This window comes from Triticum urartu, chromosome 7A (assembly GCF_056163025.1).
Source record: "Triticum urartu cultivar PI428250 chromosome 7A, HENAU_Tu73, whole genome shotgun sequence".
Lineage (NCBI taxonomy): Eukaryota > Viridiplantae > Streptophyta > Magnoliopsida > Poales > Poaceae > Triticum > Triticum urartu.
The window spans coordinates 522595103-522667191 of NC_141879.1; the positions used below are offsets into that span (position 1 = coordinate 522595103).

The window sequence follows — 72089 nt, forward strand, 5'->3', positions numbered from 1 at the left end:
CAAGCACCACAGAAGAGGAGGGAGAGAGAGATGCAGGGCTGCACCAACGAGAGATCAAATCGTGTGTGTTATGGGCAGCCCTATGCCTCATATATATAGGGAAGGGGAGGGGCTGCGCCCCCTCTAGGGTTCCCACCCCCTAGGGGGGCGGCAGCCCTAGATGGGGATCAAGGATGGCGGCCAAGAGGGGGAGAGGAGAGGGAGGCGCACCAATATGGGCCTTAAGGCCCATATCCCTTAGGGTTTGCCCCCTTTCCACCTCTTAGGCGCCATGGGCCCTTGTGGGAGGCGCACCAGCCCACTAAGGGGCTGGTCCCTCACCACTCTTAGCCCACGCAAGCCTCCGGGGTTGGTGGCCCCACTTGGTGGACCCCCGGGACCCTCCCGGTGGTCCCGGTACATTACCGATAAACCCCGAAACTCTTCCGGTGACCAAAACAGGACTTCCCATATATAAATCTTTACCTCCGGACCATTCCGGAACTCCTCGTGACGTCCGGGATCTCATCCGGGACTCCGAACAACATTCGGTAACCACATACAAGCTTCCTTTATGACCCTAGCGTCATCGAACCTTAAGTGTGTAGACCCTACGGGTTCGAGAGACATGCAGACATGACCGAGACGTTCTTCGGTCAATAACCAACAGCGGGATCTGGATACCCATGTTGGCTCCCACATGTTCCACGATGATCTCATCGGATGAACCACGATGTCAAGGACTTAATCAATCCCGTATACAATTCCCTTTGTCTATCGGTACGATACTTGCCCGAGATTCGATCGTCGGTATCCCGATACCTTGTTCAATCTCGTTACCGGAAAGTCTCTTTACTCGTTCCGTAACACATCATCCCGTGATCAACTCCTTGATCACATTGTGCACATTATGATGATGTCCTACCGAGTGGGCCCAGAGATACCTCTCCGTTTACACGGAGTGACAAATCCCAGTCTCGATTCGTGCCAACCCAACAGACACTTTCGGAGATACCCGTAGTGCACCTTTATAGTCACCCAGTTACGTTGTGACGTTTGGTACACCCAAAGCACTCCTACGGTATCCGGGAGTTGCACAATCTCATGGTCTAAGGAAATGATACTTGACATTAGAAAAGCTTTAGCATACGAACTACACGATCTTGTGCTAGGCTTAGGATTGGGTCTTGTCCATCACATCATTCTCCTAATGATGTGATCCCGTTATCAATGACATCCAATGTCCATGGTCAGGAAACCGTAACCATCTATTGATCAACGAGCTAGTCAACTAGAGGCTTACTAGGGACATGGTGTTGTCTATGTATCCACACATGTATCTGAGTTTCCTATCAATACAATTATAGCATGGATAATAAACGATTATCATGAACAAGGAAATATAATAATAACCAATTTATTATTGCCTCTAGGGCATATTTCCAACAGTCTCCCACTTGCACTAGAGTCAATAATCTTGTTCACATCGCCATGTGATTAACACTCACAGGTCACATCGCCATGTGACCAACACCCAAGAGTTTACTAGAGTCAGTAGTCTAGTTCACATCACTATGTGATTAACACTCAATGAGTTCTAGGTTTGATCATGTTGCTTGTGAGAGAGGTTTTAGTCAACGGGTCTGAACCTTTCAGATCCGTGTGTGTTTTACAAATTTCTATGTCATCTCCTAGATGTAGCTACCACGTTCTATTTGGAGCTATTCCAAATGACTGTTCTACTTGGAGCTATTCTAAATTGTTGCTCCATTATACGTATCCGGTATCTCTACTCAGAGTTATCCGGATAGGTGTTAAGCTTGCATCGACGTAACTCTTTACGAAGAACTCTTTTACCACCTCCATAATCGAGAAAATTCCTTAGTCCACTAGTTACTAAGGATAACTTTGACCGCTGTCCTGTGATCTATTCTTGGATCACTCTTGTACCCCTTGACTGACTCATGGCAAGGCACACTTCAGGTGCGGTACACAGCATAGCATACTGTAGAGCCTATGTCTTAAGCACAGGGGACGACCTTCGTCCTTTCTCTCTATTCTGCCGTGGTCGAGCTTTAAGTCTTAACTTCATACCTTACAACTCAGGCAAGAACTCCTTCTTTGACTGATCCATCTTGAACACCTTCAAGATCATGTCAAGGTATGTGCTCATTTGAAAGTACCATTAAGCGTTTTGATCTATCCTTATAGATCTTGATGCTCAATGCTCAAGTAGCTTAATCCAGGTTTTCCATTGAAAAACACTTTCCCAATAACCCTATATGCTTTCCAGAAATTCTACATCATTTCTGATCAACAATGTGTTAACAACATATACTCATCAGAAATTCTATAGTGCTCCCACTCACTTCTTTGGAAATACAAGTTTCTCATAAACTTTGTATAAACCCAAAATCTTTGATCATCTCATCAAAGTGTACATTCCAACTCCGAGATGCTCACTCCAGTCCTCAGAAGGATTGCTGGAGCTTTGCATCCTTATTAGCATCTTTTCAGGATTGACAAAACCTTCCGGTTTGTATCACATACAACCTTTCCTTAAAAACCGTCGAGGAAACAATGTTTTGACATCCTATCTGCAAGATTTTATAAATAATGCAGTAATCGCTAATATAATTCCAACAGACTCTTAGCATCGCTACGAGTGAGAAAGTCTCATCATAGTCAACTCCTTGAACTTGTCGGAAAACATCTTAACGACAAGTCGAGCTTTCTTAATGGTGACATTTACCATCATTGTCCGTCTTCCTTTTAAAATCCATCTGCACTCAACAGCCTTACGACCATCAAGTAGTTCTTCCAAAGTCTACACTTTGTTTTCATACATGGATCCTCTCTCGGATTATATGGCCTCAAGCCATTTATCGGAATCCAGGCCCACCATTGCTTCTCCATAGCTCGTAGGTTCATTGTTGTCTAGCAACATGACTTCCAAGACAGGATTACGTACCACTCTGAAGTAGTACGCATCCTTGTCATCCCACGAGGTTTGGGAGTGACTTGATCCGAAGTCTCATGATCAATATCATAAGCTTCCACTTCAATTGGTGTAGGTGCCACAGGAACAACTCTTTGTGCCCTGCTATACACTAGTTGAAGAGACGGTTCAATAATCTCATCAAGTCTCCACCATCCTCCCACTCAATTCTTTCGAGAGAAACTTTTCCTCGAGAAAGGACCCGATTCTAGAAACAATCCCTTATTGCTTTCGGATCTGAGACAGGAGGTATACCCAACTGTTTTGGGTGTCCTATGAAGATGCATTTATCCGCTTTGGGTTCGAGCTTATCAGCCTGAAACTTTTTCACATAAGCGTCGTAGCCCCAAACTTTTTTAAGAAATGACAGCTTAGGTTTCTCTAAACCACAGTTCATACGGTGTCATCTCATCGGAATTACGTGGTGCCCTATTTAAAGTGAATGTGGTTGTCTCTAATGCTTAACCCATAAAAAATTCGATAAGAGACATCATGGTATGCATCATATCCAATAGGGTGCAGTTATGATGTTCGGACACACCATCACACTATGGTGTTCCAGGCTGTATTAGTTGTGAAACGATTTCCACAATGTCTTAATTTTGTGCCAAACTCGTAATTCAGATATTCATCTCTATGATCATATCATAGATCTTTTATCCTCTTGTCACGACGATCTTTCAACTTCACACTGAAATTACTTGAACCTTTCAATAATTCAGACTCGTGATTCATCAAGTAAATGTACTCAACATCTACTCAAATCATCTGTGAAGAAAGAACATAACGATATCCACTACATGCCTCAGCACTCATTGGACTGCACACATCAAAATGTATTACTTCCAAAAATTTGCTTTCTAGTTCCATTTTACTGAAACCGAGGCTTTCAGTCATCTTGCCCATGTGGTATGATTTGCATGTCTCAAGTGATTCAAGATCAAGTGAGTTCAAACGGTCCATTTGCATGGACTTTCTTCATGCATATACACCAATAGACATGGTTCGCATGTCTCAAACTTTTCAAAAACGAGTGAGCCCAAAGATCCATCAACATGGAGCTTCTTCATGCGTTTTATACCGATATGACTTACGTGGCAGTGCCACAAGTAGGTGGTACTATCATTACTATCTTTTGGCATGAACATGTGTATCACTACGATCGAGATTCAATGAACCATTCATTTTAGGTGTAAGACCATTGAAGGTATTATTCAAATAAACAGAGTAACCATTATTCTCCTTAAATGAATAACCGTATTGCGATAGACATAATCCAATCATGTCTATGCTCAACGCAAACACCAATCTCGACGGTAGAGGGAGCGTGCGATACTTGATCACATCAAGCTTGGAAACACTTCCAACACATATCGTCATCTCACCTTTAGCTAGTCTCCGTTTGTTCCGTAGCTTTTATTTCGAGTTACTAACACTTAGCAACCGAACCGGTATCTAATACCCTGGTGCTACTAGGAGTACTAGTAAAGTACACATCAACACAATGTATATCCAATATACTTCTATCGACCTTGCCAGCCTTCTAATCTACCAAGTATCTAGGGTAATTCTGCTCCAGTGGTTGTTCCCCTTATTACAGAAGCACTTAGTCTCGGGTTTGGGTTCAACCTTGGGTTTCTTCACTAGAGCAGCAGCTGAATTGCCGTTTCATGAAGTATCCCTTCTTGCCCTTGCCCTTCTTGAAACTAGCGGTTTCACAAACCATCAACAATTGATGCTCCTTCTTGATTTCTACTTTTGTGGTGTCTAACATCGCGAATATCTCAAGGATCATCATATATGTCCCTGATATATTATAGTTCATCACGAAGCTCTAGCAGCTTGGTGGTAATGACTTCGGAGAAACATCACTATCTCATCTGGAAGATCAACTCCCACTTGATTCAAGCGATTGTTGTACTCAGACAATCTGAGCACAAGCTCAACAATTGAGCTTTTCTCCCTTAGTATGTAGGCTAGAAGAACCGTCGGAGGTCTTATACCTCTTGACGTGGGCACGAGCCTGAAATCCCAATTTCAGTCCTCGAAACATCTCATATGTTTTCGCGACGTTTCAAAAACGTTTTCGGTGCCTCAACTCTAAACCGTTTAACTGAACTATCACGTAGTTATCAAAACGTGTATGTCAGATGTTCGCAACATCCACAGACAATGTTCGAGGTTCAGCACACTTGAGCGGTGCATTAAGGACATAAGCCTTCTATGAAGCAATGAGGACAATCCTCGGTTTACGGACCTAGTCCGCATAATTGCTACTATCAACTTTCAACTAAATTTTCTCTAGGAACGTATCTAAATAGTAGAACTGAAGCGCGAGCTACGACATAATTTGTGAAGATCTTTTGACTATGTTCAGGATAATTAAGTTCAACTTATGAACTCCCACTCAGATAGACATCCCTCTAGTCATCTAAGTGATTACATGATCTGAGTCAACTAGGCCGTGTCCGATCATCACGTGAGACGGACTAGTCAACATCGGTGAACATCTTCATGTTGATCGTATCTACCATACGACTCACGCTCGACCTTTCGGTCTTCTGTGTTCCGAGGCCATGTCTGTACATGCTAGGCTCATCAAGTCAACCTAAGTGTTTGCATGTGTTCTGAGGCCATGTCTGTACATGCTAGGCTCGTCAACACCCGTTGTATGTGAACGTAAGGATCCATCACACCCGATCATCACGGCGTGCTTAGAAACGACGAACTGTAGCAACGGTGCACAGTTAGGGGAGAACACTTCTTGAAATTTTAATGAGGGATCATCTTATTTACTACCGTCGTTCTTAAGCAAATAAGATGTATAAACATGATAAACATCACATGCAATCAAATAGTGACATGATATGGCCAATATCATATTGCTCCTTTTGATCTCCATCTTCGGGGCTCCATGATCATCATCGTCACCGGCATGACACCATGATCTCCATCATCATGATCTCCATCATCGTGTCTCCATGAAGTTGTCACGTCATCTATTACTTCTACTACTACAGCTAACGGTTAGCAATAAAGTAAAGTAATTACATGACGTTTATGTTGACACGTAGGTCATAAATAAATAAAGACAACTCCTATGGCTCCTGCCGGTTGTCATACTCATCGATATGCAAGTCGTGATTCCTATTACAAGAACATGATCAATCTCATACATCACATATATCATTCATCACATCCTTTGGCCATATCACATCACATAGCATACCCTGCAAAAACAAGTTAGACGTCCTCTAATTGTTGTTTGCATGTTTTACATGGCTGCTATGGGTTTCTAGCAAGAACGTTTCTTACCTACGCAAAACCACAACGTGATATGCCAATTGCTATTTACCCTTCATAAGGACCCTTTTCATCGAATCCGATCCGACTAAAGTGGGAGAGACAGACACCCGCCAGCCACCTTATGCAACTAGTGCATGTTTGTCGGTGGAACTGGTCTCACGTAAGAGTACGTGTAAGGTTGGTCCGGGCCGCTTCATCCCACGATGCCGCCGAATCAAGATAAGACTAGTAACGGCAAGCATATTGAACAAAATCAACGCCCACAACTACTTTGTGTTCTACTCGTGCATAGAATCTACGCAATAGACCTAGCTCATGATGCCACTGTTGGGGAACGTAGCAGAAATTCAAAATTTTCCTACGTGTCACCAAGATCTATCTATGGAGAGACCAGCAACGAGGGGAAGGAGAGTGCATCTACATACCCTTGTAGATCGCTAAGCGGAAGCGTTCAAGTGAACGGGGTTGATGGAGTCGTACTCGTCGTGATTCAAATCACCGACGACCAAGTGCCGAACGCACGGCACCTCCGCGTTCAACACACGTACAGCTCGGTGACGTCTCCCAAGCCTTGATCCAGCAAGGAGAGAGGGAGAGGTTGAGGAAGACTCCATCCAACAACAGCACAACGGCGTGGTGGTGATGGAGGAGCGCGGCAATCCTGCAGGGCTTCGCCAAGCACCACAGAAGAGGAGGGAGAGAGAGATGCAGGGCTGCACCAACGAGAGATCAAATCGTGTGTGTTATGGGCAGCCCTATGCCTCATATATATAGGGAAGGGGAGGGTCTGCGCCCCCTCTAGGGTTCCCACCCCCTAGGGGGGCGGCAGCCCTAGATGGGGATCAAGGATGGCGGCCAAGAGGGGGAGAGGAGAGGGAGGCGCACCAATATGGGCCTTAAGGCCCATATCCCTTAGGGTTTGCCCCCTTTCCACCTCTTAGGCACCATGGGCCCTTGTGGGAGGCGCACCAGCCCACTAAGGGGCTGGTCCCTCACCACTCTTAGCCCACGCAAGCCTCCGGGGTTGGTGGCCCCACTTGGTGGACCCCCGGGACCCTCCCGGTGGTCCCGGTACATTACCAATAAACCCCGAAACTCTTCCGGTGACCAAAACAGGACTTCCCATATATAAATCTTTACCTCCGGACCATTCCGGAACTCCTCGTGACGTCCGGGATCTCATCCGGGACTCCGAACAACATTCGGTAACCACATACAAGCTTCCTTTATGACCCTAGCGTCATCGAACCTTAAGTGTGTAGACCCTACGGGTTCGAGAGACATGCAGACATGACCGAGACGTTCTTCGGTCAATAACCAACAGCGGGATCTGGATACCCATGTTGGCTCCCACATGTTCCACGATGATCTCATCGGATGAACCACGATGTCAAGGACTTAATCAATCCCGTATACAATTCCCTTTGTCTATCGGTACGATACTTGCCCGAGATTCGATCGTCGGTATCCCGATACCTTGTTCAATCTCGTTACCGGAAAGTCTCTTTACTCGTTCCGTAACACATCATCCCGTGATCAACTCCTTGATCACATTGTGCACATTATGATGATGTCCTACCGAGTGGGCCCAGAGATACCTCTCCGTTTACACGGAGTGACAAATCCCAGTCTCGATTCGTGCCAACCCAACAGACACTTTCGGAGATACCCGTAGTGCACCTTTATAGTCACCCAGTTACGTTGTGACGTTTGGTACACCCAAAGCACTCCTACGGTATCCGGGAGTTGCACAATCTCATGGTCTAAGGAAATGATACTTGACATTAGAAAAGCTTTAGCATACGAACTACACGATCTTGTGCTAGGCTTAGGATTGGGTCTTGTCCATCACATCATTCTCCTAATGATGTGATCCCGTTATCAATGACATCCAATGTCCATGTTCAGGAAACCGTAACCATCTATTGATCAACGAGCTAGTCAACTAGAGGCTTACTAGGGACATGGTGTTGTCTATGTATCCACACATGTATCTGAGTTTCCTATCAATACAATTATAGCATGGATAATAAACGATTATCATGAACAAGGAAATATAATAATAACCAATTTATTATTGCCTCTAGGGCATATTTCCAACACCACCCTTTACCAAGTATATAGATGCATTAAGATAACATGGCCATATAATGATATCCCAACTAGTAAATAATGTTCCAACAAGGAACGGCCTCCAATCTTCACCTGCAACTAGCAACGCTATAAGAGGGGCCGAGCAAAGCGGTAACATAGCCAATCAACGGTTTGCTAGGACATGGTGGGTTATAGGTTTGACATGGCAATTTGGGAGGCTTGAAATCAAGTGGTAGGCATCGTAGCATTGGCATAGCAAAAGAGCGAGCAATCTAGCATAGCAAAGATAGTAATGATTTCGAGGGTATGATCATCTTGCCTGCAAAGTTGTCAGAGTTGACTGGATCCTCGAAAGCAAACTCAACGGGCTCCTCGTTAGCGAACTCGTCTCCCGGCTCTACCCAAACAAGACAAACAAGCAACAAGGACACAATCAACCATGTGCAAGGCTCAAACAATATGATGCAAAGATGATATGCTATGCGGGATGCGATGCGGGATGCATATGCAAGATTTGACAAGGAATGCATGAACCTGGACTCAACTTGGGAATCCAAGTGTGCCACTGGAAAGATGAGATGAAATTGCTTGAAAACGATATAAAGAACGCCGGAATCGGAGTTACAGTTTGGAAATGGCAAGCAATTCAAATATGATCACGTTCTGCGATTTACAGCAAGTAGCCATCTAAATGCAATGAGATGAACATGCTACAGCATCCAAACATAGCATCAAAATACATGGCAGGGATGCATTCATGATGCTTAACAAAAGTCTAGCACTGAGCTACGGCCAAATCATCCATTAACAGGTTCAAACAAGCATGGCAAAAATGCATATGGTAAACAGATTTCAGACTTAGTGAAATTAACACTTGTCTGGAATTTCAGATCAGGTAGCACTCTTTGGAGCATGAAAACTATATGCTACAGGACCTGAACATGGCAAACTAAAGCATGGCATGGAGCTACTCAAAAATCTTAACAAAAGTCCCTTAGTGACCTTGAGCCAAAAGGGATCAGAAAACACATTTGCAAGCATGTGAACATGGCAAAAACATAATCAGTACTTAGACTTGGTGAAAACTGGAGCATGCTGAAACAGATATCAAGTAGGCATGTTTACGAGCTCGATGCACTCACTACGGAGCAAGTCATGACAATTTAAGCATACATCCATCAAGAATACACAAAATTTAGGCTATACATGGCAAGAACAATAACATAGAATGCACGGATCAACTACAACATCATCGGCAAAATCGCTAACAAGTAGACAATCTGCCCAGATTCACGAAGTAGAAAAAGTAGAGCTCGATTGACTCAAGCTAGGGTGATCCATAATTGCAAACAAAGACATGGATGGATAGAGCACTACAAGATTAACAAAACATCCTTAGTGATCATCCTCAAAAGAGGCACGGATCACTAGGAAACAACATGAACATATGGCCATATGAGATAAACAACTCAAGGACTTAGTGGAAATGCTAAGTCCCTGAAATCAGCATTACCAAGTGCCTCACTTTGCAAGCTCGTGCTAGTCACCACACACATCACAAAAACACATGGGTTGCATCTCTGGAAAGATGGCAAAACCCTTAACAAAACATATGTAGAACTCATGGGCATATCATGCACACATTAATCATGGCAAAAATGACAAATCTCTAAATGGAGCAGCAGATCTGACAATTATCTCAAGTAGCATTCTTCTAACAGCATTTCGGGCATCAAGATGAACTCAAATGAAAATGATGCAATGGAATGAAATGATGTACTCTCTGAGACGAACAATTTGATATGCTATATGCCCAAAACGGAGCTACGGATGCAAAGTTACGATGCGATGAACATAGGCAAAAAAATTAGGGTTAGGGACGGAATGTCAACTGAGATCTAGATCCGGATCTGGCACTGTTCACGCGCGGATTACGAGGTTCAACCGCCGGAGCTCGCCGGAGTTGACGACGTCGACGGCGGCCGGCAGATCCGTGGAAGGAGGAGGGTGGAGAGGCGAGGCGACCCGGCGGTGCGGCGCGGCCTCCGACGACGTGGGGCGGCGGCGCGGCGAGGAGAGGCGGCGGCGGCCGGAGTGGGACGCTGCGGCGGAGCGGCGAGGGTCGCGGCGGAGGGACGGCGGCGGTGGTCCGGCGCCGGCGCGGGAGAGGAGAGGCGGCGTGGGCGGATGGCGGGCGGCGGCGCGCGCTTCGGGCCGCGGGGGCTCCTCCCGGGCCGAGCGGGCTGCGGCGGGGTGGAGCGTCCGGCGTGCCACGTGTCGGTGCCTGGTTGGTCGCGACAAGAGTTGGAGTACAAATTGGGTAAGTTACATCCGGGGTGTTACAACACTCCACCACTACGAAAGGATCTCGTCCCGAGATTTAGGACTGAAAGAACGCCGGGTACTCAGAACAGAGGTGATCCTCGCGTTCCCAGGTAGCTTCACAGTCGGAATGGTGTGACCACTTGACTTTGAGGAATTTGATTGACTTGTTGCGAGTCTTGCGTTCAGTCTCTTCCAAAATAGCCACTGGGTGCTCACGATAAGAGAGATCTTCTTGGAGCTCAATGTCCTCGAAGTTGACGGTGCGGTCAGGAGACTTGAAGCACTTTCGAAGCTGAGAGACATGGAGCACATCATGAACATTTGCAAAGTTTGAAGGAAGCTCGAGTAGATAGGTGAGATCGCCTCTCTTGCTGACAATCTTGAAAGGTCCCACGTATCTAGGGGCAAGCTTCCCTTTGATACCGAAGCGGCGAGTACCTTTCATAGGAGAGACGCGGAGGTAAACATGATCTCCGATCTCGAAAGCCAAATCACGGTGCTTACTATCATAGTAGCTCTTCTGGCGGGATTGGGCTGCTTTGAGGTTATCTTGAATGACTTTGCACATTTCCTCTGCCTCTGTGATTAAGTCATTTCCGAGAAGCTGACGTTCACCGGTTTCAGACCAGTTGAGAGGGGTACGGCACTTCCTGCCATACAGAATTTCAAATGGGGCTTTGCCCGAACTTGCTTGAAAACTGTTGTTGTAGGAGAATTCAGCATAAGGAAGACAATCCTCCCACTTCATGCCGAAAGAGATCACACAAGCCCTGAGCATATCTTTAAGAATCTGGTTGACACGCTCGACTTGACCGCTAGTTTGAGGATGGAAAGCTGTGCTGAAGCGGATGTTGGTGCCCATGGCCTTCTGAAAAGAATCCCAAAACTTGGAGGTAAAGATGATGCCACGGTCTGAAGAGATCACTTGTGGAATACCGTGCAGAGAGACAATCCGAGAGGTATAGAGTTCCGTCAATTGAGCTGCAGTGATTGACTCTTTGATAGGCAGAAAGTGAGCCACTTTGGTGAGTTTGTCGATGACAACGAATATAGCATCATTGCCACGCTTGGACTTTGGAAACCTAGTCACGAAGTCCATTTCAATGTGGTCAAACTTCCATTCTGGAATGGCAAGAGGTTGTAGGAGACCAGCTGGCCTTTGGTGTTTTGCCGTCACTCTTCTGCAGACATCACATTCATTCACGAACTGAGCAATCTCTCGCTTCATTCGAGTCCACCAATAAGCCTGCTTGAGGTCCTGATACATCTTCGTGCTCCCAGGGTGGATGGAGAGGAGAGAATTGTGAGCCTCGTTCATGATCACTTTACGAAGGTCACCTTTGGGCACAACAATACGATCCTCGAAGAAAAGAGTATCCTTGTCATCAAGGCGGTAGCACTTGTACTTGGGTTGACTCTTGGCAATCCCAATCTTCACCTTTTTCACCATAGCATCAAGAAGCTGAGCTTGGCGAATCTGATCTTCCAAGGTAGGAGAGACTTGAAGGTTGGCGAGGAAACCTTGAGGAACAACTTGCAGGTTAAGTTTGCGGAAAGCTTCACAAAGCTCGGGTTGATAAGGCTTGAGAATCAGGCTGTTGCAGTAAGCCTTCCTGCTCAATGCGTCAGCAATCACATTGGCCTTGCCTGGAGTATACTCGATACTCGGATTATACTCTTGAATCATTTTGACCCATCGAGTCTGCCTGAGGTTGAGATTAGGCTGAGTGAAAATGTACTTGAGACTCTTGTGATCAGTGAAAATGTCCACTTTTCTTCCCAATAAGAGATGTCTCCAAGTCAAAAGAGCATGCACAACTGCCGCCAACTCGAGATCATGAGTGGGGTAGTTCTTCTCATTGGGCTTCAACTGGCGAGAGGTATAAGCAACAACTTTCTTCTCTTGCATCAACACTGCGCCAAGACCTTGGAGAGAGGCATCACAAAAGACCTCGTACGGCTTGGATTCATCAGGCGGAGTCAGAACTGGAGCAGTGATCAATTTCTCTTTCAAAGTGTTGAAAGCAATGTCACACTCCGGAGACCAAACGTACTTGACGTGCTTCTGGAGAAGATTTGAGAGAGGCTTTGCGATCTTAGAAAAGTTTGCAATGAATCTTCGGCAATAGCTTGCGAGACCGAGGAAGCTACGGAGTTGCTTCACGTTCTGAGGAGGTTCCCAATTCACAATTGCAGACACCTACTCAGGATTCACCGCAATGCCCTTGGCAGAGATGATATGACCAAGATAAAGAACCTCATCGAGCCAAAATTCGCACTTGGAGAACTTGATGTAGAACTTGTGTTCTCTGAGCTTATCGAGTACCAAACGCAAGTGCTTGGCATGATCTTCCTTGTTCTTCGAGAAAACCAGAATGTCGTCGAGATAGACCAAAACGAAGTCATTGGAGTAGGCGTTGAAGATGAAGTTCATCATGCGAGAGAAAGTCGGAGGAGCGTTGACGAGGCCAAAAGACATGATAGTGTATTCATATGAACCATAGCTTGTCCTGGAAGCCGTCTTGGGAATATCTTGCTCACGGATTCGAATCTGATGATAACCCATACAAAGATCAAGCTTGGAGAATACTTGGGCACCTTTGAGTTGTTCGAACAACTCGTTAATGTTGGGAAGTGGGTATTTGTTCTTGATGGTCTTCTTGTTCAATGGACGGTAATCAACACAAAGTCGGTCCATTCCATCCTTCTTCTTCACAAAAAGAACACCACAACCCCACGGAGAAGAACTAGGCCGGATGAGACCCATTCTCTCTTGAATATCGAGTTGCTTCTTCAGCTCCTTCAACTCTTCAGGTCCGAGCTTGTAAGGACGCTTGCACACTGGTTCCGTGCCAGGCTCAAGATCAATAACGAATTCAACTGGACGGTGCAGAGGCATTCCTGGAAGCTCTTCTGGAAAGACGTCTTGATATTCGCAAACGACTGGAATCTGTGAGATAGCATCCATTTCACCCTTCTCATTGAGAGAAAACAGACGGATTGTATCATCAGAGCGGCAAAGACAATTACATCCTCAGACGAATGAGTCAATTGAATCTGCCTGGCAGCACAATCAAGATGCGCATTGTGCTTAGAAAGCCAATCCATCCCGAGAATAAGATCAATATCCGAGTTACCAAGAACCACCGGAGAAGAGAGAAACTTGTAGTCACCCAAGGTGATAGTAACATCTAGGGCGATAGCGCTTGCATTCATGAATTTACCCGGAGAAACAACAGATAACTGTCTAGGCAAATCTTGTAAAGGCAACTCATGCTTAGAAACAAATGGTCTCGAGATGAAACAATGTGATGCACCCATGTCAAAAAGAACTTTTGCAGGAATATCATTAACAGGAAGGTTACCCATAATGACATCTGATGAGTCCTCTGCCTGAGCTGCATTCATCAAGTTGACCTTGGCGGACTTGGGGTTATGCTTGACCACAGCTGTACTTGCCGATCTGACAGGAGGAGGAGGAAGACGCCTCTGGTTGAAACACTTGTTGGCATAGTGACCCTTCTATTGGCACTTGTTGCACGTGACCTCTGAAAGCGGACGGTGGTACGGAGCACTCGATCTTGGAGCTTGAGACGAAGTCTTGTTCTGAAAGCCAGGGTTGGGTGGGTGGGAAGATCCACTGCCACCTTTGCTCTTCTACTGATACGGCTGACGGAACGGAGGAGGAGGGAGCCAATATTTCTACTGCTTGGCCACTTGAGTAGAGGAAGAAGGAGTAGCATCTCTGACTCGCTTCTTGGAAGCATGACACCTCAGTTGAGCGGCCTCTTGCTTCAATGCCATGTTGTAGAACTCATCGTACCTCAAGGGCTCAAAGAGAACAAGAGCTAGCTGGATTTCTTCTCTGAGACCACCCCTGAACTGGTATATCATGCTCTTCTCATCAGGAACGTCCTGCTTGGCAAAGCGGGCGAGCTTCTGGAACAACTTGTTGTAGTCATAGACAGACAAAGAGCTTTGCTTCAGGTTGCGGAATTCCTCACGCTTGCTTTCAACCACGCTCTGAGGGATATGGTGAGCTCTGAAATCTTGACGGAATTCATCCCAGGTAATCACACGTCCACCTCTGGAATCCTTGTACTGCTGGAACCATTCTACAGCTTGATCTTTGAGTTGGAAGGAAGCGAACTTGACGAAGTCCTCAGGCCTGACGTTACTACACTTGAAATGCTTGCACGGATCCACGAGCCAATCGTCAGCATCGGTTGCCTCAACACAATTGCTGAAAGTCTTTGGCCCGTTAGCAAGGAACTGGTTGAGTGTAGCAAAGTGATTCTGATTGTTGCCTTGGTTCCCTTGGTTGCCTTGATTACGCTCTTGAAGAATTTGCATGATCAACTGCGTGTTTGCATTGGTTGCGGCCATCACAGCTTGCCATGCCTCCGGAGGAGGTGGAGGTGGTGGCGGATCAGGATTCGGAGTTGTGCATGTTGGAGGAGCCATCCTGAAGAGGTTGACCACCGTTAGCACATAGAGAGGTAAAATGAAGCTGAATCCAACGGAATGAAAATTGCAACATATAGCCTTCACATCCGAACAAAATGAACGAATGCATTCCTCTTGAAATGGTCACATATCCATAAATTGAGAAGCCACATAGAATTTAGGTAGAGAAATAAATCAACAAGGTACGGATCAAGAACGAATAATCGGTAAGAAATCCCAATCTCAAACCAAATATCCGTGGAAGAAGAAACTAGAGCTACTTGAATTCCCACCTATGAAACTCCCGAACCTTTCCGGTTATGCAATCAGGTGTTGGGGATACAGGGGAAGCATAATATCTCACCCAAATCTAGCAAATCCTACATCCAGCTGTATCCATCCTTCAACACATAACCGAGAAAACTTCGGAAACCATCTACCTCAACCTTCGAAAAGCATCCGTTATACAAGTTATGGCGATACTCCTGAACTCCCGCCCCAGTACTGGGTGGCGTCGAGGTTATCTCACCAATGAACTGCATAAAAGAGATTTTCGATGTCGGCGTACTAGACTCAGGTATTCCAGAACTGCAATGATAAAATTATGATGAAAACACCTCAGAGCTCAACTCCCCGGGACACTTCCACAAAACCCCTGACAGGAGGCACCAAGACAATGTTCTCATCATAAAACCATCGAAACGATTCCAAGATACTCGCGTGATCCTAAAAAAAATTAGTAAAATTTGAGAAGAGAAGAGTCAAAACTCTACGTCAGGATGCCTTACCAGAGCGATGAGGAGACTGGGAAGTAAAAAGAATTCCTAAACTCTCCGATATATAATTCCTAAATGACTCCAAACATTTTTCTAGACACAACTCGGCTGCTAAAAACGATCAAGCAATGGGGCACCTAAGGTCGGGGGAGGCTCTGATACCAACTTGTAACACCCTCGATGCGACTATATCTCCCACGTGTCGAGGCACGACTTAGAGGCATAATCGCATTGAAGGCATATGTCGCAAGTTAGGCAATCTTCACAAACATCCCATGTAATATAATTAATAAAAGGGGAGATAACATAGTTGGCTTACACTCACCACGTCAATCAAGGTACATACATAACATTACATCAACCAAGCACTCATGGCCCGACTACGGCGCCAAAATAAAAGATAACCCAACATGCAACACGGTCCCGATCACCCCCAACTGGGCACCACTACTGATCATCAGGAAAGGAAGCATAGTAATATTGAGAGTCCTCGTCGAACTCCCACTTGAGCTCGAGCGCGTCACCTGGAGCGGAATCATCAGGCCCTGCATCAGGTGTAATAGTAATCTGTGAGCCACGGGGACTCAGCAATCTCGCACCCTCGCGATCAAGAAATCCCAATCTCAAACCAAATATCCGTGGAAGAAGAAACTAGAGCTACTTGAATTCCCACCTATGAAACTCCCGAACCTTTCTGGTTATGCAATCAGGTGTTGGGGATACAGGGGAAGCATAATATCTCATCCAAATCTAGCAAATCCTACATCCAGCTGTATCCATCCTTCAACACATAACCGAGAAAACTTCGGAAACCATCTACCTCAACCTTCGAAAAGCATCCGTTATACAAGTTATGGCGATACTCCCGAACTCCCGCCCCAGTACTGGGTGGCGTCGAGGTTATCTCACCAACGAACTGCATAAAAGAGATTTTCGATGTCGGCGTACTAGACTCAGGTATTCCAGAACTGCAACGATAAAATTATGACGACAACACCTCAGAGCTCAACTCCCTGGGACACTTCCACAAAACCCCTGACAGGAGGCACCAAGACAATGTTCTCATCATAAAACCATCGAAACGATTCCAAGATACTCGCGTGATCCTAAAAAAAATTTTAGTAAAATTTGAGAAGAGAAGAGTCAAAACTCTACGTCAGGATGCCTTACCAGAGCGATGAGGAGACTGGGAAGTAAAAAGAATTCCTAAACTCTCCGATATATAATTCCTAAATGACTCCAAACATTTTTCTAGACACAACTCGGCTGCTAAAAACGATCAAGCAATGGGGCACCTAAGGTCGGGGAAGGCTCTGATACCAACTTGTAACACCCTCGATGCGACTATATCTCCCATGTGTCGAGGCACGACTTAGAGGCATAATCGCATTGAAGGCATATGCCGCAAGTTAGGCAATCTTCACAAACATCCCATGTAATATAATTAATAAAAGGGGAGATAACATAGTTGGCTTACACTCGCCACGTCAATCAAGGTACATAAATAACATTACATCAACCAAGCACTCATGGCCCGACTACGGCGCCAAAATAAAAGATAACCCAACATGCAACACGGTCCCGATCACCCCCAACTGGGCACCACTACTGATTATCAGGAAAGGAAACATAGTAACGTTGAGAGTCCTCGTCGAACTCCCACTTGAGCTCGAGCGCGTCACCTGGAGCGGAATCATCAGGCCTTGCATCTGGTGTAATAGTAATCTGTGAGCCACAGGGACTCAGCAATCTCGCACCCTCGCGATCAAGACTATTTAAGCTTATAGGTAAGGCGAGGTAAAAATATCTGTGGAGCTGCAGCAAGCGACTAGCATATATGGTGGCTATCCTGTTCGCAAAAGAGAGCGAGAAGAGGAGGCAAAGCGCGAGCGAGAAACTAGAGGACAACCTGCGCAAACATTACTCCAACACCGTGTCCACTTCCCGGACTCCGCCGAGAAGAGGCCATCACGGTAACACACTCAGTTGATTCATTTTAATTAAATTAAGGTTCAAGTTATCTACAACCGGACATTAACAAATTCCCATCTGCCCATAACCGCGGGCACGGCTTTCGAAAGTTCAAATCCCTGCAGGGGAGTCCCAACTTAGCCCATGACAAGCTCTCACGGTCAACGAAGGAATAGACCTCCTCCTGAGACGTTCCGATCAGACTCGGTACCTCGGTTCTTCAAGACACTTCGACAGGTTAAAACAAGACCAGCAACACCGCCCGAATGTGCCGATAAATCCCGATAGGAGCTGCACATATCTCGTTCTCAGGGCACACTCAGATGAGCCAGACGTCGGGTAGTCCAGCCCAGAGTTGCCCCTGGTACCCCCGGACATCCCTCGGTTGGACCAACACTCAGAGGAGCACTGGCCCGGGGGGCTAAAATAAGATGACCCTCGGGCTCCGAAAACCCAAGGGAAAAAGAGGCTAGGCGGCAAATGGTAAAACCAAGGTTGGGCATTGCTGGAAAAGCTTTAAACAAGGCGAACTATCAAGGGGTTCCCATTATAACCCAACCGCGTAAGGAACGCAAAATCCGGGAACATAACACCGATATGACGGAAACTAGGGCGGCAAGAGTGGAACAAAACACTAGGCGAGAGGCCGAGCCTTCCACTCTTTACCAAGTATATAGATGCATTAAGATAACATGGCCATATAATGATATCCCAACAAGTAAATAATGTTCCAACAAGGAACGGCCTCCAATCTTCACCTGCAACTAGCAACGCTATAAGAGGGGCCGAGCAAAGCGGTAACATAGCCAATCAACGGTTTGCTAGGACATGGTGGGTTAGAGGTTTGACATGGCAATTTGGGAGGCTTGAAAGCAAGTGGTAGGCATCGTAGCATTGGCATAGCAAAAGAGCGAGCAATCTAGCATAGCAAAGATAGTAGTGATTTCGAGGGTATGATCATCTTGCCTGCAAAGTTGTCAGAGTTGACTGGATCCTCGAAAGCAAACTCAACGGGCTCCTCATTAGCGAACTCGTCTCCCGGCTCTACCAAAACAAGACAAACAAGCAACAAGGACACAATCAACCACGTGCAAGGCTCAAACAATATGATCCAAAGATGATATGCTATGCGGGATGCATATGCAAGATTTGACAAGGAATGCATGAACTTGGCCTCAACTTGGGAATCCAAGTGTTCCACTGGAAAGATGAGATGAAATTGCTTGAAAACGATATAAAGAACGCCGGAATCGGAGTTACGGTTTGGAAATGGCAAGCAATTCAAATATGATCACGTTCTGCGATTTACAGGAAGTAGCCATCTAAATACAATGAGATGAACATGCTACAGCATCCAAACATAGCATCAAAATACATGGCAGGGATGCATTCATGATGCTTAACAAAAGTCTAGCACTGAGCTACGGCCAAATCATCCATTAACAGGTTCAAACAAGCATGGCAAAAATGCATATGGTAAACAGATTTCAGACTTAGTGAAATTAACACTTGTCTGGAATTTCAGATCAGGTAGCACTCTTTGGAGCATGAAAACTATATGCTACAGGACCTGAATATGGCAAAGTAAAGCATGGCATGGAGCTACTCAAAGAGCTTAACAAAAGTCCCTTAGTGACCTTGAGCCAAAAGGGATCAGAAAACACATTTGCAAACATGTGAACATGGCAAAAACATAATCAGTACTCAGACTTAGTGAAAACTGGAGCATGCTGAAACAGATATCAAGTAGGCATGTTTACGAGCTCGATGCACTCACTACGGAGCAAGTCATGACAATTTAAGCATACATCCATCAAGAATACACAAAATTTAGGCTATACATGGCAAGAACAATAACATAGAATGCACGGATCAACTACAACATCATCGGCAAAATCGCTAACAAGTAGACAATCTGCCCAGATTCACGAAGTAGAAAAAGTAGAGCTCGATTGACTCAAGCTAGGGTGATCCATAATTGCAAACAAAGACATGGATGGATAGAGCACTACAAGATTAACAAAACATCATTAGTGATCATCCCCAAAAGAGGCACGGATCACTAGGAAACAACATGAACATATGGCCATATGAGATAAACAGCTCAAGGACTTAGTGGAAATGCTAAGTCCCTGAAATCAGCATTACCAAGTGCCTCACTTTGCAAGCTCGTGCTATTCACCACACACATTACAAAAATACATGGGTTGCACCTCTGTAAAGATGGCAAAACCCTTAACAAAACATATGTAGAACTCATGGGCATATCATGCACACATTAATCATGGCAAAAATGACAAATCTCTAAATGGAGCAGCAGATCTGACAATTATCTCAAGTAGCATTCTTCTAACAGCATTTCGGGCATCAAGATGAACTCAAATGAAAATGATGCAATGGAATGAAATGATGTACTCTCTGAGACGAACATTTTGATATGCTATATGCCCAAAACGGAGCTACGGATGCAAAGTTACGATGCGATGAACATAAGCAAAAAAATTAGGGTTAGGGACGGAAAGTCAACCGAGATCTAGATCCGGATCTGGCACTGTTCACGCGCGGATTACGAGGTTCAACGGCCGGAGCTCGCTGGAGTTGACGACGTCGACGGCGGCCGGTGGATCCGTGGAAGGAGGGTGGAGAGGCGAGGTGACCCGGGCGGTGCGCGCGGCCTCCGGCGACGTGGGGCGGCGGCGCGGCGAGGAGAGGCGGCGGCGGCCGGAGTGGGACGCTGCGGCGGAGCGGCGAGGGTCGCGGTGGAGGGACGGCAGCGGTGGTCCGGCACCGGCGCGGGAGAGGAGAGGCGGCGCGGGTGGATGGCGGGCGGCGGCGCGCGCTTCGGGCCGCGGGGGCTCCTCCCGGTCCAAGCGGGCCGCGGCGGGGTGGAGCGGCCGGCGTGCCACGTGTCAGCGCCTGGTTGGTCACGGGCGTCGGCGGCGGGGTGTCCGGTGCAGACGGACAATGTCCGGCGCGGCGGATCTGGGATTTTTAGGGTTTCGAGGAGGGGATCCGAGATTTGGAATGAGGGGTCTATATATAGGCATAGAGGGAGCTAGGAGAGTCCAAATGAGGTGCGGTTTTCGGCCACGCGATCGTGATCGAACGCTCTAGATGATGGAGAGGGTTTTGATGGGTTTTTGGGACAAAATGGAGGGGTGTTGGGCTGCAACACACACAAGGCCTTTTCGGTCCCTCGGTTAACCGTTGGAGTATCAAACGAAATCCAAATGGTACGAAACTTGACAGGCGGTCTACTGGTAGTGAACCAAGGCCGCTTGGCAAGTCTCGGTCCAATCCGGGAATGTTTAATCCCCACACACGAAAGAAGGCTAGAAATGACCACCGGAGGAGAACGAAGCGCCGGAATGCAAAACGGACAACGGGGAAAATGCTCAAATGCATGAGATGAACACGTATGCAAATGCAATGCACATGATGACATGATATGAGATGTATGGCAACGATAACAATACACGGAGACAAAAACCCGAACCCGAGAAAATAAAATAACTTAAGGCCGGAAACGACAAGAGTTGGAGTACAAATTGGGTAAGTTACATCCGGGGTGTTACACCTGGCTCACCACTCGGTAGGATTTTTAAACACTTAGGCGAGCACTGGGCTGTAGCTAAGCCTCCGAGTGGGAGCCTGGCTCACCACTCGGTAGGATTTTGAAACACTTAGGCGAGCACTGGGCTGCAGCTAAGCCTCCGAGTGGGAGTCTGGCTCACCACTCGGTAGGATTTTTTTACAAACTTAGGAGAAACGGATTCGCAGCTAAGCCATCCACTGGGGGATTTCACACGCAAACAAAAGTGACAACAATTATAGGAAAAATTGTAACACTCTTGTCTTTGATAAATAGACTACAGAAGTTTTTCTTATTACATCTCATCCAAGTGAGAATTCAAGTGTAAAAGGGGCGGAGCAGTTCTGCATTCCAAGCTCGTGGCTCATCGATCTGGTGATCGACATTGTAAAGGTGATACGCTCCATTGTGGAGGACTCTGGTGACGATGAAGGGACCTTCCCAAGTAGGAGCGAGCTTGTGTGGTTTCTGTTGATCCACTCGGAGGACCAAATCTCCTTCTTGGAAGGCTCGACTCTTCACATTTCTGGCATGGAATCGACGCAAGTCTTGCTGATAAATGGTCGATCGGATCATAGCCATTTCTCTTTCTTCTTCCAGGAGGTCGACTGAGTCTTGCCGGGCTTGTTCTACTTCATCTTCAGTATAAAGCTCGACTCGGGGTGCATTGTGAAGTAGATCACTCGGCAGGACTGCTTCCGCTCCGTAAACTAGAAAGAACGGAGTCTTCCAGTCGACCGATTCGGGGTGGTCCTCAATCCCCACAGAACTGACGGAAGCTCGTCGACCCAAGCGCCTGCTGCGTGCTTGAGATCACGCATCAGCCGAGGCTTTAGTCCTTTGAGAATCAGACCATTTGCCCTTTCTGCTTGTCCATTCGACTGGGGATGGGCGACCGATGTGTAGTCGACTCGTGTGCCTTGAGAGGCGCAAAAAGCTCTGAACTTGTCTGAATCAAAGTTTGACCCATTGTCGGTGATGATGCTATGCGGGACTCCATATCTGAATGTTAACTCCCTGACGAAACTGATAGCAGTGCAAGCATCAAGATTCTTGATAGGCTTAGCTTCAATCCATTTGGTAAACTTGTCGACTGCCACAAGCACATGTGTGAAACCGCTCCTGCCTGTTCTCAATGGGACAACCATGTCCAGTCCCCAAACAGCGAAGGGCCAGACGAGTGGAATGGTCTTTAGGGCTGATGCAGGCTTGTGTGACATGTTGGAGTAGAACTGGCACCCTTCACACTTGTCGACTATCTCTTTTGCCATTTCATTCGCTCTTGGCCAGGAAAATCCCGCTCGGTATGCTTTAGCCACAATGGTCCGAGAGGACGCATGATGACCACAGGTCCCCGAGTGGATATCATCAAGGATTATCTGACCTTCTTCTGGTGTTATACACTTCTGACCAACTCCAGTCGCGCCTTCTCTATACAACTGTCCCTTTATGACTGTAAAGGCCTTGGATCGACGGACGATCTGTCGAGCCTCTTCTTCGTCCTCCGGGAGTTCCTTTCTTAGGATATACGCGATGTATGGTATCGTCCAGTCGGGGGTGATTGCCAAAACTTCCATGATTAGGTCGACCACTGCCGGAATTTCAACTTCAGTCGGATCTGTGGCACTCTTTGGCTGCGGGGCTTCATCTGTAAAAGGATCTTCTTGGACTGATGGCGAGTGGATGTATTCCAAAAACACATTGTTGGGGATGGCTTCTCTCTTGGAGACTATCTTTGCCAAATCATCAGCCGCTTGATTTTTCAGTCGGGGGATGTGATGAAGCTCTAACCCCTCGATTTTCTTCTCTAACTTTCTCACTGCATTGCAATAACCAGTCATAGCTGGACTCCTGACGTCCCACTCCTTCATCACCTGATTAACCACCAAATCTGAGTCGCCATAGACCATGAGGCGACGGACGCCGAGTGAAATGGCCATGCGCAACCCATACAAAAGTGCTTCATATTCTGCTTCGTTATTGGAGGAATCGAAGTGAATCTGGAGAACATACCTGAGCTTATCTCCTCGGGGGGAAACCAATACTACCCTAGCACCGGAACCATTCAGCATCTTAGATCCATCGAAGAACATGGTCTAGTGCTCCAAGTGAACTTGAGTCGGAAGTTGCTGTTCGATCCACTCGGTGACGAAATCTGCAATTGCTTGGGACTTGATAGCTTTCTTTGCCTCAAACTTGATATCTAGGGGAAGAAGTTCAATCGCCCATTTGGCCACTCGACCAGTTGCATCTCTGTTGTGCAAAATCTCTTATAGTGGAGCGTCGCTGACGACTGTAATGGAATGATCAGAGAAGTAATGTGCAACCTTCTTCGTGGTCATATAAATCCCATATACAAGCTTCTGGTAATGAGGATATCTTTGCTTTGAAGGAGTCAAAACTTCAGAAACATAATACACTGGGCGCTGAACTTTGAAGGCCTTTCCTTCTTCTTCCCGCTCGACCGTAAGTACTGTACTGACAACTTGTCCTGTGGCTGCCATTTAAAGCAGCAAAGATCTAGCCTCTCCATACATACCCCCCTACATCACTGTCAGAGTTAGAACCACGACAGGAGTGACAGAGGGAACACCATTCTCCACAACGTACCAGAGATCGTTATCAATTGCCTCAAGATGCATGCGCATCTTATTCTTCCAGTAGGGGTAGTCCGTCCCATCGAAGGTAGGACACCCAACAGAAACCTTGATCATACCTGCGGTCGACATAACTAAAACTCTGGGCGGTTAAACCAAAATCACACAGAACAAGGGAGCGCATTGCTCTAATATCAATTGAAAGTGCGTTATATCGACTAGAGGGGGGTGAATAGGCGATTTTTATGAATTCTTCACTTAGGAATTTCAGGGTGAGGAAATTCCTGAGTGAAAAACTACTTGCAGCGGAATAAGTACTTAGAAGTAAACATAACAAAGCATGATCATGGTCTTCATAAAGAAATGAAAACAAGCACAGAGTACAGAAAGCGTAAACACAGGATAACACAGGATAAGACAAACAGACTGAAGAAATTAAACTGAGGAAATAGAGAAAGTCTTCAGTCAAAGTCTTCAAACATATATGAACAAGCACACAACACAAATAAGAGGAGATGGAAGGGTTGAGGAAATGGAACCAGTTAGCTCGGTGAAGACAATGATTTGGTAGACCAGTTCCAACTGCTGTGACAATTGTACGTCTGGTTAGGGCAGCTAGGTATTTAAACCTGAGGACACACAGTCCCGGACACCCAGTCCTGAACACGCAGCTCAGGACACTTAGTCCTCACCGTATTCCCCTTGAGCTAAGGTCACACAGACCTCGCCTAATCACTCGTGGTAAGTCTTCAGGTGACTTCCAAACCTTCACAGACTCGGTCACTCGGCGATCCAAAATTTCCTCTTGGATGCTCTAGACCATGACACCTAACCGTCTGGAAGATGCACAATCTTCAAAGGTAACAAGCGTCGGATCCACGCAGGATCAATCTCTTCAGTGATGCTCAATCACTTGGGGTTTGTAGGTGTTTGGGTTTGGGTTTTCCTCACTTGATGATTTTCACTCAAAGTCCTCGGAGGATGGAATGCTCTCAAATGACAAGTGTCAGTTTCTCTCGGAGCAGCCAACCAGCTAGTGGTTGTAGGGGGCGGCTATTTATAGCCTAGGGAGCAGCCCGACATGTAAGACATAAATGCCCTTCAATGATATGACCGTTAGGTGGGTAGATATTTTGGAACAGCTGGCGCATAACACGGCAACGGTCGGAATTTTGAGTATCAAATTCCTCAGGGCTATCATGTTCCTCACTATGTAGGCAATCCGCAGTGGCGAATTCCTAACTCCTCAGTCAGAACAAATTCCCCAGAGACCAGAAGAACTTCGTCTCTGTCACTGAAGAAATTGACTGAACTGTATGAGATTTCCAATGGCTTCACTCGAAGGGATTGGTAGGTGTAGGATTTTGAGTTGAGCATCACTTGGAAATTTTTCCTTAGTATTTCCTCGACCCCCTTTAACAGTACGGTGTTTCCTATGACTCAAGAAGGAGAAAGTGAAACTACGAAAATAAAAGTCTTCATGCTTCATGTTCCTCGAATGAATACCAAGTCTTCAGGATTACACCAATTTCTTCACTTTCAAAGTCTTCAGAAAGTGTTCAGAAATCCAAGGTCTTCAGTCAAAGAACTTCATTTTTAGGGGTCGACTTTCTCTATAAATATCAAACTCCTCATATACTTATAGACATGTGCACACTCACAAACGCATCAGTCCCTTAACCTATAAGTATTCAATAGACCAAAATCACTAAGGGGCGCTAGATGCACTTACAGAGAGGTATGTGACCGCCTTGCCAGCGCAAAGGAGATATGAGGAGCTACAGGAGGTTGCAGGGTTGCAGCCTAGGGGGTGAGATTGACTAGAAGGAGGGGACACATTCGGTGGCATAGTGCTACACAAGTCTCGTGAGATCTACAAGACCAATTGACTAGGTTGCTCAAAAATTGCAACGAGAAGCATCCCCGGTAATGATCTCCCATGTTGCGCATCGGTACAACGGAATCGGGATGTCAACGACGTTTAGATCATGAAAACAGAAAAGTACAATGACCGAACTATCTGAGAGGGAAGAAAAATCACACGGTTATAATGTCTCTAAATGCATTTTTCACAGACCTGCTTGCATCCATAATGATGGTTTTCTATGTTGGATGTGAAAGTTGGCTAGATTTTCACAATGAGTAAAAACATTCGTGGATGGTCTTTACGGAACTAGGTAAGCGTGAGTTGAAATGTCCGAATGATTTTAAATTACATAAAATCTCCACTACTTCATCCATACCATATGTGGTTTCTTTCTTTGTGTACTGCCACCACCTGGCTAGCAGAGTCACCATGTATAAAACAACATAAGACACTACGTCTTTTCTAGGGTTTGCTATAGAGGAGGCGACCATGAGGCACCTAGTTTGTCCCAATGACACATTGGTACCGCCGCGGGTTCCCGTATCCTTCTCCAGCCACTACAGCGACGCGAGGATGGGGAACCTCAGATCTTAGTGTCCTGGTTCGTGTTTCGTAGGGATTTGAGTTCTACGTTGCCGAAGAGATTGGGGTAGCGGCGGCGATAGGAATAACGGTTCGTTGACTTTCCCCATGTTGACGTCCCTCCTCGGAGTGGCGTTGATGATCCGAGGATGACATTAACCATCGCGCACTCGATGTGGCGTGATTGGCATTTGTTCAACGGTGGTATCATGCGGAGAGATTGGCGTTGCAGCGTATTTTTATTCTCCAATTTCATTTCTGCTTGAAAGCTCAGCCGTGTACGACTCCATCGGGGAACCTGTGAGGTTTGTGTCTCCAACTCTATGTGGCGGGGTTGGGATTATCTCTTGCCCTCTTCGGTGCCGGCTTCTTCGGGCCGACGATCTATCCAGTTCACGGTCGCCAACGTCTTCTAGTCTACATTGACAACCTCCCGTCCACTGCTTCTACAAGCTCTTGGATTTTAACATGTTTGCTAGTGAGACGGAGGTCCATAGGCGACAATGATTTTTGCTCATGGTGCGCCGCTGGTGGAAGCACAAGGAAGACGGTGTTGATTTCTTCGAGATCATATTTATTCCTTACCATTGTAAGGAAGTTCTTATCAAAAGCTGATTTTTATTTAATATATGGCCTTCAGCCTTTAAAAAAACATGTGTGCAATGTTATGAGTCATAAACATGGACTGTATGGAGTACAATTTTTTAGAGGCAATTTTGTGCCGTGAAAATGTCACATGGTAACATGAAGAGTCAGCTTGTGCCCTTCTCATTTTTAAGGGAGATTGGCATTCTGTGTATAGATAACAGAGTAAGTTTTTTCTTTTCATTTTCACTTGGTCTACTTAGTGGGATGGGTAAATAATTTCTTTTTTTGCGGGATAAACTTCCGATCTATTCATTTTCAATCATGGTAGTATAATGAACACTGAAAATAATAAAAAATACATTCAAATTTGTAGACCATCTAAAGACGACTACAGCGAGCCGAAGGCGCGTCGCTGTCATTGCCCCTCCCTTGCCGGAGCCGAGCAAACCTTCTTGTAGTAGACAGTCGGGAAGTCGTCATGCTAAGGCCTCATAAAACCAATGCATCAGAATAGCAACTGCCGCCGATGAAGAGTGTAGATAAGAAGGATCCAACCTAGACACACAAACAAAGACGAACGACGAACAAATTCAAGCAAATCCACTGAAAACAGATCCACTAAAGACACACCTCCACACGCCCAATATGAAGCACACACATCCTAATTAACATCGTGTTGGATTATTTTTATCAATCTCCATGAACTTCTCTATCAGGCTTGTTTGGATGAGAAGCATTACTTTTGGGACTTTTCTCGTTTGTTTCAAAATTTGAACGATGCCGAAAGACCCTGATCTGAACAGCCCCGTAGCAACGATGTGGATCTTTTATACGTGCAATGCACATTTATATTAGGTAAGATATATCTGTTGCATATTGATATTTGATAAGATATCAATTATTTCTTCACGAGAATGATAGGATATTAATTACATGGCAGATTTCAAGGGATAGCGTTGAGTCAAAACGTGTTTACAACCAATGGCAGTGGTGGGTAATTAGAGCGTTAAACGGGTTTGGTGCTCAACATTGGAGCGATTTAAACCGCTAGATAACATGATTTAACGGTCGAGATGGTTTGGATCTGTCCATTTAGGTCTTTTTATATTGGTATAGATAGATATAGATGAAAATACTCATATCTTGTTTCTTAGTTGTGTCACTATATCCAACACAAAGTAGGCCACACAACACAATGATACTAGGTAATATCCTGTTCGTTGTTGCATAAATCGATTGCAAGATAGTTGATCGTATTTGATCATTGTATAGTTGTAAAATATTTAATAAATATAAAATAGTATAATAATTTATGCATGGTTCTATGTTTGTATGTTGAGGTGAGTATTTTTCTATACATGGTTTATTTTCTTTCGGCACTTCAAATTGCCTGACATATTTTCATCGTGGTTATCTATTGACACAAACGGAAATGACCATTGGGCTTATCCATGGTTGAATTTTGTACTGTCTAGACAAATCTAAGACAAGCTTTTTGGGACGAAGGGAGTACTACATAACAATTTCAAAACTTACCATGTGAATTCAGAGAAACGACACACCAAGAAGTGCATGCATCACTGAATGAAACCACTTAATTTCAAAACCTGAACGATGTCTTCATCATTTAGCTGTACAATTCAAGATACCCAAATCTTTCAGCGTGCTCAAGGTCCACGTGGAGTGTGTGGTGGTAGCTGAAGCTCTTCAGCACTCTTCTCCAGCATCTCGAGCACTCTGGTCATGGAAGGCCGGTCCGAAGGGGAGATTTGCACGCACCACAGCCCGACCACCACCATCTTCCTCACCAGTCCGGTAGCCTTGCCATCGCTATCATCGATGGCGCAAGCTCTTGCACAGAACTGATCTAAGCCTTCATATAAACACTGGGGGAAATACTTGCTGCTGCTGCTTGCCTCTGAATCAGTGAAATCGTCGTCATCCATGCTCCTCCTAGCCTCAGATATCTCAAGAACCATCATGCCATAGCTGTAGACGTCGGACTTGCTGGTGACTGCCCCTACTCCCCTGGAGAACACCTCAGGCGCGATGTACCCGATCGTGCCCCGAGCTCCTGCAATGGACACCGCGATTGTGCTCTCTTTTTGGGAGCACAGCTTGGCCAGTCCGAAGTCGGAGATCTTAGGCCGGAGGTCCCGGTCCAGGAGGATGTTGTGAGGCTTGATGTCAAAATGCACAATGTGCGCGTTGCAACCTCTGTGCAGGTACTCGAGGCCTCGCGCAATGCCGACAGCAATGTCGAACAGTGTCTCCCAGCCAAGTGAGTTGTGCTCAGTGCCTCTCCCAGAAGTGTATCTTTCAAGGGAGCCATTCGGCATGAACTCATAGATGAGTCCCCTTTTAGATCTACCCTGCAAGCAGAATCCCAGCAGCGTGACGACGTTGACATGGGAGGTCCTGCTGATGCTGGCGACCTCAGTCATGAAATCCTCGCCATCGACGTCCCTGTTGTCCTTGAGCATCTTCACGGCAATCTCACGGCCATCCGGGAGTCTGCCTTTGTAGACCACACCGTTGCCGCCGTGGCCAAGTTTGTGCGAGAAAGATTTCGTCATCCGTTTCACTTGCGAGTAGCTGTACCTCCTCGGATGTTGCCACCGCAGGAAGGATTCAATCGTCGGTGTGTCCCTCTTCCAGGGCATGGGAGGAAGTGAGCCATGAAACTTCTTCTTGTAATACAGAAATGCTCCCAGAAGACAGAGGCACAGCAGCGCCAATGCACTCAGGGTCCCCGCAAGTATGTATGTTCTAGCCTTCTTCCTCCCTGAGGGAGTCCCTGATTCAGACGCCGGAGGAGGAGGTAGCAGGGGTGCCATGGACGGCGGCATGCTGGGGATGAAGGCCATGAACTCATAGCGCAGGTAGCAGCTGGGCCCGTTTAGACGGACACCGTCCATGTCGGCGCAGCATCCGGCGAGCCAGACCATGTGCGATGCCAGGCACCGGCTGCACTCCTCGGCGGGCAGGTCCTCCGTGCATTGCGCCAGCCCATGCAGCGTCATGTTCGGTGTGACCTCCTCGGCATCAAAGGCAAACCGGAGCGTCGAGGCCGCCGCGGCGGGGAGCATCCGCCCGGCCAGCCTCTGACGCGCCGCACCCAGGCTCACTGGATCTGAGAAGTTGTGGGGGTTGGGCACGTCGAACCGCCGCGCCGGTGACGTGTCCGCGGTGCCGAAGAAGGGGGTGTCATCGTAGCGCACGAGGCAGTGCCCGTACCAAAGGACAATGTCCCTGCGGCCTGCGCACCGGGTCCCGGGCAACTCGGCTGCCGCGCCAGCGAGACAGGCAGAGCAGTCGGACCGCTCCGCGTCGGTGAAGCACATGGCGAGCCCAAAGACCGTGTCCGCCGCGTCGCTGGCGCCAGTGGTGAAAGTGGAGTTCAGGAAGCTGGCGTCCGTGGCGGCCATGTGTTGGAGAGAGGCCTGGAGCCGGAGGAGGTTGGCCTCGAAGCCGGCGCTACGGTTTGAGGTGGCTGCAGTAGAGGTGGAGCAGTCAGGGCAGGCGTACCTGCCATTGGCCTTGGTCCCGCAGATGTTGGGGAGCTGGGAGAACACTTGTGGGAGGAAGACGACGACGGTGAAGAGGAAGAGGCGCCGATGAGGCAAAGCCATGGTACTGCAACTGCAGAGGATGGCATCCACGTCAGAACTGATGAATCTTGCTTCAAGACTGTAATGCAATGCAATGCAAATTATTCATGCAAGGAGAATTGCCAAGGGAAAAAGTTGGGGATTAGTAGCAGGGAGTCAAGATGAAGTCTTCCCCGCTGGAGAGACTAGGACAGGCACCGGCCGGCAAGAAGCAAGTTGCATGGTGGAGCAAGCTGTACTGAGTGCATCAGCCAACGCCACACAAATCCATTTGTCTCCACAGCAGAGGTCAAAGAAGATGGCTGACTAGGTAGCAAAGGTCCTATCTACTGCTATTCCACCACAAAACTGATTTATACGGCATCTTATTAATAATATCTCTTTCTCTCTCCACATATGCTAGGTGTATAATTAAAAGTTGAATGCAAAAAAAAACTAGGAGCTGTATGGTGGTTGCAGTGATAGTCTCTGAAGCTTCAACAAGTGCAAACACAGATGTAGATTGCACTTAAACTTAGCTAATGAATTGACATTGTAGACCAAAGTAAGAATGAGAACTGAAATAACGGCACTTCTGAAGTCCTGGGATATTTTCAGTTCTATTAAAGTAACTAATTAATGTGATTATAAGATGATATAACATAGTAAAATACAATTTATCTTAGCTCTGTTGCTGTGAAACAAATAAGATGCAGAGGAAATAATTTTATCACAACAGCAGATTCCAAGGAAGAAAAGCCAGCCACATACCTGGTCCAAAGTGCAAGTAGAGCTATGCCCTAAACTTATAGAACATAAAAGGAACCCAGCCATAGCACATTTCTCATGATCAACGTGTAGATGGGGAAGATCCGAAGTGCAGGTAGAGTTACAAAGAAACCTCTCCTGAAACTCGCAAAATGCCACCCTACAACTTTGTATAAGTTTTCTTTTTGAGGTGCAACTTTGTATAAGTTATGACACAGAACTGATGTCATGTCAAGTTGTTTATGCAAAAGAAAAGTACGTATTAGCAATGCAACAAACAAAGGAAGTTCTTTTTTGATAGTTAGCAGTCCATCACAACCCACACTGGAACCTGGGCCAATAGATATACACAGACCTCAGGAATCTGGTGCAGGGAAGCAGTGCAGAGTGAAGTGCAGAAAGACAGCAGAGAAGATAACACTGTTATCTTTCATACTGCAGGAACCATACTACTTTTTCCAGGTTCTCATTTCTCAGTAGGGACATTCTTCTTGCATATAGTGAAGTCCTAAAAGAAGAGGTGACAGATGCAAAACAAGTTAGCCAACTAAAAAGGAAAATGGAGTGCCAAAGCTAGATTTGTTTCTTCAAATGTAGATAAACTACTGACAAGCCAGTCGCATAATCAAAGGTTTGCTACTCCATAATAACTCAAACAAAAAGACGTTAACACCAAATCAAAGTTCTCAACTAATGCAACTAGCCTCATTCATTGTGCTACTTTGTAAGAACTTACTCCCTCTGTCCCAAAATATAAGAACGTTTTCGACACTAGTATAGTGTAAAAAACGTTCTTATATTTTGGGACGGAGGGAGTATATTTGAAGTCCTTGACAACATTGCAACTTATAGAAAAACGGCCAACAGACTTCATATCTGATAAAGGGTTATTTCTTTGGATTATATAACAAACAGTAGGATGGATATTTCCCACCAGACAGAAGAATAGAATATATATGCAACACAATAGATCGAACATGACACAGAAATAAAGATGAACGGGTTCCTCTACCTTGTAAGGTAGTGCAACTGCAACAACTTCTAATAGTTATTTCCGTCTTCAATTAATATTTTTATATCTTCATGAAGACCAATAGTTTCATGGGATGCAATTCCAGTGGCGTAATAGGCTTTTTACAAACCTTTGATAGGCATCAGGGCACAAAACTCAGCCCTCCAGACAAAAGCTTGCCAGTATGGAAAATCAGAACGAGATTTTCCCCCATTATGTATTGCTTACCATTTTGAAACCATGAAGACCAACCTTGAATTTGTGTACACCACTCCTGACAAGGACTAAATTTAAGCAAGACCAGGAGAACCAGGTGTTCCACAATGAACACGATCATGTTTCTTCGTCTCTGAATGATTTACATACATGAAGTGCTCCATATCAAAGTCATCACCTTTGCGTTTTGCAACTCTGTGCTGGCTCATTCAGCATCCAAGTTTGTCTTGTAGAAGAACATCACAGTGAACTCTGACAGTAACAGACAATCACAGATTTCCAGTCAATTCCGAATTTCTCAAAACTGAGCTGTTTTCTTTTTGGCTAACCTGTGCTGTTTTGGAAAAGACCATCTTCTGTCGTATGAAACTAATACGAGAAAATTCCAACTTGTTTATTCACAGTGAAAGCTACCAGTAGTCTTTGCAAGAGCATTCACCATTTACAAAGTGATGGTAGCGGTTAACATCTCTTATGATGATCTCACGCTGCACAATCTGTGAAATCAGTTTGATAACAACATGACAGTCCTCGCAAACTCGAAGATTCTTAGTCACAAGAAGCTTTGTCCCAGGAGGTGTACTAATGAGCCCAAACGCAATGGCCAACCTCTCACTGTGGCTTCTCACCATATTCCTCTTTTCATCATCATCCACATTGTGGAAAACTGGCATTGTGTCAGGCACGTAGCCAGCATCACTCATGAGACCTTCCAATCTCTCTAGCTCTTCATATATTTCATCTGATCTAGGATGAGATGCATCCCCAACTAGAAATCCATGAGTTTTTCCTTTCAACTCAATCCAACTGCAAGCGAGGATTTTTTTCAGGCCTCTATTGGTCATTAGCTTTCTCACCCTTGCAGCATTTTCCCATTTCCCAGACTGAGCATAGATATTTGATAGATGGACATAATTACCAGCATCTTCAGGCTCGAGCTCAATCAACTTCTGCAGGGCTAGCTCACCTAGTTCAACATTTTTGTGGATCTTACAACCATTGAGAAGTGCCCCCCATATTCCTGAATCTGGTTTGATAGACATTCCTTTAATAAGGTCATATGCTTCCTCAAACCTACCGGTGTGACCAAGAACATCTACAAGGCAAGTGTAATGCTGCACTGTTGGCTTGATGGAGTACACATCAACCATCAGACCAAAGAACTCTCTTGCTTCTTCTACCATCCCTCCATGGTTGCAGGCAGATAAAACCCCAACAAAAGTGATGTTGTCAGGAGTCACTTGAGCATCTCCCCTCATTTTGTTAAACAGTTCAAGTGCTTCGTCAGCATGGCCATGCATCCCGTATCCACATATCATGGCATTCCAAGAAACAAGTTCCCTCTTCATAAGTTGCTCAAAGAGAACACGAGCCACCTGCACCCACCCACTCTTGGCATACATGTCCAGAAGGGAAGTTTTCAGCTTATCCTGCCGCCCAAATCCCCTCCTCCAACCAAACCCATGCAGCTCTCTCCCTCTAGGCAGAGCAGCGGCATCAGCCGCCGCTGATATTGTACTCACCAGAGTAGCGATTGTGGGCCCAACACCATTAGAAGCCATGTCACGGCACAATGAAAGCGCCTCCATGGGTCGCCCATTCTGCCCATATGCAGCAATCATCGAATTCCACACGACAGCGTCTCTCACCGCGATCCCATCAAACACCGCTCGAGCATCATCCACACACCCGCACTTGGCGTACATGTCAACAACACCGGCGCACACAAACACATCCTGGCCCCACCGCGTGCCCGAGACGCGCTCGTGCACCTCCCTCCCGGTCTCCAGGTCCAGGAGCGCCGCGCACGCCTTGAGCACCAGCGGGTACGTGAAGTTATCCGGCTCCACGCCGTGCTCCGCCATCCCATAATAGAGCTGCACCGCGGCCTCGTGGGGCCCCTCCCGCGCGTAGGCCCTGATCAGCACGTTCCACAGGAACACGTTCCGCTTGGGCATTCCGTCAAACAGGCGGCGCGCCTGCCCAACATGGCCGCAGGCAGAGTACAGGTCGACGAGCTTGGTGGACAAGACCGTGTCGGGGCCGAGGCCCGAGACGAGGAGCCTGCCATGGAGCTGCCTGCCTGCGCGCAGGGAACCAGCGGCGACGCAGGATTGGAGGATGGAGGTGTAGTGGTGGTAGGAATGAGTGGAAGAAGCGAGGTGGCAGTTGGTGCTTGGAGGTGGCGTTGCTGCAATGGCGGTGGTGGGTGGGAGGGTTGTAGCCCTGCCGAGGGAAGAGGAGATGAGACGACGGAGACGGCGGCGGTGTCCGGCGGGTGACGGCGCGTTTCTCGACTTTGAAAGGATGGAGGGAAGCATCGTCTGCCCGCGGTGGCGGTTAAACCGGCCCCGTGCCTACTTGAGCACGTCACACGTCGATATACCCAAGGAAATCCCTATTTGACGCACCTTGTTTCAAACTGTCGCCGAAATCACTAACTAATTAAGGAATACTCGTTGCAAAAAGCACTTCACTTTCCCAGATCGCGACAAGTGGCGCACATACAGCACGCCACTTGTCGCAACCCGAAAATTTTTCTTTTTTCGTAGATCCGTTTATTCAAAACGTTTTATGTCTTAAACCATGCGTCCAAATCTCGAACCGTTTTCATCGTCGGATTCCTCGCGTCGAGATTTTCAAAACTAGATCCCATATTGATAGGTTTTGACAAACTTTTTTCTCACGAAAAAAACTGGGCGAAAAAACCGGACCGGAAGCATGGTTTTTTTCCCTTTCCGAAAGAGGCACCTCCGTGCCTCTCGCGAAATCACAACCGTGCCTCTCGTGGAAGCAAAACCATGACTCTTGTGGAAGAAAAAAAACAGAAAACATGTTTTTTTTTCGTTTTCGAGAGGCACGGCCGTGACTCTCGCGAAAGCACAACCGCGCCTCTCGCGAAAGCAAAACCGTGACTCTCGCGAAAGAAAAAAAACAGAAAACGCGTATTTTTTTCCCTTTCCGAGAGGCACGGCCGTGACTTTCGTGAAAGCAGAACCGTGCCTCTCGTGGAAGCAAAACCGTCACTCTCCCGAAAGAAAATAAAAACAGAAAACGTGTTTTGTTTTTCCCTTTCCGAGAGGCACGGCCGTGACTCTCGCTAAAGCACAACCGTGCCTCCCGCGAAAGAAAAACCGTGATTTTCACGAAAGAAAAAAAATGCATTTTTTCACGCAAAAAAAATCGAAATTTCTTTTATCGAAAAGCTAAGAAAGACCAGGGGAAAACCCAAACATCGAAAAAACCCGGAAAAAAACCGTTTAAAAAGCCGAAAACACGTGCGGAAAAATAAAAAAACAAAATCCGAAGAAAATGTCCAAAGCGCGACATGTGGCAAATGGCTGAGAGCGCGCCAAGTGGCGCTGATCGTTGCGAGACTTTCGAAGAAGCACTCGTTAACTAGTGTCGCTGTTTTTCACAGGGAGATCTCAATCGTTCGGTTGGGCCGGCCTGTTTAAGCGTTTCAACGTCCCCTGTTTTGGGAACCTTCTAGAGGTTTTCAGCCATTTTTTTTTGGTTTTGCAAAACTTCTAGAAGGTTCCCGAATCAATTTCTTTTATTTTTTTTTTCTGTTTTCCTTTTTTCTTTTGGCCTGTTTTTTCTTTTCTCCCCTTTTTTTCCCTGTTTTTCTCTCCTTTTTCCCTGTTCTATTTATTTTTCTTTTTTCTACTTCGTTTTTTATTTTCTTTTCCTTTCATTTTAATTTTCCATTTTCAATTTTGTATTTCCTTTCAAAAAAATCGACATTTTATATAATGTTCGTGTTTCAAAATTTTGTTCATAAATTAAAAAATATTCATATTTAAAAAAATCAGGATTTGCAAAAAATGTTCGTATTTTTTAAAAGGTTGTTCTGAATATTTTGGTTCAAAATTTTCACAACTTTTAAGAAAATGTTCAGACTTTCAAAAAATGTTCCCATTTTGAAAATTTGTCAACGAATTTTACATAGTGTTCACAAATGTCCATTTTTCAAGAGTTCAATTTTTTTTTGCACATTTCAAAAAATGTCCGTGTTTTCATATTTTGTTAGTGTTTTCCAAAATTTGTTTGAATGTTATTCTTCAATATGTTCACAACTTTTTAAAAAATTGATCGGGATTTCAAAAGATGTTTATGTTTTCAAAAAATTTAAGAAATGTTCATGTTTCCATTTTATTCAGGAGTTTCAAAAACTTTTGTGTTTCAAAAAATGTTTGCAAATTTAAAAAATTGTTTTTTATTTTTTTTATGTTTTTCAAAAATTATTCGGAACTTCACAAATATTCCTGTTTTAAAAATAGTTCCAAATTTTGAAAATATTGATTTTTTGATTTTTTTAGGAGTTTGAAAACATGTTCCCTTTTCATAAAAATTGTTCATAGATTTTCAGAAAAATGTTTCCGTTTTTAATAATTTGCGCTGCCTTAGAAAAAAATTGCGTTCGAAATTTCCAAAAGAAATTAGATCTGCTATGTCGTTTGGTTCTTAAAAGTTTCTGCGGTCAGTAATCACTACAGCTCGGTAGCTTAGTTGGTTGTATCGCCTTTTCTCATTAACAAGATCCTAGGTTTGATACCCTACGAGGGCACTTTTTGTTGGAGCTACAGTGCTCTATCGCTACCGTCATGGGTCGGCCCAGTCGTAGACTCCCTTATGCGTGCAAGCGACAACCTGCCGCAGTGCTAAAAAAAGACAACCTGCCATAGAGAGCGCCAGCTAGGAGCTCCCTACTCCCAAGCCCCATCTTCTCCCGGCATTCATTACTATGCGGCCAACTAACACCCACACCTTCGTGGGGCTAAACCGTTGTGGGCCGACTGTCGACTAGGTTTTTGCGCGTATGTAATGGTCCGCTTGGTTGGCGATCCCTATTTGGCGCTTCAGGCGCCTGTTATAGGCTATTTTGCTAGCAGGCGCCTGAAGCGCACAATCCCACGCGTGAGCTGGCCTGCCTGTTTTAGCTTCTTTTTCCTTAAAACTGCAACAAATATATGTGAGGTGTGTCCGCAGCGACTCGAACCCGCAATCCCCCTATACAAGATGAACAACAATAACCACCCGGGTAATCAAGGCTGTCATGATTACTGCCCCTTTTTTCTTGTTCCTCTTTCTTTTCTTTTCAATTTTTCTTATTTTTCTTTTTCCTTTTTATTGTTTCTTTTTCTTAATTTCATGAACTTTTTCAAAATCCATGACCTTTTTTCAAAATTAATGATATTTTTTCTCAAAATATATGTTTATTTTAGAATTGAAGAACTTTTTTTCAAATTTGTGAACCTTTTTTTAATTGCTGAATTTTTTTCGAATTTGTTAACTTTTTTGAAAATTGATGAAAAATTTCAAAATCTTTGAACTTTTCTGAATTTGTGAACTTTTTTAAAAATTGATGATTTTTTTCGAAATGGTTAAGAAAATTTAAAATTGATGAACGTTTTCTCTGTATTTGTGAACTTTATTTAAAACCAATAAACTTTTTTCGAAATCAATGATCCTTTTTCCAAATCGATTAACTATTTTTGAATTTGTGAACATTTTTTGAAAATCAATGAACTTTCCTCAAATTTTGTGAACTTTTTTCTAATTCGTGAACTTATTTTAATACATATTTTTTTCTAATTCGTAATTTTTTTTAATCTGTGAACTTTCAAATTTTGTTCACATTTTTTAATAAAAATCAAGTTTTCTCTAAAATGTATGTGCAATAAATAGCATGGCTACAGTATTCTTATACGTTTCGCGTTATAACCATTCACTAGCTCCTACCAACTCTAGTGGTTAGGCAATTGGCGCTATATGTAAATGGCTCGAGCTTGATTCCTCACGGAAGATTTTTGCTTTTGAGTTTTTTCACGCTAAATGTGTTATGTGTTCCTGGGCTGGCCCACCAGGTGCGGTAGTGGGCGCCAGTCCCTGATCGGGCGCATAAAGCGCCATACAGGAGCTCTCCGTTTGGTTTACTAACTCGCCTAGCTTAGTTGGGCCAGATTTACCTAGCCCGTTCTAGCAAAAGTCGTCAAAAGTAAGCCTTACTGTTTGGAAACAGGTAAATCTAAGCATTAACCGCCGAAGTGCCCATAGTTTTTTTTTTGCCGGTGTGGGAGAGCCGAATTGGCTCACCTCCATCATCAAGGTTTTCTCGGTAGTTACAAGCTAGGTTGCCTCCATTTGCTAGCTTTATTTCCCTAATCAAATGGCTATTCTTGCCTCGCAAGGCTAGGGACCGCCCTTGCCTAGGATCCAAACGCACCCTAAAGCTGCGCCCGCACCTGCACCACCCCCTTCGCCTTGAACGATCCGAGAGGCAAAGCAATGGTGGCCATCCCACCGGGTCAAGGCAGCGACGCCGCCTCGGTATTTGAACCTGCGAAACTATTAACACCAATGTCTCCTTCCATCGTTAAATTCTTTCGCCAATACGACCTAAGGCTCATCAAGTATTTGTTGTCTGGCCTCTGTCATCTTCCCATGGTGGAGCAGTTTGAGGTCCTAGAAAAGGTGCGCCCGGTCGCTCTTCCCTGTCTAGTTTATGTAGTCATGCTAGTACTCCCTCCTTCCTAAAATATAAGGCGCATTTGACTTTACACGAATTGATGCATCACTTTGTCCATTAGTATATATAACAAATTATATGGACTGAACATGTATCGGTAGTGTAATTATATTTGTCTTGCAAAACAATTCCATTTCATATGACTTTATAATAATTTCTAGGCATACAGTAAGTAAAAAAATCATAGTCAAACATGTACGATAAAGACTCAAAAAATCATCGCGTGCCTTATATTCTAGGCGTTTTTAGTTGTTTTTAACTTCCGACGAACCCTGGTCCAGATGATGTTGTGCATTTTGTGGTCTCTGATTCCTCAAACCACATCAACGCTCAAAACATTAAAACTTCCACCCTCGCGATGTATATTCAGAGATTGCAAGAGTACGGGATTTTCAAAGCTCCTTCAGTGCTCAACGATGATGGTGAGAAGGATGGATATGAGGAGGATAAAGATGAAGACGATGGGGATGGGGTTGAAGACAGACGGTGAGGGAGGGAGACTGAAGGTTTGTATCAAGCTTTTCATTTCAACTGACATCCGGCACACTAGTTTTTAAAAGGTTTTAGTTTAATTGGTATAACTATACTGTTTATGGGTTGATGGATGATGAAAAGAAACCTCTTTGTGGATCACAATGAATGTGAAGGAGAATGCTAGAAGTCGAGATTAGCTGAAAGCGTTGAGTGCCATGGAGATGAAGCATGAGGCTCGAGAAACAAAGAATCATTTAAGCCGGTAAGGATTCAAAGAAATCTCGGCGAGCCTCAGAGTGGCGATGGTGGTTGTGCCTCTTGGTCATGTGGGCGATGATGGGTGTTATGGTGGTGGCCTTGCAAATCTTGTTCTGGAGGTCCTAACTTCGTCACAACGGCGGGCCTTACCTTGGGGTTGTGCTGTCCTAGGTTACTTGTAGTCTCGCGATAGCAACCGGGCGAAAGATTTGCATTGAGGTGCTGATGGAGGCGGTCCCCGTGGTGCCCCTTTCCCCCGGAGGACGTCGATGCGGTTGTCTTCCTTCCGCTAGGTCTCTGGGTGAAAACACTTGTCTGTCTTGGACTCGACCGTGGCGACACTTTGCGATGTTACCTTCTTGGGGGCATGATTGTGGAGCTCAGGTGACCTAGGTGTGGCATGTCGTTGCCTTCTAGACCATCTATATTTTTGTTTGGCCCTTAATCACGTTGTTTTTGTGCACTGGTGCATTTTTCCGATGTGATTTCTGTTGTCCGTTTATATTATGATCCTCTTTGTAAAATGGCTTCCTCATTACCTTTTACCGTACATGTATTGTGTTTTGTGTTTAGCGAGGTGAAAACTTGTTTCGACAAATGCAAGTTGAGGGAGCAGAGATGCAATTTACTCCCAAAAGAAATACTCACTTGAGGACTGGACTCATGAAATCTCTGAACTGTAATACAGATGCAAGAACATGGAAATAAGAGTGTTATTTATTTATTTTTGGAAATAAGTCCCTTGGCTGCACCAGGACAGAAGCGTGTCGTAGCACCTAGGCATCGACGTGGCGAGCTATTGTGCATGCATATTCATCTCAACAAGCGACAAACATGCCTCATTTGATGCGGTGTTTCATAAAGTTTGTAAAGGTTTGATGGTCACCTTCAAAATCAACTTTGAGTGATTTGAAGCTCATCCATTGAGGGCGACTCAAAGGAAGATCAGTGTGAGCCATTTGGTGGCGCTCCGGAGTTTTGGCTTTGGCACCTCTTCAACGAAGATTAGCAGTCCCACAAAGAGTATGAACTTTAGGATACATCCTCGTCTCCGACTCACTTGTGGTTCATCCATTTCATACCTTTTACTCTTGTGTTGCTTGTTTGTATGCTTGATTCTAGCTTACCTTGTTGCTTGGTTGCTTGTTATATTGGTTGGTCTCACCTAATGTCATATCTAGAGAACCTATTCCGCACTTTGCTTAATAAGTATTGATAATTAAGTTAAAATTTGTAGTCGCCTATTCACGCCCTCTCCTCTGGTCGACCTACTTAATCCTTTCATATTCTCTTCAACCGACCGATTAGTGTGTTGTGTCAACCGCTTCGAGAGGCCACCACGTGTGTTGGGGTCTCCATGTCGTTCTCTCCCCTTCCCATAAACTTTATCGTCCCGAGCCATCTCGTCCAATCGTTTCTTCTCGAGCGATTCACTCGCCCTTCTCTTCCCTCTGCAAGTCATGACCGCTATCTCCTTCCACTCGCATGGTTCCTATCTTCTCCATGACTGGTTGTTGCCCGCAGCTGCAACCAAAGGTGAGCTACATGTATCAGCCACCATCACAGATGCGCTAGTGCTGCAAGACTGGATCCGATGCCGCGAGGGCCGACTGTCGTGCGTCATCGGTGCGCTGCGTGGTGACCGCTTGGGGCTTCAAGCCCGATGATGGCTGATACTTCTACGAGCTGGGACGAAGCCACATTTTTGTTGTTGTAGAAACATCATTGAGGTTGCGGTGGGGTTTTGCAACATCGTCTTTGTTGCCGAGGCATTGATGATGCAGGTCACGGATTGCAAAAAATATCATCGATGTTGCGGACCGGCGATGTTGGCAGTCACGGGGAGGGGGGGGGGGCACTTGCAATGTCTCCCATGTTTCAAGAACACCGTGCATGTTGTGCAACGGCGATGTTGGAGATCATCGTGATGCACGAGGAGGGAAGGGGGCGGTTCCAACATTGCCCATGTTTTGGATGATTGCACGAGGAGGGAAGCGAGCGGTTCCATCGCCCATGTTTCGAAAACACCGTGATGTTGCGGAACGACGATGTTGGAGGTTGTTGGGGGAGGGGGGGGGGACTGCAGCATCGCCCATGTTTTGTTGCGGAAGTTTGATTGGGGCTGATCTGACGGTGGGGAATCTCGGGTGAAGATGATTAGTTATTCCTCGGGCGCTGATGTGACGCCACGTGTTGTTCATGTCGGCATTTGTTGTCACAGCTGCCGTGATTTCGAACAAAGCGTGTCACTGCGATAAGTTTAGTGTATCAGAATCTGTAGTGCCGAGCACGAGAACTAAAGTGAGCTTTTCTGCACAAATATAATTGATTTAACCCCGCAAACCCCAACAGAGCTGCGCGATCTCCGCGGATCAGCGCGCGGTCCATCAGCATCATCGAATGCAAAAGACGAATTGGTCTTTACGTGAGCTAATGGCGGCACATGGGGGCGCGCGGGCCCCCGGCCGCTAATCTGAGACGGCCGTCACTGCCCGGAAAGTCCGAGTTAAGCCAGTACTGAAATATTTTAGCCCCTCCATCGACAGCTCCCGCGAAGACCGCCTGTTTGATCTGTCTCAACTGTTTTTTGCTGCACCATTAAGCAAAGCATTAATATCCTAGGACCGATTTAGCTTTGGTGTGCGTGCCATGGTCCAAATTGCATACTCTCGGCGCGCGAGATGTCACCACAAATTGCAGTGCCTACGCATATGCTAATCCTAGCAACGTATACAAACATACTACTCCCTCCGTCCCAAAATTCTTATATTAAATTCGTCTAGATACATATGTATTTAATATTAAAACATGACTTGATATATTCGTGTTTAGACAAATCTAAAACAAGAATTTGGAAAACGAGGAAGTACTACAAAGATGGATTTGCTACCTCTTGCGCATGGGACCACTCCGCATCCGTAGATGCGGAAGGCGGCTATTCAACATTGTCCGCATGCATCCAGTCTTTCTAATTATTTTTTTAGAAATTTGCATGTTCAAATAGCCGCATACATAGTGTACTAGTGTACACACGTTCAAATAGCCGCACACGTAGTGTACTACTGTACACATGTTTACATTATTGTCCTCTTTAACCGCCCACAGATGCGTCTTCCTTCAGTTGCTTGTGAGTTTCGATGCTGCATTTATTGATGCAACTGAATAAACTTCAAATGTGACTGGATTCTGGTCTGAAAATTCGATAGGATCATCCATGTTCTCAAATTCTAGAGCTAAGGCAGCATCCTCACCCTCATCCCCGACGATCATGTTGTGCGTGATCACATAACATGTCATCACCTTCCACAAGGTCTTCGGATCCTATTGTTTAGCAGGTCCACGAACAACTACAAAACGGGCTTGCAGAACTCCAGATGCCCTCTCGACATCCTTTCTAACTGCTTCTTGTCTTTGGGCAAAGTGGGATTTTTTCTGGCCAACTAGGTTAGAGATGATGTTGACAAAGGTATCCACAAAGGATAGATATAGTCAACCAGATAGTAGCCCATGTTGTACTCATGTCCATTAACAGTATAGTGGCAAGGAGGATCTTTTTTTAGTCAGCCTCGCAAACAATGGTGATCGCTGCAGCACATTGGTGTCATCGTGAGACCCGGGCATGCCAAATCCAAAGATCATGTGATGCAACTGATTTCAATAATGATGGTGGACTTCTTAACATGACCCTGATATTCCCCTTGTAAAGTCTTCGGGCAGTTCTTTCATTTTCAATGCATGCAGTCAAGAGATCCAAGCAAACCTGGCCACCCTCTTACTTCTGAGATTTCCAAGAGCCTCTCGTTGTCTGCCACAGTTGGTTCTCTCAGGTACTGAGGTCCAAACACCTCGACCACATCAGTTACAAACCTCACCATGGCATCTCCGCATGTGCTCTCACACATCCGTAGGTACTCGTCCCACGAATCAGTGGCCGTGCCATATGCAAGCATCCGGAGTGTGGCCGTGCACTTTCGGTAACCAGAGAACCTAATTGTTCCCACGACGTCCTTCTTCAAGACGAAGTAGTCATCATAGGATTGAACGCCATGGTACAAACGATCGAAGACAATCTTGCCCGTCTAAAAATGCCGATGAAAATGGTCAGTGAAGAGTGCATCAACGGAAAAGTAGTCGGACATCAGTGTCAAATGGTCGTGTGCCCTGTTGCGGTTGAGGACTCGATGAACCTTGAGAACATGCTCCTCCGCACGCTCCACATCTTCAAGCCAAGGATCGAACTAAGATAGATAATGATGGTAAAAAGGTGATGATGATACGATACCAGGGCACCTCCCCAAGCTTGGAACAAGCTAAGGGTGGTGCCCATAGCCATGTGCTCAAGTGTCTTTCTTCGGTGATGATGGTGATGAGGTAGTGGACTTGTCCTTCAACTTCAATAAGTACTGCAAATTACTGTCAATCCCTCGAAGAGCATTTTTTGTTCCTCCAGTACAGTGACCTCATGAGTAAGCGATGTATTCTGAGCACAAATTGCTTCAAAGATCTTTGTTGTATCAATTTCAGATGGAAAGAGATTCTGATAAAGGGTTTGTAGGATGTCTCCCTCTTTTGTAGCCTCTTCTGTGGGCATGGATTGGTTTCCTTCTTCATGGGTCCGGCTTCCCACAACCTCCTTAGCTTCCTCCCGTTTGACGCTGCCATCCTCTCCGGACGACCACACTCATAATACACCTCGCTGAAAGGACGTTTGCCCGGTGAAAGTTGCATGATCCGGTGCTTGGTACGAAGCCTTGGGGGAGCCATGGCGATCTAGATCTATGAGAAAAACAGCCTGAAACAAGAACAGAGGAGAAACTTGCAATGCGGTGGTCAAAACGTACGGGAGTATATATAAAGAATTTTTATCTTGCGAAACAAGTATTCTAAAAAAACAGAGTTGGGAGAGCACACGAGGGGCCCACAAGTCAACCACTCACACATCATTGGAGGTGCAACAAGCTTGATGTAGAAGCCCTCCATGATCGATTCCCACTCCAATATAGTACCAACGAAGGCATCCAGATGAGATGGCGGAAGAACAGAGACTTGCGGCATCAGAATAATTGTTTCGGGACTTGCTCAAGGGGTTTTGCAATATTTGGGAATTTATAGCGCTGGAATTAGGTCAGACAGAACCACGAGGGGCCCACAAAACATCAGGGTGTGCCTACCCCCCTGGGCATGCCCTGTTGTCTTGCCGTCTCCTCGTCTGGCTTCTGGTCCTCCCCTGAAGCTTCTAGGGTCCCTCCTAGTCCAGAAAAATCGTTAAAATCTTTCGTCGTGTTTGGACTCCGTTTGGTAGGAATTTTCTGTAAAACCAAAAACATGAAGAAAACAACAATTGGCACTAGGCACTAGGTTAGTTCCCGAAAATGATATAAAATTGCATATAAAGCATAATATAGTAGCATGAAACAATCAAAAATTGTAGATACATCGAATACATATCAACATCCCCAAGCTTAATTCTTGCTCATCCTTGAGTAGGTAAATGACAAAAAGAGAAGTTTTTGATGTTGAATGCTACCTAACATGTTTATCATGTAATCTCTTACGGTATGAATATTGACAAATGATGAAGTTATTGATATCAACATAATAATATCCAAGAATACTAGAAAATATGCACTACTATTCAAAATACGCAATGTTGAACGAATGTTATCCCTACTCATTGAATTATGTAAGCATGGCATGACTCCAAGCAATTGTATCATACTTTCTCGCTTCAGCATTTTCAACTTCACTCAATAGATTAGCGTGAGACATGGACGTAGCAGTAGGGGTGGAATAGAATATGTTGCTAGAGGTTTATAAGGGAAGACAAAAATGGAGAAAGTCTCGCATCTGTAGGATCGAGAAGAGGTGTCTAGAGGGGGTTGAATAGACTCTTGGCAAGAAAAGTTGCAGTTTTTAATTTCTTTAAGTTGAAGTGGAGTTTTGGCACAAGTTTGTACATTCACAATACATATCAAGCAGGCTTGACAAGAGTATATGAGCAGTGGAAAGTAAATCATTCAAGTTGCAATAATGTAAAGGGATGGGATTGGAGTGTGCAAACTTAATTGGAGACACGGAGATTTTTGGCGTGGTTCCGATAGGTGGTGCTATCATACATCCACGTTGATGGAGACTTCAACCCATGAAGGGTAACGGGTGCGTGAGTCCACGGAGGGCTCCACCCACGAAGGGTCCACGAAGAAGCAATCTTGTCTATCCCACCATGGCCATCGCCCACGAAGGACTTGCCTCACTAGGGTAGATCTTCACAAAGTAGGCGATCTCCTTGCCCGTACAAACTCCTTGGTTCAACTCCACAATCTTGACGGAGGCTCCCAAGTGACACCAAACCAATCTAGGAGACACCACTCTCCAAGAGGTAACAAATGGTGTGTTGATGATGAACTCCTTGCTCTTGTGCTTCAAATGATAGTCTCCCCAACACTCAACTCTCTCTCATAGGATAGGATTTGGTGGAAAGATGATTTGAGTGAAAAGCAACTTGGGGAAGGCTAGAGATCAAGATTTATGTGGTTGGAATGAAGTATCTTGACCTCAACACAAGTGTAGGTGGTTCTCTCTCAGAAAATGTATGTTGGAAGTGTAGGCATGTTCTGATGGCTCTCTCCACGAATGAAGAGTGGGTGGAGAGGTATTGTAACACCCACGATGCGGCTATATCTCCCACGTGTCGGAGCACGACTTAGAGGCATAACCGCATAGTAGACATGTCGCAAGAGGGGTAATCTTTACACATCCCATGTACTGAAATAAAAAGGGATAAAGAGCTGGCTTACAATCGCCACTTCACACAAATACAAGTTAAACATACATCAACCAGAATACAATCAAGGTCCGACTAAGGAACCAAAATAAAATAAAAGAAGAAAACCCAAATGCTAGATCCCCGATCGTCCCGACTAGGCTCCACTACTGATCAACAGGAAACGAAACAAGACAACGGTTAAGATCTTCATCGAGCTCCCACTTGAGCTGGGTTGCGTCACCTGCACTGGTATCATCGGCACCTCAAACTATTTGGAAGTATCTGTGAGCCACGGGGACTCAACAATCTCACACCCTCGTGATCAAGACTATTTAATCTTAAAGGTAGGAAAGGGTAGTGAGGTGGAGCTGCAGCAAGCGCTAGCATATATGGTGGCTAACATATGCAAATAAGAGCGAGAAGAGAAGCAATGCAACGGTCGTGAACAAGAAGTGATCCTGAAACTACTTACGTTCAAGCATTACACAAGAACCGTGTTCACTTCCCGGACTCCGCCGAGAAGAGACCATCACGGCTACACACACGGTTGATTCATTTTAAATTAAGTTAAGGGTCAAGTTCTCTACAATCGGACATTAACAAATTCCCATCTGCCCATAACCGCGGGCACGACTTTCGAAAGTTCAAACCCTGCAGGGGTGTCCCAACTTAGCCCATCACAAGCTCTCACGGTCAACGAAGGATATTCCTTCTCCCAGGGCGACCCGATCAGACTCAGAATCCTGGTTACAAGACATTTCGACAATGGTAAAACAAGACCAGCAAGACCACCCGCTGTGCCGACAAATCCCGATATGAGCTGCACATATCTCGTTCTCAGGGCACACCGGATAAGCTAAGCATACATGAACCAACGTAACCCAAGTTGCCAAGGGACGGCCCTGCACGGTACTCCAGTTTGGACCAACACTCAGAGGAGCACTGGCCCGGGGATTTAAAATAAAGATGATCCTTGAGTCTGCAGAACCCAAGGGAAAAAGGCTTAGGTGGCAAATGGTGAAACCAAGGTTGGGCCTTGCTGGAGGAGTTTTATTCAAGGCGAACTGTCAAGGGGTTCCCATTATAACCCAACCGCGTAAGGAACGCAAAATCGAGGAACATAACATCGATATGACGGAAACTAGGGTGGCAAGAGTGGAACAAACACCAGGCATAAGGCCGAGCCTTCCACCCTTTACCAAGTATATAGATGCATTAATTAAAATAAGAGATATTGTGATATCCCAACAATAACCATGTTCCAACAAGGAACAAACTTCATCTTCACCTGCAACTAGCAACGCTATAAGAGGGGTTGAGCAAAGCGGTAACAATAGCCAAACAACGGTCTGCTAGGAAAGGTGGTTAGAGGCTTGACATGGCAAAATGGGAGGCATGATAAAGCAAGTGGTAGGTATCGCAGCATAGCAATAGAGCGAGAAACTAGCAAGCAAAGATAGAAGTGATTTCGAGGGTATGGTCATCTTGCCTGAGATCCCGCAACGAAGAAGAACGAGTCCATGAAGAATACAAACGGACGTAGTCGAACGGATCCTCACAAACGCGACGTTATCGAACTAACCCGAAGAAGCAATACCGGAAAGTAGAAAACAACATGGTAAACAACCATCACATAAACATGGCATGATGCACAACCAAGTATGATGCATGTCCGGTTTAATGAGGCATGGCATGGAAAAGTGCAACAAACAACACTACAAATTAAGTGGAGCTCAATATGCAACGAGTTGTATATTGATGAAACACCACATCAAATATTTAGTTCTCTCCTGTTTATGTACTCAACAATATTAAATGTTGCTTAGCATGGCAAGAGGTGAAGCATATGAAAGCTACCTATCTAGGCAAGTTTAAATGAGGCCGGAACAACAAACAACATGTTCGGAAACTCCTTATGTGCATATTTTAGGTTTGGTACTGTTCTGCCCTAAACCATATTTTAGAGTTGTTAAACATGCAAAGTAAGGTCACCATGATAATCTATGCATTTTTCTACCCCATTTACATATAAAGTTTGTTAGGTTTGGAGCTATGGTTATTTAGTTATGAAATAAAGCATTTTAACATGGCATACGAGAAAATTTAACCAAACAGCATTTTAAACATGTCAAACATGCATGAAAGTTGGATATTGTGAAACTAGATGAAATTATAGTCAAGTTACATATATAAATCATTTTAATATGATGCTCGGTTAATGAGTTATTATATGCATGAAGACTAGGGTGTTTTCTGCAAAATAGTTAACTCTGGATAATGGACAAATCGTAGAACGGAAAAAACATGACATGGGCCGAATCTGGACAGGAAGCCCAACAAAGGAAAAAAAGGACGAGCGTTGGGGTGGCCTCACCATGGGCCTCGGCCCGGCTTGGCAGAGGAGGCCAGCGGCGCTGGGCCTTGCGCGGCACAGGGGAGTGGTTGGGCCGGCGGAGAGAAATCCGGCCCACGCGGGAGTCAACGCGAGCAGGCCTGAAGCTCGTCTCCTCGAAGCAGGACGACGCCGGCGGCATAGCTCGGCTCCGGTGTCGTGGAATTGTCACGGCAGATGTCCTAGTGAAAGGACTTAGTCGTTGGGCCATCACAACTAGGAAGCTTAAAGGGGTTAATCGGGACAAAGGACATGAGAGGTTTTATACTAGTTCGGCCCCTTACGATGAAGGTAAAAGCCTACATCTAGTTGTGTTGGTATTGCTGGGGGTTTCGATCACCAAGAGGCTTAACTCGCCGGCTTGGTTATCGATCTATTGTTTCTTGCCCTAAGCCGCCACCGGGTCGTCCCCTTATATACATGGGTTGACGCCTGGTGGCCTATAGAGTCCCGGCCGGCTCATAATCGTGTCCGGCTCGGTGACTTCCTTTACATGCCTTTCTTTACAAGTCTTTCCTTACATACGGCGGTTTGCAATATTTTGCATTAAGCCGCCGCTAGGCTTTTGGGCCTTCTATAATATTTGATAAACTGTCATCTTAATGTTTACTGGGCTTCTTGTGTAACCCGCCATTGGGGCTGACCCAGCCCCTCCTGGGCCGGTCATAACTGATAGTTATATCCCCAACATTAGGCCCCAGGTTGACTTTGAACTTCGTTCTTTGTCAATCTTCAACACTTAGACAAAATCCATCTTCTTAACCTCGCAGAAGTTCTTGTAACCCGCCATGACGTCATCTCTTGAAAACGCAAAAAACTTTTATGACGTCATCTCCCAACGGATCTTCATCTTTAATGTCTTCCGAGAATCGAGGCGTCTTTGTAGTTGGATAACCATTATTCGGCTCCCCCTCGATTTTCGTGCCCGTCTGTTCACATGTTTCCTTATAAATAGGCACGCCTCGGCCTTCCTCATTCTTCTCTCTCTCTCTCTCTCTCCGTCTTCTTCCTCTCGCAACCCTGCTGCTGCTCGAGCCTCACCACTGCCGCGCTTCTCCTCCGTCTCCGTCGACCTTGGCCGCTGCATCAACTCGAATCGGTCCAGAGAACGGCGGCGACCTCCGCAGGAGATCCGTGGTTGTAAGTGTTCTTCTTTTCACTTCTCAGACCACATTAGGGTTTCCAGACTCCGTCATGTTCTTCATAGTTCATCGTAGTTCTTCCACCGCAGGACTCTTCTTGATCCAAAAAGATATATATGCTTGTGCGGTAGCGTTTTTGTGCCTACTTTTGATGCCCACAGATCCCTTTCTCTGATTCAAAGATCTCATTAGAACTCACAGACTCATCTGCGCTAAACTTTTTAGGTCTAGAATTTTTCGCATTTTGAATAGCCATTTGATCCAGAATAATACCAAGCATTTAGGAAACTTGTTTGTCTCAACACTTAGCTGAATTTGCTTTTCTCGAATACCTGTAGTCATGGCGGCTTACTGTGCCGGCTTACTTTTCCTTATATGACATTAGCCTTTAACTAAGCCGCCATTACTTCCCTGTATTATCATCATTGAACTGTTAATTTCACCATTGAATTGAACCGGCATGTTGCCTTTCTTTTCAGTTCGTTTTTGAACATCATGCCGTCCAAAGTGCCAACCATCTGCAATTGGGTTCCCTCAACCGTAACTGAGGAACGTTTGAAAGAGTTCTTTACCATAGGATTTTTTCCAGCGAAAACCGTCATGTCTTACCGTGCTCCTGACCCGGAGGAAGAACGGCCCAATCCAAGAGACAGTGAAGTGATTGTTTTTACTGACCATATGAATCGTGGCTTTTCACCGCCCGGCTCAAAGTTCTTCAGATATGTCCTCCACTTTTTCAAACTCCATCCTCAAGATATCGGGCCCAACTCCATATCTAATATCTGCAATTTCCAAGTGCTCTCTGAGGTGTACCTTCAGGAAGAGCCGACTGTGGAACTGTTTAGAGAATACTTTTATCTGAATCGGCAGAATGAGTGGACCAACGGCCTTAGCTTGGAGCTTGGAGGCATCTCAATTCAGCGTTGGCAGGGCGCTGTCTTCCCCCTCATAGTCTTACCGAGTCACCCCAAAGACTGGAACCAGACTTGGTTCTACTATCAAGATATCTCACCAGCAAACGAGAAGCCACTGCCGGGTTATCGCGCCAGGAGTCTTGACTCCAAATTTGCGCTCCCTGACAAGCTTACGGCTGCCGAACGTAGGAAGCTGATCCCATCCATAAAAAGGCTTAATACCTTATTAGGAAACGGCTTATTAGGAAATGGCTTGACTGGAGTTGATCTGACCCGCTGCTGGATCTCATGGCGGGTTATTCCTCTGACCCGTCGATCAAAGTTGATGTACGAGTATGGTGGAGGCCCAGACGACTCTCTTCGTCACAGCCCCGTGCAATTAACGGAAGCAGATATTGTTTCAGTGTCAACCCTTCTGGTGAACGGGAAGTACGAAGATTGCAGTATCGTCGGTTAAACCCTTTCTGCAAGCTTAACCTGGCACCAGAAGTAAGGAGACTCTGATCTTTCTTCTTTGTATTTTTCTCAGCCGTATTATTTAACACTTGCCTAATCTTTCATTTTGTTTTTACCTGTTTGCAGGCCAAATCTGACTTCTGGAAGGTGAAATATGACCATGAAGCTGCCAAGAAAGCAAGAATCGCTGCCATAACCGCCAAGAAAACGACCCGGAGGTCCAAAAAGAAGAAGAGGAGCACTGTTGAAGACTTGATGAAACTCGACGAAACTTCTGAGTCGGAGGTAGCCCTTGACTCCCTTGGCCGATTCTTTAATAATCTTATTAACACTGATCATTACCAGGATGACACGGGGGCCAGTCAGGCCATGGAAGAAGAGGTAACTATTTCCTCCGACTCAGCACATTTGCCAAGACAGAAACTTCGAGTCGTAACCCGGAAAGTAAGGTTTTCACACCCTTTGGCTTATCTATACCCTCACTTTCTTTTGAAAAAGCAACAACATGAGAGCCGCCGTCAAGCTCGGGCCGAAGACGAACCGGCTGTTGCTCTTCAACAAACTCCCCAAAAGCGCCGGAATGAGGTTTTACTTCTTTTGTCTTTAACTCTGTTTAATGGATCCTTTCCCTTGCATTACTTTAACTTTATTTTATCTTTTCAGGAGGTGTCTCGCTCTTCTGGTGACTCATCACAGACCCAATATCCGTCCTTCAAGACTGCCCCTGGGTAATGAAAAATCCCCCTTTTTCCGGGTTGTTCGAATTGTATCTTTGTACTGACAGTCCTGCAACATTTCTCTTAGTGGCCAAGCTAAGTCCAAGAAGGCAAAGGCAGCTAAACTGGCGGAAGACCCGCTAATCCTTGCATTTGACCTGGCCAGGCCACCTTCTCCATTAACTCACGCTCCAGAAGACCTGCCTGTCGATGCAGAAGCAAATCCTCCTGAGCCATTGTTTGATGAGACCACCGTGAATCCTTCCGCAACTGGACCATCAAGCTCAGCCAACCCGCCATCACCGTCTGCACAAGACGTTTTGATCACCGGGAGCCGTTTTATTGAACCAGGGAATCCAACCGTGCTGGCTCGCCACATGGCGAAACAAGAGGCATTGGAGAAGAAGAAAGTGCGCTTTGACGTTGCCAATTATGATCATCTAAATGCCAACGATATTTTATCCAGCTATCTCAGCCACGTGCACTCCAATTGCGACTCTGAGATCGAAATGGTTAAACAGTTGCAGCTGAAATATGAGGTATGTTCTTCCGGCTTATCTATATTCTGCCAGCCCCCAACTCTTCAGATTATAAGAGAACCAGAATGATCTGTAGACTTTATGATATAGGCCAAGACTTTTACCTTTGAGACTTTTCTTGAGTTCCATAAAATAGAACAAAGCTTCACCTGTAGTCCCCAAGGGCCGGTTCATTTTGATCACAGATGAGCCGGTACTTTAAATTGTCTGGTACCGTATTCAAAGAATTTCATAATCCAGCTTAACCTTGAGAAACTTACTGAATAGCATACATTAGCCCCCAAGTGCCAAGTGCTGTTACTTTGTAAAGTACTTGGGACTTAAAGTATGTCTTTAGAGTCATAAGAAATTGTTTTGGCATACATTAGCCCCCAAGTGTCAAGTGGTTTTTTGTAAAGTACTTGAGACTTGAATCTTGATGTTTGAACCTTTGAGCAAAATCTTGACTCACCTGAGTATGTTTTCTTGCAGAATGCCTTATCTGAACTGAACTCGCAATTGACTGATGCGAAGACCCGCCTAGCAGGTCAGGAAGTAGAAATCAAGTCTGCTAACTCCAAATTGCAAATAAGTCTCTCTGAGACGGAAAATTTAAAGACCAGCTTCGCTGCCAAGAAGAAAACCTGGGCAGAGGAAAAAATGCTTCTGACACAACGCGCCGAGAAGGCCGAAGCAGCCCTTGAAGAGGTTTCGACAGAACTGAACGGTTTAAAGGGCTGGGTGTCTCAAATGGTGGCCGCCATCTTTGGTAAGCCGTCTATCTGCAATCCTATGTACTCCTTTGCTGATCCGGAATATAAGCCGCCAGCTGACTTTGTTTATAAAATATGTGTAGGCCCACGAAGCAAGAATCTGAGCCAAGATCCTGTGATTAAACTGAAGGCAGTGTATACTTTAGTAGACCCACTGTATATTGGCGCACAACGGGCGCTTGCTGCCATATCTCCTGCCAATCAAGGACCCAACCGACTCAGCGGTGTTTTAAAGAAGCTGTCAATTTTGCCCGCCAGGTTCCAAGAGGTTAAGCGCTCCTGTGCGAGAGCCGGAGCTTTGACTGCCCTGAGCCGCTCCAAGGCTTGGGTGCCAGATCTAGACCCGGCTGATGTAGCCATAGGTACCCACGGTAAAGGAAGACGGGTCACTATTTGAACAGGACGACTTCGTTGCTTGCGCGAGGGAGGTGCGACCTCAGGCGACTATTCTTGGAGATGAAACCAACATCGGCAAGTACCAGCCGGGTTTTAATGTTGAAAATAAGAAGATGGCAACTCCCTCGTACAAGGTGACAGATTTAATCCCGCCTGTTTGTGAAAATACATTTGCCCCGAAAGTTGACCCGGCCGGCCTGATTGACGAAGAAGCAGAATTTGTTGCTGTGAATGGTTTTGACTGGTTAAAACCCAGCTTCCAGTTATCAGAGGGCGGTGATCCGACGAGGGAGGAGCAATAACCATCTTCATGGGCTTTAAAAGCCTTGTAATAGTTTAGCTGTGAAAACACTGCATGCTTTGCTTATGCCATCGCACATAAAACACTTGTATGTGATTCTGTGTTTCCTGATGTCAATATATGCATCATATTTATGGTTATCCCTGTAATACTTCAGCTCTATTCCTGTAAATACAAGAGAAAAACCTGGCTTGGCGGCTTAGTACCGAACGGGTTAAAACACCCGGCTTGTAGCCAATATGAAAACAGAAACAGATATAAAAAGAAAACAAGGCTGAAACTAACCCTTTGGTTAATGCAGCAGGCAATTGCATATAAACAACAGCCATACTTGTACCTTTGATCCTTAGACCACCGGTTTAAATAATCCGGGTGATGAAGTTGATAACTCAATCTTTTTGAGAAGTCAATGCTTCTAAATACTTAATGATCATCATACCTTGGCGGCTTTGTTGTCAAATAGTCCAGCCGGCGAAGAAGATCATGCTAATTATTTATGAAATTGAAACAAAAAAAACTAAAAAGCAAATGACAGGTAATAAGTACGATTCAAATTTGTATTTGGGGGTTTCTGATTCGAATACGATCAGTAAACCGGACCAAAGGGGTTAAGCTAAGGTTCGAATATGACCATATAGCCCCCAATGGCTTTGGCGTTGTGCCGATCAAGAGGGTATCGACATCTATGTTCTCTTTGGTTCGAATACGACCTATGTTTGAAGAGGAAGCCCCCAAATGACCTTGAGAGGTTTTTAACGACCCTGATTCGAATACGATCCAAGTCGGACCCAAAATGGGTTAAGCTATGATTCAGATACGATCAAGAAGCCCCCTAATGAGTTTGGCCTTGAGCCGATCAAGAGGGTTACGACAGCTATGTTCTCTTTGGTTCGAATACGACCTATGTTTGAACAGGAAGCCCCCAAGTGACCATGAGAGTTGCAGCTAGATTTGAATACGATCATAAGCTGGACCAAAAAAAGGTTAAACTTGATTCAAATATGATCAGCTCCTTAATGGTCATTTGAGAATAAGAAATAACAAGGATGCATAATCTTTTGAAAAAGGAAAGAGACCGATGGTCCTGCTTTATTACTTATCATGGTATATACAATGTTAAAGTATGTACATGATGAGAGCCGGTGGCTCAGGTGTAGTATGGCCGAAGTTGAGCAATGTTCCACGGCTGGCGGGTCTCTTCCTCCGACTTACGTGAGTCTTTATGCTCTCGAACGTCAATGAGGCAATATGACCCATTGTTTAAGTTCTTGCTGACCACAAAAGGTCCTTCCCAAGGTGAGGATAACTTGTGTGCATCTGACAGATCCTGGATGAGCCGGAGCACCAGGTCACCTTCCTGAAAAGTCCTGGACTTAACCCGGCGGCTGTGATAATGGCGCAGGTCCTGTTGATAAATTGCTGATCGAGCCGCTGCTAAGTCTCGTTCCTCATCTAACAAGTCAAGTGCATCCTGTCTGGCTTGTTCATTATTAGCTTCAACATAAGCCGCCACACGGGGCGAGTCATGATAGATGTCACTAGGCAGCACTGCTTCTGCACCATACACCATGAAGAAAGGTGTGTAACCTATGGACCTGTTCGGTGTGGTGTTGATACTCCATAGCACTGAGGGTAATTCCTCTACCCAACAACCTAGCGTGCGCTGCAAGGGAACCATAAGCCGGGGCTTGAGACCTTTTAAAATTTCCTGATCCACTCTCTCAGCTTGACCATTGGAATGAGGATGAGCTACAGAAGAAACATCAAGCCGGATATGCTCACGTTGACAAAACTCTTCCATAGCCCCTTGGGACAGATTAGTGCCATTGTCAGTGATAATGCTATGTGTAAAACCAAAACGGAAGATCACCTTTTTCATGAACTGAACCGCCATGGCCGCATCACACTTACTCACCGGCTCTGCCTCAACCCACTTTGTGAATTTATCAACTGCCACTAAAAGATGTGTCTTTTTATCCTTAGACCTTTTGAAAGGTCCCACCATGTCAAGCCCCCAGACCGCAAATGACAAAGTGATTGGAATCATCCGGAGTTCTTGAGCCGGCACATGTGCTCGTCGTGCGAACTTTTGACATCCATCACATCTGCTGACCAGATCCTCCGCATCAGCGTGAGCCGTCAACCAGTAAAAGCCGTGACGAAAAGCCTTGGCCACCAGAGATTTTGACCCGACGTGATGACCATAATCGCCTTCATGGATCTCACGAAGTATTTCTTGGCCTTCTTCAGGGGAAACACACCGCTAAAACGCTCTAGAGACGCTGCAACGGTATAATTCTCCATCAGAAATCGTCATTGACTTAGACCGCTGGGTTATCTGTCGAGCCAGGGTCTCATCCGCTGGCAACTCGCCCCGAGTCATGTAAGCCAAGAATGGCACTGTCCAATCTGGGATGACATGAAGAGCCGCCACCAACTGTGCCTCCGGGTCAGGAACAACTAGATCTTGTTCTGTGGGCAACTTAACAGACGGGTTATGCAAGACATCCAAAAAAGTGTTAGGTGGCACTGGCTTATGCTTAGATCCCAACCGGCTTAGAGCATCAGCCGCTTCATTCTTCCTTCGGTCAATATGCTCCACCTGATATCCTTTGAAATGTCCTGCAACCACATCAACTTCACGGTGATAAGCCGCCATGAGAGGGTCTTTGGAATCCCACTTGCCTGATACCTGTTGAGCCACTAAGTCCGAGTCGCCAAGACACCTGGCCCGGCCCAGGCTCATCTCTTTGGCCACTCGAAGACCATGGAGCAAGGCTTCATACTCTGCTATGTTGTTAGTGCAAGGAAACATCAGCCGTAGCACATAACAAAATTTGTCACCTCGAGGGGAGGTTAAAACAACTCCAGCCCCCGAGCCTTCCAACTGTCTGGACCCATCAAAATGAATAGTCCAATATGTGTTGTCTGGTTTCTCTTCTGGCATCTGCATTTCTGTCCAGTCATTGATAAAATCAACCAGTGCTTGAGACTTGATCGCAGTACGTGGCATATACTTCAATCCATGGGACCCAAGCTCAATGGCCCACTTGGCGACTCGTCCAGTGGCTTCTCTGTTTTGAATGATGTCTCCCAAGAGAGCAGAGCTAACAACAGTGATTGTGTGACCCTAAAAATAATGCTTAAGCTTCCGGCTCGCCATGAACACCCCATACACTAGCTTCTGCCAATGTGGATAGCGTTGTTTGGATTCAATTAATACCTCACTGACGTAGTAAACCGGCCGTTGAACTGGATGTTCTTTACCAACCTCCTTGCGCTCCACCACAATTGCCACACTAACAACTCGTGAATTGGCGGCTACGTATAACAACAATGGATCTTTCTCAATTGGAGCCGCAAGGACCAGCGGCTCAGCAAGTTGTGTCTTCAGATTTTCAAAAGCAGAGTTTGTAGCATCGCTCCATACAAAATCATTTGTTTTCTTCATCATCTGATACAAAGGCATCGCCTTCTCCCCTAGCCGGCTTATGAACCGGCTCAAAGCAGCAACACGACCCGCCAGCCATTGAATGTCATTGATGCATGTTGGTTTGGCCAGGGATGTAATTGCCTTGATTTTCTCCGGGTTAGCTTCAATGCCTCAGTTGGACACCAAAAAACCCAAGAGCTTGGCAGCTGGGACTCCCAAAACACACTTAGCCGGGTTAAGCATTATTTTGTAGACCCGGAGATTATCGAAGGTCTCTTTCAGATCTGCGACCAAGGTTTCCTCTTTCCTGGATTTTACCACTATATCATCCACATAAGCATGAACATTACGCCCAATCTGATTATGCAGACAATTTTGCACACACCATTGGTAAGTCGCCTGGACACTCTTAAGCCCAAAAGGCATAGACACATAGCAGAAAGCTCCAAAAGGAGTGATAAAAGCCGTCTTCTCCTGATCTTTGACTGCCATCTTGATCTGATGATAACCTGAATAAGCATCCAAGAAACTCAAACATGCGCAACCCGCTGTAGCATCGATGATCTGATCAATACAGGGGAGGGCAAAAGGGTTAGCCGGACAAGCCTTGTTTAGATCGGTGTAGTCCACACACATACGCTAGGTGCCGTTCTTTTTGAGTACAAGCACCGGGTTGGCTAACCACTCTGGGTGAAAGACTTCTATAATGAACCCGGCCGCCAAGTGCCGGGCCACCTCTTCTCCAATGGCCTTGTGCCTGTCTTCATTGAACCGTCGGAGAAACTGTCTCAGGGGTTTAAACTTTGGATCAATATTGAGAGTGTGCTCAGCGAGTTCCCTCGGGACACCCGGCATGTCGGAAGGTTTCCATGCAAAGATGTCCCAGTTCTCACGGATGAACTCGATGAGCGCGCTTTCCTATTTTGGATCCAAGTTTGCACTAATGATGAACTGCTTGGATGAGTCGCCAGGCACAAAATCAACCATCTTGGTGTCATCAGCTGATTTAAACTTCAACACCGGCTCATGCTCTGTTGTTGTTTTCTTTAACGACGTCATGTCTGCCGGGTCAACGTGATCTTTGTAAAACTTTAACTCCTCTATTGCACAAACAGACTCAGCATAGGCAGCATCACCTTCTTCACACTCCAAAGCTATTTTCCGGCTCCTATGTACTGTAATGGTGCCCTTATAACCCGGTATCTTGAGCTACAAATATACATAACACGGTCGAGCCAGGAACTTGGCATAAGCCGGCCGTCCAAACAGAGCATGATATGGGCTTTTGATCTTAACCACCTCAAAGGTTAATTTTTCCGCTCTGGAGTCATACTCATCTCCAAAGGCTACTTCCAGTTCAATCTTACCAACTGGGTATGCCGACTTGCCAGGTACCACACCGTGAAAAATAGCGTTGGACTGTTTAAGACTCTTATCAGCTAACCCCATCCGACGGAACATCTCATAATAGAGGATGTTGATGCTGCTGCCTCCATCCATGAGTACCTTAGTGAATTTATATCCACCAACATGAGGTGCCACTACCAAGGCCAAGTGACCCGGATTATCAACCTGGTGTGGGTGATTCTCTCTGCTCCACATAATAGGCTGCTCTAACCAACGTAAGTAATGTGGAATCGCCGGCTCAATGGCATTGACAGCCCTCTTGTGAAGCTTCTCGTCCCTCTTACATAAACTAGTGGTAAACACATGGTATTGCCCACTATTCAGCTGTTTTGGGTTGCTTTGATATCCGGACTGTTGCTGCTGATTACCTTGGCCGGGTTGTGGATTATATCCTCCTTGGTTACCAGGATGGCCCTGACCGTGAAATCCTCCTCCACCTGAACCGGCGCCCGGGCCATGGAAACCGCCTCCACATGAACCGCCACCTGGACCGTGACCTCCATCAAACGTGTTTGAATTTTTAAACGCTTTCATGATTGTACAATCTTTCCACGGGTGGGTGGCTGGCTTCTCCCGGGTGCCGTGCCTTGGACAAGGCTCATTCAATAGTTGCTCAAGGGTGGGACCTGACCCACCTGACTGAGGGGGTTGCCTGCCCTTGCGCCGTTGATTTCCGCCCTGCGCATTGGTGTTAGCGACAAACTCATCAGCCTTACGTTTATTACCTCCTTGATTTGCCGGGTTATGCTGGTGACCCTTGTCGTTGCCGTTCTTCTTTCCCTTCGCCGTCTTTTCTTCGTCAGACACCGGGTCTTTGGTACTATCAGAATCAGCATACTTGACGAGAGCCGCCTTCAACTGGCCCATGTGATTGTAGTCACACTTGAGCCGTCCCGAGTTCTGCTTCAGAGGTTCAAAACGACAATTTTTCTCCAACACCAAGACTGCTGAGCCGGCATCCATCCTATCAGACGAATGTATTATCTCCTTGACCCGGCGCACCCAATGGGTTGTAGACTCACCGTCCTCTTGCTTACAATTAGTCAGGTCCACAATCGACATAGGCTGCTTACACGTGTCTTTAAAGTTCTGGATGAACCGGGCCTTCAACTCCGCCCATGAGCCGATGGAATAGGGTGGCAACCCCTTCAACCAAGTACAAGCTGTTCCATCCAACATCATAGTGAAATACTTGGCCATCGCCGCGTCGCTGACCTCCAACAACTCCATAGCCATCTCATAACTCTCAATCCAAGCCCCAGGCTGTAAGTCGGCCGTGTAATTAGGCACCTTACGGGGCCCCTTGAAGTCTTTTGGCAAACGCTCATTATGTTTGGCTAGCACCAGGCAAGGGACACCTCCGGTTCTTGTGGTCACCCTTGCCTCAACTGAGGTTGCTGGGTAAGCCGGAAAGGTCTGATGAGCCGCCTGCTCTGCTGCCAGTTGAACCGCTTGCTCCGCCTCTTGCCGAATCCTCTCCTGATCCGCCAAGTTAACGGCTCCAGCCCGCACCTGCTCATATCTGTGCGGCCGGTTGCGGCGCTGAGCATTGCTTGACATGTCAGCTGACTCCATATGGCTACTGTAGCTTGGGCTCCGGCTTGGGCGAGGAGTTGAATGGATCATGTCTCGACTGTAGGAGTATGCATCCTGCTGTGCCAAAGCTGTTTGAACAAGTTCTCTCACCCTTCGTGTTTCGATCGCTGCCGGAGAGTCACCTTCCATTGGGAGAGCCGCCAAACGGGCCGAGGCTGCAATGAGGTTCTCCAGGGGATTGGAGAAGTGACCCGGCGGTGTTGGCACATAAAGAGGCGGAGTGGTGTGTATACGAGGTGGTTCCATGGTACGTGGCTGAGCTGGTGCTCCGGGCATCGTGATCCAGTTTGCCTCCGGCGGGTTACTTGCCCCGGCCCCGGGTGTATGAAAAAGGTTCCTAGGATCGAGTGTCAGAGGCAGACATGACTAAGTTTTCTGGTGCCTTCTCCTCATGACCTCGTTCGATGCGTTCAGGTCCATCGAGAGCCGGAAAGTCTCCGCCTGAAGCTGCTGAGCACGTGCGTCCAAAGTTGCCCGCTCCACGGCCATCCTGACCTCCTCCGCTGCTAAGTTTTCCTTGGCTTGTACCATCTCCTCACGTACACGTGCCACCTCTGCATCATGCCGAGCTTGATTTGCCGGTTCTACCACGGCAGTCAACAGGGTCGTCAGTTTATCCATGAGGTCCATCAGAATCTGAGCCAGAGGGCGCGCGGGGTCTCCTGACCCAGCGGCAGCCGACCCGGTGGCTGTTGCTGCTATTGCTGTGGAGTTCTGTCCGGGTTGTGTTCCTGCCATGAAGACTCTGGCCCAGTTTGGCGGCTCAAGGGGGTCCGAAATACTGCTGCCATCGGAACAACCCCTGAGCATGCCATCCTGCAGCTGATACAAAGAGTCCGTCTCACCCGTTGATGATGTAGTGTCAGAACAGATGGCCGTTTCAGCGCCTTCCACCGATCCTTCAGAGTATTCACCGTCGTGGACGCATCCTACGAAAGCATGCTTCATGACAAATTGAACACATGTGGTCCTCGCGCGCTGAGCCGTCTCGACGGGGTTGGTGTGGATGTCCGGCTCGGGGCCTGACTCGCCGATCCGGCCGATGAACACGTGAATTCCACCGAAGGGGACCCGGTACCCGTACTCAATTGAGCCGGCCTCGGGGCCCCAGCCTTCATCGTTGATGTAGAGCTTGCCGCGACGACTCTTGGTCATCCGGCCCACAGCGTATCCCTTGAGCCCTTCGAAGTTGCCCTTCAAGAACTCAAATCCACAGTGCGCTGGCCCCATGGTGGGCACCAACTATCGTGGAATTGTCACGGAAGATGTCCTCGCGAAAGGACTTAGTCGTAGGGCCGTCACAACTAGGAAGCTTAAAGGGGTTAATCGGGACAAAGGACACGAGAGGTTTAATACTAGTTCGGCCCCTTGCGATGAAGGTAAAAGCCTACGTCTAGTTGTGTTGGTATTGCTGGGGGTTTTGATTACCAAGAGGCTTAACTCGCCGGCTTGGTTATCGATCTATTGTTTCTTGCCCTAAGCCGCCACCGGGTCGTCCCCTTATATACACGGGTTGACGCCTGTCCGGCTCGGTGACTTCCTTTACATGCCTTTCTTTACAAGTCTTTCCTTACATACGTCGGTTTGCAATATTTGGCTTTAATCCACCGCTAGGCTTTTGGGCCTTCTATAATATTTGATAAACTATCATCTTAATGTTTACTGGGCTTCTTGTGTAAGCCGCCATTGGGGCTGACCCGGCCCCTCCTGGGCGAGTCATAACTGATAGTTATATCCCCAACATCCAGCGAGGGCGATGCACGGGGAAACGACGACACGCGTGGCCGGCGAGGTAGGGAACGGGCAGATCCAGGCGAGGGGGTCCCGGATCCGACAGCGGTGGAAGGCGAGGGGGCCGGTGACGAGCGCGACGACAGTGGCTAGGCCATCTCCGGCGACGATCGACAGATCTGCAAACGGCGGGGAGGCGAGGCTGGATCAGGGAGGGAGAGAGAGCACGGGAGAAGGGGAGCATGGAGCAGTGACTAGCCTGGTGGCGCGGGGTCGAGGGAGCTCCGGTGCGGCGGGGTCGTGACCTCCGGCGAGATCCGGTCGCCAGCGATGGGCGTGAGCGGAGGGAGGCACGAGTTCCTGGCGGCGGAGCAGGCGGGCTCGGGGACGGGCCCCGATGGGCTCCGTGGGTTCGTACCAGGCCTAGGCGGGCCACGGCGGCGCGGGAGGCAGGGATGACGCATGGAGACGCATGATAGGAGGGAAGCGGCGGCTCAGGTGTGTTCTAGTGGCGGCGCGGTGATTGGGGCGGCGACATGTGGCGGTGTGGGAGCGGGCATGCACGGATTTCGATGAGAGGAGATGGGAGGCGGCTGGGAGATGATTGGGGGCACGGATTTCGAGGGGAAGGAAGGAGAAGGCCAAAAATGGCATGGAGGGGGTCTATATAAGGCAAGGGGCTAGGGTTAGGGGGTTTGAGGCTGTTTCGGAGCCGTTCGATCTCGATCGGACGATCCAGAGCGGAGGGGGTTAGATAGGTGGGCTAGTGGGCTGTGCTAGAGAGAGATGGGCTGAGTAGAGAGGAGAGAGAGGCCCGGCAGTAGCTTCCGGAGACCGAAAACGTCGGACGTTAGACCGGCTATAATGTCGCTATAGTTTAACAGTTGGGCTATCAAACGAGCTCCGAATGCGATGAAGCTTGACAGGCGCTCTACCTACACTATAACAAGACCGCACGCCAACTTTCAACCCATTCGGAGAACATTTTCCGGCCACTTATAAAATACTATTTCGGACGTGCCGCGGGCGCGTGCAAGTGGGTCTGGGCTCAGAATGGACAACGGAAAGAACGGGGAGACCCAGACGAATGCAAGTTTTGAAAACATGATGATGCAATGCACATGATGACAATGACAAGATGCACATGCAAGCGAATGACATGGCAATGACGGCGAATAACTGGGAGACACCTGGCGCATCAGTCTCGGGGTGTTACAACACTCCACCACTACGAGAGGATCTTGTCCCGAGATCTAGGATGGCACCGGAGAGAAACGGAAGAGGAAGAGAAGAGGTAAAACTAAGTTGCTTCTTTGACAAACGAGTGAAACCAACAAACCTTGCGATGTTGAATTAATTGAAAGAAAGAATACAACGAAGATGAACAAAGTTGAAAACACTCTGTTAGAAAAGAGGAACAAGGAACATTGCTAGAACCTTGTAGGTTGAAAGACATAAGAAAAAGGGTTGCAATGGACAAGAAGTACATGCAAGCGCTCCGGTAGAAATGAGATGTACAAGGAACGATAAGGATCAATTACGACAACACTCCGGTTGGAAAAGGAAGGCAGTAATATGAACTTGGCAAAAAAATGAAGGCACTTGGATGAGAGTCCGGTTAGAAGAGGAATGATAGACATAACACTCCGGTTAAACAAGATAGAGAAGGAATAAGAATGATATAAATTGGACAGCACTCCGACTGTGAATGGAATGAATTGAGCATGAACTTGACAAGATGAGAGGATACTTGATGAAATCAACAACACACTGCCTCCGGAACTATTGAAAGAATGGCACAAGGGGTAAGAAAGATTTCAGACAGCACTCTGGTTGAGAATGGAGGTAAAACTTGATAAGATGAGAGAGCTCGAATAAAAACACGACACTCCGGTTGAATGTATAAGCAAAGGAAAGAACATGATCTTCACAATACGAGATGATGAGTGAAGAGAGCATCATCACAATGCCTCTGGAAGAAATGAAAGAATGCAATGAAAAGAACAGAGAAGAAAACAACATGTTCTACCCCTAATGAATTTGAGAGAGCATCCTTAAAAAAGAAGGATTGAACGGAGTTGTTGGGAAATCAACAACGAAAAGAACAGGCTTGTTAAGGGCTTATGGAAAACCTCTCAAAAACTTGAGGTGAAAACCTGCCACAAACGAAAACAATTGCTTGCTTGAGAGCGACGGAGAGATGAAAACATCTTTCATCGCGAGAATAGGAGGAAAACTTGGACTATTGATAAGCACCCCAATAGCAACATTCCTTAGGGAAGGTTTTAGGTGAAATATAACCCAAGATAACTCCAATGAAGAGATTGATGGATTTAAGATACCTCATTCTTGACAACATGTGAATCATGAAATATGAACTCAAATTATGAAGAATGACATAGCACCACCTCAAATGATACGGTAGAAAGAATTGCACTTCGAAATGCAAGATGAAGAAGGATTGAACTCCTCAAACAAAACATGTGTTGGGCACCATGTTTATTTTAGAGTATATTTTGGCGGATCTTAGCTTCGAGAAAAATCTTGAAGAACAATTGAAGAATGAAAAGTATCCTTGCAAACCATCATGTTGAGCCTTCGTGAAGAACTCCGGTAATAAAAGAATGATCAAAAGGAAGTGAAGGATGAAAAGAATAAGATTTGAAGACTTGCAATGATTGGATGGAGCTTTGCGATGAGATAAAGTGGAAACTTGGAACTCCGGAAGAAAAGATAAAGCATCTCGAACCGAGAATGTGATATGATGAACCACTCCGAAAAGAAGAAATTAGAATGCTTGGATGAAATAAGAATAAGAATTATGTTATGTGTATCCTTCACCAATTAAGATTGATGACAAGCAACGGATTTGGCATACTACTTATTCTTCTTGAAAAGATTGAAGAGAGATATCTCGCGAACTTAATGGACCACCGGTAGGATTTAACCAACGAATAAATTGATATGATAATGAAGGAAGAGAAAACTTGAACGAACCACCGTAAGAATTAGAAAGCGAATGAAGATACTTGAGGGAAAATAGATGCATGAGAACGAACAGATCATGAGCTGATTAGATCATACTTGAATGATGCACTAGTATGATTTGGAGAATGAGAGCTGAAGGTTGAAATGAATAATTCTGAGATGATGGCTCCAGAGAATCAAACTGAAAGACTCTTGAATTGCTCCGGAAGGGTGAAAAGAATTCTCACAATCGAAAACAATTATGAGAGGATGGCAACAAGGTTGAACTTCGCATCTTTAAGAGAACAAACAAGATTTGGAGGAAAACTCTTCTTTGGTCTTCGAATCCGAGAATGACGATGAGAAACACCACCAAATTGTTGAGGCACTCCGGAATGAAAATTAGAAAGGTTGAACCAACGATGAAAATCATTTGACAGATCTTGAAGAATTTGAGAGATAGCTCCGGGAAAAGAAAAGAAGAGTCAGGTAAGATCCTGGTAAAAGACATGTGGGTTATGGGGCCCACTCAAGAGAAACACCTTTGAATGATTTAAAAGAGAGGTTGCACCGGTTGAATAAATGGCTTGAATGAGATAACATCCTTGAGATATCTTGGACGAATTGATAATGGAGACACAAATCTTCTGAGATATCTTCAACACTCCGGAACCATTGAATAGCGAAAAGTGACTGATTAAGAGATACACCGGTATACGAAAGCACTTGAAGCGATGAAGGGAATATGGTCAACACCGAAAACTTGACTTGAATCCACCGGAGAAGATAAAAGAAACGAAGAATGATGAACTTGAAGCTCCGTTAGTATCTTCCTGAGAATCACCGGATAAGAATATTGAAGGATAAGAATGGAGAGACTTCACATCAATAAGATGGATACTTGATTATGAAATCTGAGTCCTTGAAGAAAAAGGGATGTGAGGGTGGGAAAACAAAGGCAACTTGGGACGAATGAAATGAACACCGTTGAGAAGAACTGATAATTGATCTTGCTGATGTTGAAATGATCGGATCCACTTGAAGAGAAAACACACCGGTTGAGAAGAAATTGAGATGACAAACTCAATGATCAAGAAGGATTAGTATTCTCAAAGAAATATGAGAACACCGCTTAGAAGGAGACAAGGAATCAACATTTGACATTGAAGCAACTCGAATACCACAAATGAAAATAAACCAAAGGATTGGCTTGCAGAATAAGCCGGAAACAATCATATGATAGATCCCATATCGTATCATGTGTCTGTTGGAAAGATATTCTAGGAGCTACTTGAATTCCCACTCATAAACCCCCGAAACTTTCTGGTTATGCAATCATGTGTTGGGAATACAGGGGAAGCATAATATCTCACCCAAAACTAACAAATCCTACATCCACCTGTATCCATCCTTCAACACATAACCAAGAAACCTTCGGAAATCATTTACCTAAACCTTCGAAAAGCATCCGTTATACGAGTTATGGCATGATACGTCTCCAACACATGATACGATATGATTGTTGCATGCTATTATATTATCAACCTTGGATGTTTTATATGCATTTATATGCTACTTTATATGATTTTTGGGACTAACCTATTAACCCAGAGCCTAGTGCCGGTTTCTGTTTTTACCTTGTTTTATAATATTGTAGAAAAGGAAAACCAAACGGAGTCCAATTGACATGAAACTTCACGAAACTTATTTTTGGAAGGAAAGCAACCTGATAGACTTGGAGTGCACATTAGGAAAGAAACAAGGGAGCCACGAGGTAGGGGGGCGCGCCTACCCCCCCTAGGGTGCGCCCTCCACCCTCGTGGGCCCCTCGTGGCTCCCCTGACGTACTTCTTCCGCCTATATATCTCCATATACCCTAAAACATCCGAGAGCACAATAGATCGGGAGTTCCGCCACCAGAAGCCTCTGTAGCCACCGAAAGCCAATCTAGACCCTTTCCGGCACCCTGCCGGAGGGGGAATCCTTCTCCGGTGGCCATATTCATCATCTCGGTGCTCTCCATGACGAGGAGGGAGTAGTTCTCCCTCGGGGCTGAGGGTATGTACCAGTAGCTATGTGTTTGATCTCTCTCTCTCTCTCTCTCTCTCTCGTGTTCTTGAGGTGATACGATCTTGATGTATCGCGAGCTTTGCTATTATAGTTGGATCCTATGATGTTTTCTCCCCCCTCTACTCTCTTGTAATGGATTGAGTTTCCCCTTTGAAGTTATCTTACCGGATTGAGTCTTTAAAGATTTGAGAACACTTGATGTATGTCTTGCTGTGTGTATCTGTGGTGACAATGGGATACCACGTGATTCACTTGATGTATGTTTTGGTGATCAACTTGCGGGTTCCGCCCATGAACCTATGCATAGGGGTTGGCACAAGTTTTCATCGTGATTCTTCGGTAGGAACTTTGGGGCACTCTTTGAGGTTCTATGTGTTGGTTGAATAGATGAATCTGAGATTGTGTGATGCATATCGTATAATCATACCCACGGATACTTGAGGTGACATTAGAGTATCTAGGTGACATTAGGGTTTTGGTTGATTTGTGTCTTAAGGTGTTATTCTAGTATGAACTCTAGGGCTGTTTGTGACACTTATAGTAATAGCCCAACGGATTGATTGGAAAGAATAACTTTGAGGTGGTTTCGTACCCTACCATAATCTCTTCGTTTGTTCTCCGCTATTAGTGACTTTGGAGTGACTCTTTGTTGCATGTTGAGGGATAGTTATGTGAGCCAATTATGTTATTATTGTTGAGAGGACTTGCACTAGTGAAAGTATGGACCCTAGGCCTTGTTTCCTATCATTGCAATACCGTTTATGCTCACTTTTATCACTTGCTACCTTACTGTTTTTATATTTTTAGATTACAAAAACTATTATCTACTATCCATATACCACTTGTATCACCATCTCTTCGCCGAACTAGTGCACCTATACAATTTACCATTGTATTGGGTGTGTTGGGGACACAAGAGACTCTTTGTTATTTGGTTGCAGGGTTGCTTGAGAGAGACCATCTTCATCCTACGCCTCCTACGGATTGATAAACCTTAGGTCATCCACTTGAGGGAAATTTGCTACTGTCCTACAAACCTCTGCACTTGGAGGCCCAACAACATCTACAAGAAGAAGGTTGTGTAGTAGACATCAAGCTCTTTTCTGGCGCCATTGCCGGGGAGGTGAGTGCTTGAAGTTATATCTTTAGATCTTGCCATCGAGTCTTTTAGTTTCTTGTTTTATCACTAGTTTAGTTTATAAAAGAAAACTGTAAAAAATGGAATTGAGTTTGTCTCATACGCTTCACCTTTTTAATATCTTTCGTGAGTATGATGGAAAGGATAACTGTGCTCAAGTGCTAGAAGAAGAATTACATAGAATGCTTGGCATAAAATATGTGAATGATGAGCATGATTGCAATGTTGTTAGTATGAATTCTTTGAATATCCATGATGCTAATGATATGCAAAGCCACAAGCTTGGGGAAGCTATGTTTGATGAAGATGATATTTTTTGTCCCCCAAGTTTTGATGAGCAAATTTATTATGATGAAAGCATGCCTCCTATTTATGATGATTATATTGATGAAAGTGGATTTGGAGAGGTCATGACTTTATTTTGTGATGAATCTACTATTTCGGAAGAGGTTCCAATTGATTATGAGAACAAAGTTGCTATCTATGATAATTATTGTGATAACTTGTATACTATAAAGAATAATGATAACCATGAAACTTGTCATCATGATTTTAGTTTTCAATTGGATTATTCCTCACATGATAATTATTTTGTTGAGTTTGCTCCCACTATTATTCATGAGAAGAATTTTGCTTGTGTGGAGAGTAATAAAATTTCTATGCTTGTAGATCATGAAAAGAATGCTTTAGGTGCTGGTTATATTGTTGAATTAATTCATGATACTACTGAAAATTATTATGAGGGAGGAATATATACTTTTAGGAATTGCAATAATATCAATTTTCCTCTCTATGTGCTTAAAATTTTGAAGTTATGCTTGTTTCACCTTCCTATGCTAGTTGATTATTGTTCCCACAAGTTTTTTGCTCACAAAATCCCTATGCATAGGAAGTGAGTTAGACTTAAAAGTGCTAGTCATATTCTTCATGATGCTCTCTTTATGTTACAATTCTTATCTTCTATACGAGCATCATTGAAATCATCATGCCTAGCTAGGGGCGTTAAGCGATAGCGCTTGTTGGGAGGCAACCCAATTTTATTTTTATTCCTGTTTAGTAATAAATAAATAATCTATACTCTGTTTAGATGTGTTTTTATGCTTTTAATTAGTGTTTGTGCCAAGTAGAACCTTTGGGAAGACTTGGGGAAAGTCTTGTTGATCATGCTGTAAAAAACAGAAACTTTAGCGCTCACGAGAATTGCTGCCATCTTTATTTGGAAAGTGATATTTAGTTAATTATTTTTGCATATGATTAATAGATAAATTCATCAGGTCCAGAAATTTATTTGAGAATTTTATGAGTTCCAGAAGTATACGTTTGATCCAGATTACTACAGACTGTTCTGTTTTTGACAGATTCTGTTTTTCATGTGTTGTTTACTTATTTTGATGAATCTATGGCTAGTAAAATAGTTTACAAACCATAGATAAGTTGGAATACAGTAGGTTTAACACCAATATAAATAAAGAATGATTTCATTACAGTACCTTATGATGGTGATTTGCTTTCTTATACTAACGGAGCTCACAAGTTTTCTGTTAAGTTTTGTGTGAAGTTTTCAAGTTTTGGGTAAAGATTCGATGGATTATGGAATAAGGAGTGGCAAGAGTGTAAGTGCATCTAGTGCCACCCCTAGTTGGTTTTGGAGTATTGACGACAAACCTAGTTGAGGGACTAATGTGTTTGTGAGAATTGTAGGATAACACAGGTAGAAGTCCCTCATTGATTCGGTTTTCCTACCAGAGATGACCCCTAAAAATGTATGAAGACATTGAAGTCAAAGGTGGTATATGAAGATATTCACATTGAAGACTATGAAAAGAGAAGACACCACATGAAGCCTATGGAGCTCGAAGACTTAGATCTTTCGTAGTTCCTTTTCTTTTGTGTTGAGTCATAGGAACCACCGTACTGTTAAGTGGGGTCCAAGAGAACCAGTCAGAATGACTGAAGTGATGCCTAACCAAAAAACCAATGTCTTCGAGTGAAGACTACGAGAGCGAATCTTGTCCAGAGTCGGACAAGTCAGCTTTGCTTGTAGCCCAAGTAAAGTTGCCGTGTGAGTTTGAAATCTGACCGTTGGAACACGTGTCAGTTCCTTAGTGACCCAGGGTCATTTCGGACAAATCAGGTCGGCTTGCCAAGTGGCTATAAATAGCCCACCCCCTACAACCATAAACGGTTGGCTGCTCAGATTGAGAGTACGGCTTTTGTCGTTTGAGAGCAACCCACCTCGAAGCCTTTGAGAGAGAATTCCTTGCGAGGATAAAGCCCTAACCACCCAGAGCCAAAGAGAATTGGGCATCACTTAAGTCTTCTTGTCTGTGTGATCTGAAGACTTATTACACTTGAGGACTGTGCATCCTCCAGCCGGTTAGGCGTCGCGTTCTGAGCATCCAAGAGACATTGTGGATTGCCGGTGAATGAAGTCTGTGAAGGTTTGGGAGTCTACCTTGAAGACTTACCAGAGTGATTGGGCGAGGTTTGTGTGACCTTAACTCAAGGGGAATACGGTGAGGACTGGGTGTCCTGAGCTGCGTGTTCAGGACTGGGTGTCCGGGACTGTGTGTCCTAAGGTTTAAATACCTAGCCTCCCCAACCAGACGTACAGTTGTCACAGCAACTGGAACTGGTCCAACAAATCATTGTCTTCAACGAGTCACTGGTTTCATCTTCCCTTCCCTTTACTTACTGTTACTCCTTGTGAAGACATTGTATGTTTGCACTATCTTTTGTCTTCACTGAGTGACTGCGTGTTCTGTCTGGCTTCACAATATCTTCCTACCTGATCCTTACTACATTCCTGCTATTAGTCATTGTGCTTTCACTCTATTGAATACTTGACTAGGGCTTGCCTAGTGTAGTCTACCTTCCGCTGCAGGGTATTAGGTTTATTTCTATCATTTGTCTTCATAACTCCCACGTTTTGAAGACTTTCATAAAAATCGCCTATTCACCCCCCCTCTAGTCGATATAACGCACTTTCAATTGGTATCAGAGCTAGGTGCTCCCTTGTTCTGTGCGATTCGGTTTAACCACCTGGAGTTTTAGCTATGTCGACTGCAGGGATAATTAAAGTCTCCGCTGCGTGCCCTGTCTTTGATGGAACTGAATATCCCTACTAGAAGAATAAGATGCGCATGCATCTTGAAGCCATTGATGTCGACCTATGGTATGTCATCGAAAATGGCGTTCCCAAGGCTGGAGAAGGTGTCACTGCTGCTGACGTCAAAAAATTTGTTCAACTGGACTCTACTGCCAAGAATATCATCTGTGGTCACCTGACCAAAGGACAGTATGGCCGTGTGAGTGCTTTGAAGACATCTAAGCTGGTCTGGGACTGGCTCTCCAAGGTCAATGAAGGCATCTCAACCCAGAGAGATCAGATAATCAGTGTCC

General features: G+C 45.6%; 3 protein-coding genes across 5 annotated transcripts; all 3 read right to left on the bottom strand.

Moving 5' to 3' along the window:
• Nucleotides 1-27548: 27548 nt before the first annotated feature.
• On the bottom strand, nt 27549-32846 carry LOC125522503 (protein SUPPRESSOR OF NPR1-1 CONSTITUTIVE 4). 3 transcript variants are annotated; one of them, XR_015610551.1, is made up of 4 exons: nt 32492-32666; nt 31483-31987; nt 28658-30763; nt 27549-27676 (listed from the first exon to the last, which is right to left on the bottom strand). XR_015610551.1 is itself a non-coding variant. In XM_087535052.1 (3 exons), the coding sequence occupies exon 3, from the start codon at nt 30751-30753 to the stop codon at nt 28789-28791; it is 1965 nt and encodes a 654-aa protein (XP_087391178.1). In that variant the 5' UTR covers nt 30754-30763; nt 31483-31987; nt 32720-32846; the 3' UTR covers nt 27720-28788. The 3 variants fall into 3 exon arrangements, 2 of the variants coding, with proteins under 2 accessions (XP_087391178.1, XP_087391176.1); XM_087535052.1 differs by lacking the exons at nt 27549-27676; nt 32492-32666 and adding an exon at nt 32720-32846 and having other exon boundaries at nt 27720-30763; XM_087535050.1 differs by lacking the exon at nt 27549-27676 and having other exon boundaries at nt 27720-30763.
• Nucleotides 32847-33110: 264 nt separating this feature from the next.
• On the bottom strand, nt 33111-35058 carry LOC125522504 (pentatricopeptide repeat-containing protein CRR2, chloroplastic). The gene has a single exon (XM_048687562.2). The coding sequence runs from the start codon at nt 35026-35028 to the stop codon at nt 33118-33120; it is 1911 nt and encodes a 636-aa protein (XP_048543519.1). The 5' UTR covers nt 35029-35058; the 3' UTR covers nt 33111-33117.
• A 7159-nt stretch (nt 35059-42217) lies between these two features.
• LOC147960255 (uncharacterized) lies at nt 42218-44562 on the bottom strand. Its single transcript, XM_087533232.1, has 4 exons — nt 44386-44562; nt 44159-44209; nt 43732-44050; nt 42218-42282 (listed from the first exon to the last, which is right to left on the bottom strand). The coding sequence occupies exons 1-4, from the start codon at nt 44560-44562 to the stop codon at nt 42218-42220; spliced, it is 612 nt and encodes a 203-aa protein (XP_087389358.1).
• Nucleotides 44563-72089: the final 27527 nt, after the last annotated feature.

Bases quoted from the DNA above. Each gene is read 5' to 3' on its own strand.
- LOC125522503 (XM_087535052.1), bottom strand. From the start codon at position 30,753: ATGGCTTTGCCTCATCGGCGCCTCTTCCTCTTCACCGTCGTCGTCTTC.
- LOC125522504 (XM_048687562.2), bottom strand. From the start codon at position 35,028: ATGCTTCCCTCCATCCTTTCAAAGTCGAGAAACGCGCCGTCACCCGCC.
- LOC147960255 (XM_087533232.1), bottom strand. From the start codon at position 44,562: ATGCCCACAGAAGAGGCTACAAAAGAGGGAGACATCCTACAAACCCTT. The intron at 44,051-44,158 runs GTTCATCGAGTC...CGGCATTTTTAG, and splicing joins CGGAGGAGCATGTTCTCAAG to ACGGGCAAGATTGTCTTCGA. The intron at 42,283-43,731 runs GTTTGCTTGGAT...ATATTTGTGCAG, and splicing joins AGAAGTAAGAGGGTGGCCAG to AAAAGCTCACTTTAGTTCTC.